Source organism: Polyodon spathula, chromosome 22 (genome assembly GCF_017654505.1).
Source record: "Polyodon spathula isolate WHYD16114869_AA chromosome 22, ASM1765450v1, whole genome shotgun sequence".
Taxonomy (NCBI): domain Eukaryota; kingdom Metazoa; phylum Chordata; class Actinopteri; order Acipenseriformes; family Polyodontidae; genus Polyodon; species Polyodon spathula.
In genome coordinates, this window is record NC_054555.1 from 29,170,332 (window position 1) to 29,242,420 (window position 72,089).

General features: G+C 41.8%; 4 protein-coding genes across 4 annotated transcripts; 2 read left to right on the plus strand and 2 right to left on the minus strand.

The window, feature by feature from the left end:
* Window positions 1-1,191: 1,191 nt before the first annotated feature.
* Window positions 1,192-6,619, minus strand: LOC121297338 (ubiquitin-conjugating enzyme E2 L3). The gene is made up of 4 exons (XM_041223611.1): window positions 6,516-6,619; window positions 4,628-4,723; window positions 3,562-3,748; window positions 1,192-3,207 (listed from the first exon to the last, which is right to left on the minus strand). The coding sequence occupies exons 1-4, from the start codon at window positions 6,540-6,542 to the stop codon at window positions 3,053-3,055; spliced, it is 465 nt and encodes a 154-aa protein (XP_041079545.1). The 5' UTR covers window positions 6,543-6,619; the 3' UTR covers window positions 1,192-3,052.
* Window positions 6,620-16,839: 10,220 nt separating this feature from the next.
* LOC121297076 (probable G-protein coupled receptor 34) lies at window positions 16,840-17,697 on the minus strand. Its single transcript, XM_041223085.1, has one exon. The coding sequence runs from the start codon at window positions 17,695-17,697 to the stop codon at window positions 16,840-16,842; it is 858 nt and encodes a 285-aa protein (XP_041079019.1).
* Window positions 17,698-25,846: 8,149 nt separating this feature from the next.
* On the plus strand, window positions 25,847-26,701 carry LOC121297077 (adenosine receptor A2b-like). The gene has a single exon (XM_041223086.1). The coding sequence runs from the start codon at window positions 25,847-25,849 to the stop codon at window positions 26,699-26,701; it is 855 nt and encodes a 284-aa protein (XP_041079020.1).
* A 5,029-nt stretch (window positions 26,702-31,730) lies between these two features.
* LOC121296930 (hypermethylated in cancer 2 protein-like) lies at window positions 31,731-48,976 on the plus strand. Its single transcript, XM_041222865.1, has 2 exons — window positions 31,731-31,804; window positions 46,592-48,976. Exon 2 carries the CDS (start codon window positions 46,622-46,624, stop codon window positions 48,257-48,259), a length of 1,638 nt encoding a protein of 545 aa, XP_041078799.1. The 5' UTR covers window positions 31,731-31,804; window positions 46,592-46,621; the 3' UTR covers window positions 48,260-48,976.
* The last annotated feature ends 23,113 nt before the right edge of the window (window positions 48,977-72,089 follow it).

Here is a 72,089-nt window from a genome sequence, read left to right on the forward strand (position 1 = left end):
AGGACTAGGGTATGGAGAAAACCACGATACATCATCCATCATGCCGCATGTCAATATTGCAGGCTGGTGGTGGTGGTGTGATGATGTGGGATGTGTTTTCATGGCACACATTGGGCCCCTTGATAAAAGTGGAGCAACGTTTGAATGCCACAGGATATCTGAACATCATTGCCAATCAGGTGCATCCCTTCATGGCAGCAGTGTATCCATCAGCAGGATAATGCCCCATGCCGCAAGGCTCGGATTGTCCAGGAATGGTTCCACGAACATGACAGTGAATTCAGCTTACTGCAGTGGCCTGCCTAGTCACCAGATCTCAGTCCACTTGAGCATCTGTGGGATGAGTTGGAATGAGCAATTCGGAGTAGAGATCCACTACCAGCCAACTTGATACAACTGTGGGAAGCATTGGAGTCAACATGGGCCAGCATCCCTGTGGAACGCTTTCGACACCTTGTAGAGTCCAAGGGGGTGCAACTCAATATTGGGAAGGTGTTCCTAATGTTTTGTACACTCAGTGTATATATAATTTTAATTTGAAAAGAAATAGACAATTTTATAGTTATGCAACACTGTTATTCAAGTTTGAAATGGATGTATTATTTTGCTGTTGAAGTAGCTTGCTTCTATTTACTAATCTGTTCTCTTGCAATGAAAAGGTGTGCAAGCAGTTGAAATGAGGGAGTTTGTGAAGGAGGCCGCCACCCACAAATTCCTGGTATTCAAAGGAAATGCAAGCTGGGAGTCCTCCCACTGAACGAGAAGAGGGCACTCCCATTTACCCTTAGCAATCTGCCCAAGCCATTCTTCTTACTGTTGCCTGTTTGTTTTCACCTCGTGAGCTGGTATGTAAATCCTTAACCCTTGCCGACTCTTCCCTACAAGACACTTTGCTTGGCTGGCTCCCTTGGTTCCCTGAGACACAGATTGGTTCAGTGTGTGATTAGCAAAGCAGCGGTACTCAATGCTTACACATTATCATATTAATGTATGTGGAGAGATTACAAAAAAAAAAAAAAAAAAAAGCATTCAAACTGCTTCAATGTAGGACCACATTCTAGGCTTTGACAAAAATAGCCCATTATTTCTACATAGAGTAAAATTTTCACCCGGTGTACATATTTGTCAATTCAACTGTGCTTAGCAGTATGTACAAAAATCTACAATTAAAAACATACTTGCACTGACAGATTTACATGACATACCAATAGGTTTTTATTAGGCAAGACATTTTCCAAGCAAGGTGATGGTACATCCCAGGGAAATAATGTGATTACATTTGGTGTTCTTTTTGACCACAGATGAAAAAGCAATTTTACTCTAGGAACTAATTCCTTAGGTAAACAAACCCTTCTGTTTTCATGAATCGTCTGCTGTTTGTTTATATATAGTAGTATGGCTGCTGATCCTGTAAACACCCCAGTCAGCTTGTATTGGTGTGCACATCTCTGTGTAGAAGATTCAACACCTTTTATAGAAAAACAAAGTGGTGAAGGAAATACCTTGAATGAGATGATAAAACCTAAAACCATTAGCTTACAGTGAAATGAACACAGCGACTGCTAGAGAGTAGTTCTGAGTAAACTGGGCATGATTACTCGATTGTTTATTATTAAATATTGGGACAAATTACAAAAATCCCAGTCGAATTGTATATTGGTTCCCTTTGTATATCATTATCTTTAGGTCACTTAAATGCTGCTGCTATTAATCGCATTGGGGACTGTTTGGATCAGAATAACCACACTACAGAGAGCTCTGGGGTATGTGGAATGAAGTAGACCTTATTTTTGTTTTTGTAAAAGATGCTGTGTTCATAAATATATTCCAGAAACTTAACAGAAAAAACACACACACACACACAACTGCAGAAAGAAGTAAAGCCGTGGTAAGACACATCACTTAACACATCAAAAGACAACTCCACTATTTAGGGCTAATGTGGGAATGCAGTTACTGCACAAGCACTCTGAGTACTCATGTACTTCTAAGAATGTGTGCTGCGTTTCAACAAACATTGTAAAAGTATGTTCTTAAAAAGATAGCTTTTTTCACATATGCAGCTGCAATAATTCAGCAGAACCTGGTATCATACAGTTTCCATAACACTTTGCATGTAACTGTTACTACCTGTCTAACTTGCATTGCCTTCTGACACACAAGTTAATGCTCATTCGTACTTATTTAGTGGCACGCATATATAGATATGCTCTGCTTTGTTTTTCTCACCAAGTCTCAGGGAATGTTTTTTTTTTTTTTTTTTTTTTTTTTAGTTAATGACTGACTATCAGTTTCTATGCTGAAAAGGACAATATAACTCGTTTCTTATTTGGCAAAAAAAAGAAAACAAATCTTTAAAACGTTTACGATACAGAATTTGTAAGCAGAAATCTCATAACAAATTCTTCAACGACAAACACTTTTTTTTTTTTTTTTTTTTTTTAATGTCGGAAACATTAGAATTGGTGACTAGGCTGTAACTCTGATTATTAAATGTTACAAACTGAAGATAAGGGGAATTGATAAAGCAAGTTCCACAGAACGCAAAAGTAACATGAAACAGTTGTCATCCACCTTCAGGACTGCTGTTTTACCAAGACATTCTCTTGGGGAGGGGAGGAGGAGTGGGGAAGAAAGCAGAGTTCAGGGGACAGCATAAAAAAGAAAGTTTAACAGAACAAACAACATTTTTTTTTTCTTTCCTGAAGGGCATAAGATCTGGCTTTGATAACATTAGTCAAATATATTCGCATCATATGTATAGTCTACTGAAGCAGTGATTTTAAACAAACAAAAGCACAACTAAAACATTTTGTGTGTATTTTTAATCCCATCTTTACAGGTTATTTTCTAAACCTTTTTTTTGTTTTGCATTTTGTTTAATTTTTTTTTTGGATTTAAGAAAACAGTAGAAAGTTAGTAACAGGCACAAGCAACACCATGGGGTGGCACTCGTCTGTGATCCACATCGAGTCCTGCTTCGAGGTGCTTCTGAAACGCACTGCTCTGGGTCTGGTCGAATGAGTTTTGTGGGATTCACAACAGCCAAGTCTTAGTCCACTGGTCGCTTTTCACCATATTTCTTTGTAAACTCTTCTGCATTCTTAAAGAATTTTTTACGGTCCTTTGAGTATTCTTCAGCCAAGTCAGCCCTCAGTGGGTGCTCAGGTTGTGGGTCATTCACCAATGCTATGAGGGACTGGATAACTTCAAAACAAAAAGGCACACAGTTACTACAGGTTCTCAAACTGGACACAATAAACCACAAACTGAAAAGCAAGATCATAACTTAATATTGTCTATTCACCTCTTCAATGAAGGTCACATTTTTATACTTAACTGGAATTGTCCATATTAATCTGTGGAAAGTTGACACCTGTCTACAAGGACCACCTAGACTACTTTCATAAAAAAACTAAACAAAATCCCTTCATCTCACAAATTACCTTTATCAGGAATGCCCTAGAAAAAATGTTTCATATGTCTATATATTCATTCATCTACCCAGCCCCTATATTATTCTTCAATAAATACAATTCCAGGTACAGTATTTGAACTTACCCTGGTCGGTTTTGGTAGCTGGTTTCCAGTTTTCTGCGCTAATGACTGGCAGACACACCTGCCCTTTCTCATCAATGTTGGGATGATAGATCTTTGTTTTAAAGGTGATCTTGGGTGGTTTGAAAGGGTACTCTGCTGGAAAGTTGATTTCAATCCGGAAGGCTCCTTTGTCATAAGGTGGGTTATCCTTTAAGAAAACATACAACAGGTTAAAAAGATGAATGTTAAAACAACTTTACAAAGAAATGATGGGGTTGAATCAAAATCAATCAGAACTGAAATCTGAACAGTCAAAAGTGGCAGTCATTTTGCTGCATCAAAATGTTTGCGAGGATGCATTTAACACTCAAGCATGGTATATGTAGCCATACTAAAAGAAACGTATCTCATTCGTGGACGAATGCTTTAACTAGATGTATTTCTACATCTGCGTGTAACAATGTGAACACATCCCGCTTAGACAAAAATGAAATACAGCAGAAACACTTTACTAGCTTTTCATGTACAGCATCCATCACAGTTAAAGTACGTTGCTAAATGCCTATGAAATTCCTGTATACAACTACTGTAAAGCACTGCTTTTAAATTGGTCAACTGAACTCAAGCAATGACAGTAAACCAGCTGGCAATCTATCCAGAAATTAGGTTTCGTTGGCTAAAGCTGGGTCCTGATCAGTGACTGCCATTTATCTTGCGTGCCCCTGACCATGTACAAAATATGCGTCAACAGCTAAATGGAGCACCGGTCCACCTGGGAAACAGCGGACAAGTCACTTCCTTTACAGTATACAGGCCTATACCATATAAACCAGAATGAAGTCTACCTGGCTCAAGGGCAACATGTCATTTCAATCAAACAGCATGTTGGTATGGGAATGAAATGCCTGGTTTATCGTACCAAATGTATTCTTCGACACAAGTAAACACACAAAAATGCCTATATCTAAATGCGTGTGTCTGAAAGAGCACGACAGTCATGTATTTTACCACAGTGTCCGACATACAGTACAACTTAAGTTTTATGAAAACCGTATGGATCGAATTCCTACTTTAATCGGATACTTACAGGAACAATGAGCCCTTGCCAGTTCAAAATATTTGAATCATCAACTATGATGTGACGGAAATTTCTCATTCCAGATTTGCGGATTTCATCAAGTTCCTGTAAAAAAAAAAAAAAAAAAATTGACAATATGAATTTACGCTGCAGACAATTTTAAACGAACTTATCATTTTTCTCCACTGTTTATAATGTCATTAAGAATCCCATGGATTTCAGGCTAAGCCTTGGTGGAATGAGCACGATTCTGGTTACTGCCCTGTAATTTTCCTTACACAAAACGTTGTCACACTATGCAAATTCTAGACATTCTTTTCATTTAAAAAGTAACTTGAATTTGCATTACATACTGAAAACAAAAGTTACAATTATACTGGATCTACTTACGCATGAGACTATTAACTGACCTGATACTAAAACAGAAGTGTCCAGTTTTAGAAAACACAATTTTGTAGGCTGCTAGCTTCCAGAATGTAATTCTACCTGTTTCAAGTTTAACACAAATCAGCTCAGCTGTACGTCGTTCTTTTTATTCTGTGTCATCAAAACTAATTACTGACTGCTACAACAGCAGATAATGCATTTAGTAACTGCAAAATGATGCTTTTGTGCATGACATTGACATGGTGGGTGACATGGCTTGTTCCTATCTGCAATACAATATGCACATATATAATCCCCTACTTGTTTTGGGTAAAAGATCAGATCATTTACAAACAAATAAAATAATCCATTCCCTTTGTTCAATGTTCAAAATGGTCTTGGATCGCGGATGTTTGTAAGCTGATGACACAGCCCAACAGTCATTTTAGGGTTTAATACAGTATGGGCTGATTGGGATGCAACATGAAATCAAGCTGATCACTTTTTACATTATACATCAAATGCGAATTATTAATGTACTGTTTACCCCGTGTCTAAATCAGCCCAGTCAATGAATCTTAATGTAACTCAGTGTGGTATGGCTGTTTTATGATGATGATAATTAGTTTCGTTTTTTATTTTGCTTCTTGCATTGGCCTATAGTGTAGTGGGACTTTCCAAGGAATTTTACATTGAACCTGAAAGATAATTTCTTACAATGAGGACAACTCCCTGTGCCACTAGCGAAACGGAAAATAACGTCACAAAAAGACGGTTGAATCTGATTTACATCAAGTTCCTAAAAAAAAAAAAAAGTCGAATAGATTATTCATCACACTAATTTCGAAATATAACAAATAGACCATGCTGAAATGTTCACACGCAACGGGAGATAATAAAAACACAGGTACATTTAGAGACAATAATTGAAGTCAAAATGACTTCACAAATTATGTAAAACAATGACGTAGTTATGCGTATTTAACATTATTACACAATTACAAACACCACAGCAGATATTCAACTGGCAAAGTGCATTTGTTATGTGTTGTTTTTACACTGCAGAGCCGGGCTGAGGCGGATATAATAATCTCATAGTCAAAGCAGAAAATAAAACACTGCACTTCCTGTGTGCGAGTAAAGTAAGCCAGCCGTCCTTTGAAATTACCAAAGCGATTTGGGATATTAATACAAAGACCACCGAGCCACAACGACATTATACACGTTTCTGCGAAACGACTGCTCCAGACGGCACCGTGAGCAGCGAGCAGGTCGCTTCTGAAAGGGAAAGCCCGGTTGCGACACTCCGGGCCTACACGCCGGCGGGTGTCTTTCTCTGCCTCGGACAGGATCGTTATCACACTCGACTTGTCTCCATTTTCTAAACGGGGAACCGACCATACCCGCACTCTGTCAAACCATCAACGCGCCTCTCTCGACACTCTCTGTTCAAGCTCAAGTCTGAATCGTTACTTAAAATACATATATAATTGAAATTGAGGCAATAACAACTATGAACCGGGAGCCTTACCTTTCCCAACCTCCTGCTCGCCGCCATCTTGGATGTAGTGAGTTCTCCCAGCAGACACGGCGGCGGCGGCAGGGCGCTAAAGCCACGGCCCTTCCTGCACGGATACTTATTAAACTCGCTCTAGCAAGAGCAATGCAGCAATGCCGCACTCAAACACCAAGCACAGCTGCACTCAAACCGAGCGCACTAAACACCAAGCACAGCTGCACTCAAACCGAGCGCACTAAACACCAAGCACAGCTGCACTCAAACACCAAGCACAGCTGCACTCAAACCGAGCGCACTAAACACCAAGCACAGCTGCACTCAAACCGAGCGCACTAAACACCAAGCACAGCTGCACTCAAACCGAGCGCACTAAACACCAAGCACAGCTGCACTCAAACACCAAGCACAGCTGCACTCAAACCGAGCGCACTAAACACCAAGCACAGCTGCACTCAAACACCAAGCACAGCTGCACTCAAACCGAGCGCACTAAACACCAAGCACAGCTGCACTCAAACTGAGCGCACTCAAACACCAAGCACAGCTGCACTCAAACACCAAGCACAGCTGCACTCAAACCGAGCGCACTCAAACACCAAGCACAGCTGCACTCAAACCGAGCGCACTCAAACACCAAGCACAGCTGCACTCAAACCGAGCGCACTCAAACACCAAGCACAGCTGCACTCAAACCGAGCGCACTCAAACACCAAGCACAGCTGCACTCAAACCGAGCGCACTCAAACACCAAGCACAGCTGCACTCAAACCGAGCGCACTAAACACCAAGCACAGCTGCACTCAAACACCAAGCACAGCTGCACTCAAACTGAGCGCACTCAAACACCAAGCACAGCTGCACTCAAACCGAGCGCACTCAAACACCAAGCACAGCTGCACTCAAACCGAGCGCACTCAAACACCAAGCACAGCTGCACTCAAACCGAGCGCACTCAAACACCAAGCACAGCTGCACTCAAACCGAGCGCACTAAACACCACGCACAGCTGCACTCAAACCGAGCGCACTAAACACCACGCACAGCTGCACTCAAACCGAGCGCACTCAAACACCAAGCACAGCTGCACTCAAACCGAGCGCACTCAAACACCAAGCACAGCTGCACTCAAACCGAGCGCACTCAAACACCAAGCACAGCTGCACTCAAACCGAGCGCACTCAAACACCAAGCACAGCTGCACTCAAACCGAGCGCACTCAAACACCAAGCACAGCTGCACTCAAACCGAGCGCACTCAAACACCAAGCACAGCTGCACTCAAACCGAGCGCACTCAAACACCACGCACAGCTGCACTCAAACCGAGCGCACTAAACACCACGCACAGCTGCACTCAAACCGAGCGCACTAAACACCACGCACAGCTGCACTCAAACCGAGCGCACTAAACACCAAGCACAGCTGCACTCAAACCGAGCGCACTAAACACCACGCACAGCTGCACTCAAACCGAGCGCACTAAACACCACGCACAGCTGCACTCAAACCGAGCGCACTCAAACACCAAGCACAGCTGCACTCAAACCGAGCGCACTAAACACCAAGCACAGCTGCACTCAAACCGAGCGCACTCAAACACCAAGCACAGCTGCACTCAAACCGAGCGCACTAAACACCAAGCACAGCTGCACTCAAACCGAGCGCACTAAACACCAAGCACAGCTGCACTCAAACCGAGCGCACTAAACACCACGCACAGCTGCACTCAAACCGAGCGCACTAAACACCAAGCACAGCTGCACTCAAACCGAGCGCACTAAACACCACGCACAGCTGCACTCAAACCGAGCGCACTAAACACCAAGCACAGCTGCACTCAAACCGAGCGCACTAAACACCAAGCACAGCTGCACTCAAACCGAGCGCACTAAACACCAAGCACAGCTGCACTCAAACCGAGCGCACTAAACACCACGCACAGCTGCACTCAAACCGAGCGCACTCAAACACCAAGCACAGCTGCACTCAAACCGAGCGCACTAAACACCAAGCACAGCTGCACTCAAACCGAGCGCACTAAACACCAAGCACAGCTGCACTCAAACCGAGCGCACTAAACACCACGCACAGCTGCACTCAAACCGAGCGCACTAAACACCAAGCACAGCTGCACTCAAACCGAGCGCACTCAAACACCAAGCACAGCTGCACTCAAACCGAGCGCACTAAACACCACGCACAGCTGCACTCAAACCGAGCGCACTCAAACACCAAGCACAGCTGCACTCAAACCGAGCGCACTAAACACCACGCACAGCTGCACTCAAACCGAGCGCACTAAACACCACGCACAGCTGCACTCAAACCGAGCGCACTAAACACCACGCACAGCTGCACTCAAACCGAGCGCACTAAACACCACGCACAGCTGCACTCAAACCGAGCGCACTAAACACCACGCACAGCTGCACTCAAACCGAGCGCACTAAACACCACGCACAGCTGCACTCAAACCGAGCGCACTAAACACCACGCACAGCTGCACTCAAACCGAGCGCATTAAACACCACGCACAGCTGCACTGGCACTGTGCACCGTGCAATCAAAACCAGCATGCAAGCTGGCCAGCAGGCTTCTGCCTAAAGGGTAATTAGAGGAAGGGGAAGGGGAAACTTCTTCACTAGAAGGTTCCAGAAGTCGACTACTACTGGACAGAATGCATTAATTCTATTTTCCTTGTATGTAATGAATGAATTATATTTAAGATACACGTTTTTTTCTTTCATTTCTAAATGTAATGCACCCACCATTGCTGCACTGATTTCCACATGCGATTGAGCCATGCGACTCTACAGCACTAATGTAGCGCAGTGTATAGTGTGTTCTAGTGCATATACAATACCTTGTTTAGACAGTAGCACAGTATTCTATAGCATTGATGCGGTGCTATGCAGTTCTTACTGTAGTATTATGTAGGATGTTCCACAGTACCTGTAAAATACTGGTATTTATTTAGAACGAATGTGTTATTATGTAGTACTAATTATAGTATTCTATAGAACTGAAGTCATTCTCAAAAACAGTATTTCGTGATATGTATAATTATTTCTAAGAAGACGCTCTTATCCAGGACGACTCATAGTTGTTACAAAATATCACATTGCAGATAAGAACCGTTATAAAATACAATAAAGTCACCAGTAAACAACAGCAAAATCAAATAAGAGAAAATAATGACGTTTGAGAGCGATTTCAACTAAGAGCAGTTAAACTTATAGTAAAACTTATAACTTCACAGTGTAGCCGGACTCCAGACTCGGCGCTCAGCCCTTACCGCCATTCACAAATTAGATGTTGGAGCAGAGGGGAGGGACTTACGAGAGGAGCAATCTGACTGGAGGACAGCGTGGAAAGGGGGAGGTGCCAGAGGAGGAGCGAAAAAACAGAAGGCATGCGAGAACTAGAGCAGAAAGGTGGTGGCGAGAGGCTGAGGTGAAAAATAAAGAAATCTATCAGTTGATTGTTAATAATCTGACATTAATGTGGGTATTCATCTTATAGGTCAGTGTGTTATTGCGTATACTAACGTGTGCTAGTTATCTAACCGCGCTTTTTGAAAGGGTTGTTTGTGTGTTTTAGAGTGCTAGGGAAACGGTTGGCGTATATGGGTAAGAACATAAGAACATAAGAACATAAGAAAGTTTACAAACGAGAGGAGGCCATTCGGCCCATCTTGCTCGTTTGGTTGTTAGTAGCTTATTGATCCCAAAATCTCATCAAGCAGCTTCTTGAAGGATCCCAGGGTGTCAGCTTCAACAACATTACTGGGGAGTTGATTCCAGACCCTCACAATTCTCTGTGTAAAAAAGTGTCTCCTATTTTCTGTTCTGAATGCCCCTTTTTCTAAACTCCATTTGTGACCCCTGGTCCTTGTTTCTTTTTTCAGGCTGAAAAAGTCCCTTGCGTCGACACTGTCAATACCTTTTAGAATTTTGAATGCTTGAATTAGGTCGCCACGTAGTCTTCTTTGTTCAAGACTGAACAGATTCAATTCTTTTAGCCTGTCTGCATATGACATGCCTTTTAAGCCCGGAATAATTCTGGTCGCTCTTCTTTGCACTCTTTCTAGAGCAGCAATATCTTTTTTATAGCGAGGTGACCAGAACTGCACACAATATTCAAGATGAGGTCTTACAAGTGCATTGTACAGTTTTAACATTACTTCCCTTGATTTAAATTCAACACTTTTCACAATGTATCCGAGTATCTTGTTAGCCTTTTTTATAGCTTCCCCACATTGCCTAGATGAAGACATTTCTGAGTCAACAAAAACTCCTAGGTCTTTTTCATAGATTCCTTCTCCAATTTCAATATCTCCCATATGATATTTATAATGTACATTTTTATTTCCTGCGTGCAGTACCTTACACTTTTCTCTATTAAATGTCATTTGCCATGTGTCTGCCCAGTTCTGAATCTTGTCTAGATCATTTTGAATGACCTTTGCTGCTGCAACAGTGTTTGCCACTCCTCCTACTTTTGTGTCGTCTGCAAATTTAACAAGTTTGCTTACTATACCAGAATCTAAATCATTAATGTAGATTAGGAATAGCAGAGGACCTAATACTGATCCCTGTGGTACACCGCTGGTTACCACACTCCATTCTGAGGTTTTTCCTCTAATCAGTACTTTCTGTTTTCTACATGTTAACCACTCCCTAATCCATGTACATGTGTTTCCTTGAATCCCAACTGCGTTCAGTTTGAGAATTAATCTTTTGTGCGGGACTTTGTCAAAAGCTTTCTGGAAATCTAAATAAACCATGTCATATGCTTTGCAATTATCCATTATCGATGTTGCATCCTCAAAAAAATCAAGCAAGTTAGTTAGGCACGATCTCCCTTTCCTAAAACCATGTTGACTGTCTCCCAGTACCCTGTTACCATATAGGTAATTTTCCATTTTGGATCTTATTATAGTTTCCATAAGTTTGCATATAATAGAAGTCAGGCTTACTGGTCTGTAGTTACCTGGTTCAGTTTTGTTTCCCTTTTTGTGGATCGGTATTACGTTTGCAATTTTCCAGTCTGTCGGTACCACCCCTGTGTCAAGAGACTGCTGCATGATCTTGGTTAGCGGTTTGTAAATTACTTCTTTCATTTCTTTGAGTACTACTGGGAGGATCTCATCCGGCCCAGGGGATTTGTTTATTTTAAGAGCTCCTAGTCCCTTTAACACTTCTGCCTCAGTTATGCTAAAGTTATTTAAAACTGGATAGGAACTGGATGACATGTGGGGCATGTTGTCAGTATCTTCCTTTGTAAAAACTTGTGAAAAGTAATCATTTAACATATTTGCTATTTTTTTTTCTTCCTCTACGATTTTGCCATTTGTATCTCTTAAACATTTAATCTCCTCTTTGAATGTTCTCTTGCTGTTGTAATATTGGAAAAACATTTTGGAATTGGTTTTAGCTCCCTTAGCAATGTTCATTTCTATTTCTCTCTTGGCCTTTCTAACTTCCTTTTTGACTTGCATTTGCAGTTCTGTGTACTCTTTCTGTGTACTTTCTTTTTGGTCCTTTTTTAATGCTCTGTAAAGTGCCTTTTTTCGCTGAATATTTTTTTTAATTGATCTATTAAACCATTTTGGCAATTTAGTTTTACATTTAGATTTGTCTACTTTAGGGATATAATTGTTTTGCGCCTCTAGTACTACGTTTTTGAAGAACAACCATCCTTCTTCTGTGGGTGTTTTCTCTATTTTACTCCAATCTACTTCTGTTAGTCTCTGTTTCATGCCTTCATAGTTTGCTTTTCTAAAATTGTAAACCTTAGCTTTAGTCTTTACTTTTGAGGATTTAAAAAACACTTCAAATGAGACCATGTTGTGGTCTGAGTTTGCCAGTGGTTCTCTGACCTCTGTTTTAGTTATTCTATCTTCGTTATTTGAAAAGACTAAATCAAGGCATGCCTCCCCTCTAGTGGGTGCCTTCACAAATTGTGTTAGGAAGCAGTCATTTGTCATTTCCACCATTTCTATTTCATCCTTCGCGCTACCAACCGGGTACCTAACAGATGAAGCCTATATTTTGATATTTCTACAGTAGAAATACCCCTAAAGTACTATATTATTCTATAGAGCCTGTCACAAACCCCACAGATCGTGTGCTGTAGGATTCTATGGTAGTATAGTAGTCTAGACACATGTTCATGCGGTTCTGTACATAGCAGGGGAAATCTTGGCCCACTGTCAGGATGTCCATAATTATTTGTTGAACCAATTAAACAGCTGACCAAGTCCTTTCTCTTTTAATCATATTAAACAGACACCATTGATGTAGACCCAAGAGCTAACCAATACTCGAAATCGCATTTTATTACCCATCGTTAGTTTTCATGGCACCTTTATCGTGCTGAGAATATTTATTTTAATTTTTGCTTTATTCAGGATATCCTGTGGAACTGCTGTGTCCTGGTACCTTTGCTGTAGGTCACCTGGTCTGATTGCAGACAGGCAGTTGGACAGGTCATTTACACACATAAGTACATATATTAATCTAAATATGACATTATATATACACATACAGACTCTGCCTTAAAATGCCCAAAGATAGCCTACTTATAGGCCAATGTAAAAAAATGAACATTTAATCAAAACCAACAACTGTTTTCCATTACAGTAATCAAATGATAGCAATGTATCTAATTTATTACTTCCAAACATGTTTTCATGTTTTTTTGGTCAAAATATATTGATAGATGGGGTGACTAACAAATCAAACTTTATCAGAGTGTTAAACGCTGACATTGAAAAACCCACTGGTTATAAGCCTAGCAAAATGTGTTATCCCAAAGGAAAGCAGTATCCTTGTTAAAATAATAATTAGCGTGACAGATTGCTTTGTTTTCTTGTTTCAGGTTCAGGAGTTGGAAGATCCTGTCCAATTTGACGTTTGATTTCTCTTCAAGGTGTAAAGCGACGCTGTAATGAAGCAAGTAAGGAAAAGTATTCTGTACTTTTAGATGAAATCAATACACAGGAGCCACTGAGTGCAATGCAGCGATTCATCTGTGCTAGCACCACTGTGTTTTCTAACGAGACTACCAATGGATAGTCATGGCTCTTGCCCGTCTGTCCTTTTTCATTCATGTTCATTATCATTTATAACAGCATCACAGTTAAATGCACAGTATGCATACACACGTGACAGTGGGGGTGCCAAGGGGGTGTGAAACACAGTCCTTTTTAACCAAAAAGACAGGATTTTACCATTTGCAGTAAAGGGCTTTCAGAGTCAACCCTTTTCCATTCTTTTTTGTATTGTTATTTTTAGTGCCCGGTTATCCCAGTGAGATCCTGAGCTCATTCCCAAAGGGGGCCTCATGGGACAGCAGGCTTATAACAATCATAGAAGGGTGGTATTTCTGTGAAACCCAAGACCATTTAAGAAAGGTTTTAAGAATGTCAAACATACACTTGTAAAGCAGACTGTACCTGTTGTATTATATTCTGACTGAGACCCCTTAGGGTAAGTTAAATCATAGATGTAGACCCATCTGAGCCTTCATTCTGATGTAACCAAGCCAGAACAGCAGCTCTGCCCTAGCTGCCTGTGTTATATGCTTGCATTTGTTTGAGAGGTTGTTGAATTGCACTGGACCCTTAACAGGGATTCCTGTGGTTCACCCCCACACAAGACTCTCAGGACTTCAACCCATCATATTATTCTGAAGCATGGGCAGCTTCTGCCTGTAAGCTGGAGTACCATATATCAGCCTGGGCATCACAGTTCCCTCCCCTTTTCCCTTTCCCATTCAGCTCTCACTGCCACTACAGGTCTTGTAGATGAGCTTGTCGTACTCATTCATATGGGCCGGTAAGCTTCCATATGGATGATCAATACTGTAGGTAAGTCAATGTGCATTTTCTTTGCAAGTAAATCAATAAAATCCCCAAACAACTGTAATACCCCCAGTTCCTCCCAACTCTTTGGGGTGTATTAAATCTAAAATTAAGACAGATAGGGGTTTTGAGAAGCTGCTCACATTGTGCAGCTTTCCACAGTGAGGATTCTTAACAGGTAATCGCAAGAACATAGAAAAGATGAATAATAAATGTTAGGAGATTTTTTATTTTTTTTGGAAGGGGGGAGTGATACATGATTTCAATAAAAGAATATGTTTGCAAATACATTTTATTTATTTTTTTTTGTTCCTATTTTGAAGCAATCTATTGCTTCAGATGTATGCAGTACACAGAAAATATGCACCATACAATTGGTATTATCAGCAGCAGTAGTAGTTGTAACCATAGTATTTCACTAGATAAAAAGACACAATCAGCTCAATCTTCAGATTTTTCAAGTACTGGAAAGTGTATTTATCTCCACATTAATGCTTAAATGTAGTAGACACAGTATTTACACTTTCCCGCATATGTTCGCCAGAGTCTGGTTCAATTTTTCTGAAAGAATAAAGACAAGAACCACAGTTAATTTACAACTCCACAAAATGAGTTCATTCTTAAAATAAAATAGCTAGGTGAAACCAATGCTTGTGTAACTATATGTGTATTTATCAAACCCCTGTTTTCGTAACAGCGTGCTCAGTTCGGATCCTCCGCTGTGGTTTGGAACGCTCTCCAGCAGTATGCGCATTGCTGAAGAAGTCTCACTCTGAACGGTTCAGTTGCTTTAAAGTGTTACAGAACATCCTGGAAAGTTTACAAGAACAACAGTGTGTTACCTTTTTCTGTGTCCCGTGTTAACTCTATCACCGCGTTGTATTTTTAAACATATTTGTATCATGACAAAACAAAATAAAAAAATGCTGCGATTGGGACTACACTCCAGCACTCGTAAAGTGATGTGTTTCTTGTAAACACTACAGGTAGATTGGAACACGTGAAGAAACAAGGGTGTCTCTTGAATGTATCTATACGGTAGCGGATCAAAACCCTGCAGTTGTCTGAAGCAGTAAAATAAGGGTTTATTTTAGTTCTGTTTGTTTTGTGTTAAAAGGTAACCATGCCAGTATGTTTGTTTACATAAGCTAAATATTTCTAGGACGGCTAGTTGCACGATCTGTAAGTCCTTTCAGTGGGAAGTTACCGAGGAAAATCACCGGACTGCCCTTCCTCAGGAAACATCCGTTAATCCGGGATTAGTGATATTTAGGGTCTGTGAAAACAGTCATAAAACACACCCTACCAATTTTAAATATTTTGCTTTTAAACATAATTATTATTGTTATTTTGTTTAATATGAGGAATGACGTGTATTCATGGTACATGGCTAAAAAGACATTTAAAGGCTTTATATAGCCAGTGTAAATTCCTAGGACCATTATTGCACATCATCCCTATTTCTCAAAGGAATGTCATTCATACATTAAGAATAGCCTTCGAGTTTGTAATTATCTTTTTGATATAAACATGGATTATATCATAAGCTGTTCAACGTAAAGCGTACAATGTAATGTTAAGACGGTAGGTGCCCATAGCCGGCTTCTGTTAAATAGGAAACTTACCTTTTGAATTGTCTACAGTGTTTGAAAACTGTTGTTAGAACAGCTCGTTTTAAAGCAGGGCTGCAGACTATGTACAGTATCGGCGTTATAATTGTGTTTACCCTTATTAATATATTAATCGGGTTTACTGCCGAGCAGTGAAACAGGCTGTAGTGAAACTGCAAAGTTATTGATCAGACCCGGAGTCCATATGATCAGGAAACACGCTGCAACAATTACGATCAGTTGAATGGATGCTTTTCTGCTTTCCCTTTCTTACATTCCCGATAGTGTCCAGCGTTAAAGCTAATGGTACGAGCATTGTGCAATCGGCGTTTCACTTCACCACATTCTTCTGAAACATCGGGTATTTATATCTTGCAAAAAGCGAAAAAAAAAAGCCAGATGGGAAAGACCTAAGATTTCTTGTATTTGTAAAAAAAAATGGAATTAACCAGGAACATTGGGAGTTTGCAATCTACAAAAGCTCCCCGGCGATTAATTTAACACCAGTGTTGACTTCACTACAGTGTCAGACTCCATTACATTTGAAAGCAGTTGCCTAAGCCTTATTCTATAATGGTATACCAGCTCCATGTGGTAAAAAGCATTTTAACAGAATCACACTGTAAATAAAATATAAGATGATCAATAGTAGCCTACACACCTGTATCAACATTTCCAGTAATTTAATGACAATGCAATGCTACTTAAGTCAATGTATAGATTTTAGCCAGGATTCTAAGAGGCAAGTAAACCGCAACCGCTTCTTACCAAAAAAAAAAAAAAAAAAAAAAAAAAAAAAAAAAAAAAAAAAAAAAAAAGAAACGAAATGAAAACAAAACGGTTCAGCCTTTTCCTGTGTTCTCACCTTCTTTTACATTTCCGGAACACACACCAGACTCTTCTCAGAACAGCTTCCTTAAGAGTTGCACTTCCCATTATGTACAGGGCTGGCGTGCAAATGGGGTTTACTTGGGACAGTACAATGAAAGGGTCAGTCCCATTATTTATATATATGTATGCATACGGTGACGCCATGTTAGTCAGAATGCTATTGACGAACACTGGAGTCCAAAGACCAAGGAAGCAAAACGCCACAACAATAATGAGTCTCAGCGAGGCTTTCTTGTTGTTGGTTTCCGGACCTGGCGGATCTCGTGAAAGTTGATATTTAGCAATAAGATAGAGTTTAAGGTTCAGTCCAAGCATTGTAAACGTTATTAATATCTGAAAAGTTAATGGACCATATGCACTATGCATTGTAGATACATCCGAAGTGACGACGTTTCTAATCAACACTGTTAAATAAACGTAAACCCAACAAAAAATGCAAATTCCAATAATTAGTGACCTGGTGATGTAGCGACTATAAACATAAGGGTGACTTATGGCTAGATATCGATCAATCTGTGCGAAAAGAACAGTAAAAACGTTCACTCCCCCAAATGAAGGTACTATGTAAAATGTTGAATTCCTTGATGGATAATATTCTTGCACATCAAACAGTCCAGTGTAATAATAACCAAAACCCGCTAACACATCGCTTATGCTTGTGTTCAGCATGAAAATGAATCTGTTTTCCGTGCGAAGAGACTCTGTGCAAAGTATAGCTGTAACTACCGAACCAGCGACTATAACAATAGTGGTAGCTATTAGTATGTTCAAAATGAAAATGACAAAGTCGTCAGGGCTATCAAATTCCACTACGAGCGGGACAGTCATAGCTGCTTGTGTCTGGGTGATGATAAAGTGAGGCGCTAGTATTAGCGTGTTGCTATTTATAGTGTTGAGGTAATTTGGAGCGGTGAAGTGATGGATCTCTCCCCGGAGTTCAGATAAATCCCTGGAAACTAATTAAGAAATGTTCTTGAGATACTGAAAGCAAACAAACAAGTCAACATTGTCATTGGACTGGAAAATGAGAATGATTGTAGGAATGGAAATAAGACTGCATAGCAGTATGATCCATTCCTGGTTTTACTGTGAGTTTAATACGAGTTAGTGTTACCTAAACACGGTGGCTAATCAAGCTTGTATTACAGCTCGGAATGAGTGAACTGGAACTGTTATTCAACGGGGGTCTTATATCTATCCCTGGTGCGTGCGTGCGTGCGTGCGTGTTTATGTATACATGCATGTGTGTTTTTTATGTTTTTTGTATTTTTAAAACCGCATGTGAAGGAGAAGCAATCGGTATTATTCCAAAACTTCTCTAATAAACAACAATAAACATGCTCAGCATACATATGGAATAGGAGCACAGCACTGCAATGGCAGTCTAACAGTGGGTACACACAAGAACCCCTATTGCGTGTCTGTGGACTGTGAATGTAAAAAAAAAAAAAAAAAAAAAACTTTTACCTTTAAAACTCTGAGCGTTGTTCTTGGCATGGGTGACACATATGTTGTTACATTTAAAAGAAGCCAAGAACCTAAGCACAGCACTGCAGAAATCTCTCATCTTTAGCACGCCCTCTAAAGTAACAACGAGGGTAGTGAAACAAATAAGTAACATTCACCTCGTGAACCCTGACAATCTGCAACACTGTATAATGCGGAATGATCATTTACAATAGTTTTTAGTATGACATTAAAACAGCGTGTGCTGAAATATTCATCATAATGATGATGACAGGCTTAAAACCGGTCCTAAGAGATGTGACAGCAGTTTGACCTGCCATTGCAACACAGACTTTATTTCGAAAATGGTTATTTTTAATGTTACCATAATGCACTTTCTAAATACTATGGACTCGCGACAGCAAAGTTAGATGTGAAATCTAAGACAAATGTGCAGTATTAGATTCAGCATGAAAATGCGCTGTGGGTGTGTGGTTTGCCTTTAGGTACTTCTGGGGCAAATTCCCGAAGCCTTTTCCAGGGGAGCAATCGTTAGCACGCCCACATATAGTTGTAAAAGTTACTGAATGCATACCAGTGATTTATATAAATGAGTTCAGGTAGCTTAAAAATAAAGTAACATACATTTCTAGAAATGTCATATTTATATATTCTCTACTGTTGCATAATAATGCATGGCAATTGCAAAGACCAGTGCATACTGTAAATATTTTTTAAAAGTAACTTATGTTACATTCTCGTTGCCTTATGGTTTATTTAAGAACATTCCTTTAAAATAAATAATTCAGTAATCTCATGCTGGCATGACAACGCTATATTTGGTAAATGTAGGCATTTCAAAATGAACAGCCGATCTGATTGAGATCAGTAGATTGAATGGGATGTTATCAAGCAAAACTACTAGCCTACTAACCCCTAACCCTAACCCTAAAACTAACCTAATCTCTACCCCTAAACTTAACTGTGTTACTATTAAAGTAATTTGTACTATTATTTCAACACGGCTTTTTAGCGCCCTCTAGCGGCTACTATATCCGACGTCCATTAAAGCGCTTGAACCAGACCTAGTGTACTCTAGAGCAAGGCTTCTCAAACTCGGTCCTGTGGACCTCCTGTGGCTGCTGGTTTTCATTCCAAATGAGCTCTCAATTACTTAACTAGACACTTAATTGAACTGATAATTCGCTTAATTAGACTCTTTTACTTGTTTTCAGCTCTTGAACAGTTGCATATTTCAAGTTAGCTGTAACATTTGATATGTAACGTGAACTGCAACTGTTTAAGAGCTGAAAATAAGTAAAAATGTCAACTTAAGGAAATTATCAGTTCAATTAAGGTTCTAGTTAAATAATTAAGAGCTCGGTTGGAATGAAAACCAGCAGCCACAGGGGGTCCCAGGACCGAGTTTGAGAAGCCCTGCTCCAGTTGTAGGAGACTAGTAAGTACTTGCTGGCGCGTTCTTATGCGACGATTTTTGCTTGATAATGTCCCATTGAATCGACTTAATCAGCTCGGATGCCAGCGAGAAAAGTCCCCTTAGTCATCATGATATACAGTAGCATAAAACGTGTGTGTAAATGATTTGGCGCTTCGATCATGCGTGGAAAAAAGGAAGAAATACAACATTAAAGTCCTAAATCGTCTATATTTTATCTGAAACATTAAATGACGGCTTTTGATGTAAAGTCATGGTTAGCGGTTGTTTACATCTGCGGAATCCGGGAAGAACAGAGGTGCCAGATCGCAGTGTTTTTCAGTAAAAACAATAGACTGATCTTTATCTGTGTTTTTATCATTTTAAAAATAAATTAATAAAAACGGACTACCTCTTATTTTCTCCGAGAGAGCTTCTCCCTTCACACACACACACACACACACACACACACACACACACACACACACACACACACACACACACACACACACATATTAAACAGTGCTCAGACTCGCTTTACAATGGGAGTAGTTAAACACGACGAAAACACCATGAAACATATTTTTTTTTCTCATTGTCCTGATTGGCTTTGAAGTTCAAGGGAAGCCTGTTTGTTTGTCAAGTTAAAATTTGAAATGAACACAACAGATTTTGAAGCGTTTTGATTTGTTAAGGCTACATCAAAGTAGCTGTTTTAGAGGTATAAAACTAAAGTAGCTTCGTATCTTGAAAAAATGTTTGGGGCAGCAATGTACGACTTTAACGTTTACTGATTGCATTTTCATAGTATTACCTTTTGACAATCATCACGGTTTTATACAATTCTTATACAATTATAATTTCGAAAATGTTCATAAAGGATCACATACATAACGAGAGAAAAAAAACAAATAACTTTATTAAACAAATAACTATTTACTTGTCACGGTTACTTATAGTTTAACTGGACAGTGTCAGATATTTGAATGAAGCAATAACACTGTTAGACTCTGCCGGGTTGACTCGGCAGTTGCACGGCCTGGGCTGGCTGCTCTCGTCGGTTGGTTGGTTTTGGTCGATCATAAAATGCATTTGGACAAACTCTGTCTTCGTTTAGTATGTGCTGTCCAATAGGTGTGACCTGAACTTTCATGATGGCAAATGTTTATTTAAATGTTATTCACCCACCACCCAGTGTTTGACTAGAAATAGTGACTTGTGCATCGGGTTTGTGAAATCACAGGTTGTCCGATGAGCTGTCCATGGTGCTGAAATGCAGGTTGTTGGCATTCCAGTGTTAAATCTTGCATTCACAATTCCATACCACAAAAAACTAACTGAGCCCCCCCAGGTCTTTGCTTCACCGATATGCTATATTACTTTATTGAACCAATGAATTTCTTTCCACGTCTTAAGCAGTTCATTGTTTAATCATACCTACACAACCTGGAGGATTCCGGACCTCATGGATCAGATTTGGGCACCCATGTGGTAATGATGTCTTGTGTATGTTTTTCCTTTTAATATGACCGCTTCTTCGGGTCAGAAGTGGAAACCAAACGTTTCTCTTACAGGTCAGTTTAACCTCAGGAAAACAAATTGGTTTGTACATAAAAACGTAAATTGGCTAGAGAAGCTTCCATCTCCCATTTTCCATAATGGAATACAATCTGATATATCACCAAGCGTCTTATTCTCTTTAAGTCATGTCGCTGTGCTTATGTTGCAGGTCCGTGTATTACACGCCAAGGAATTGTTCATTTTATTTTACAATACACATATAGTTTATGTTGTGCCTTTGAAAATACAACGTATTACAATGTTTAGTGTTAAAAACTTAAAGTTAATGTCCTTTAAATGTTAAAATAGCTCAAACTTCCATGCACTCTTTATTTTGCTAGTTTGAATAATTTTGATATAAAGGAGGTGAAAGTTTATTTGTGTTTTAAAACAGTACATATCGCAGAAAAAAAAGAACTGTGGTTTGAACTTGAAACATGACGTCCTTTGAAGAGCACAGGGCCTTAGATATGCGTTGAAATGCGTTAATTTTTTTAAGCTTACGTCCATGCCTGACCAGCTTTTGCTGAAAATCCGAAGGTGCCGCTCGATTCTAGAAATGCTCTATTTCATATTTGAAAATATCTAGTTTCCTGTTTGGTAGATACCATAGAATGGAATTGTACACAAGAGTGGCATAGCTTCCTTGTCGAAATCTCTGATCTGTGATAAATTGTAGTTCCTCATTTAATTAAAATAAAGGAATAATTTATCAGGTAGAAGTAAATAAATTATTTAAAAAATGCCTAGAAGGATACATATATTTAGAAATAAGTATTTTAAATAAATACATATAGAAATGAATGTTTATATTATAAATGTACAAGTAAATTAATAACATTGATAAATAGCAAGCCATAAACAATCTGTCATATTAATTGATTTCGCTGATGCTTATATCCAGAGCAATTGACATTTGTATATCTATACGTGTTTCATTTAAAAAAAAAAAAAAAAAAAAAAAAAATACAACGAGACATTGCTTTACCTAGATTGATCCAATAAAATACCCGACTGTATAAATTAGTAACTGTGTGTAAAACAAATAACGTCGCAATTGTAAATGGTTCTAATTAAGTGTTTCTGCTAAGATATAAAATACCATTTTTTTTAGGCCTGGTTGCTATAGGATTGGAGACTGCCTGGTAATACCAGGTACTTTGAACTTTGCTTTGGAGTTTTACTCAGTGGTGTGGTCGAGGGTATATGCAGGTAAACAGCGTTTACCCACTTTGAATTTGGGCAATATATCGTTTACCCACTTCTCATATAAGGGATACAGAGTTTACTCACTTCTACTCTCCTGTGATGTGCAAATCCTTTGTCAGAGACAGTGTGTTTTAACGGCGAGCGTCTGTGTTGTGTTTCAGAGAATATATATATATATATATATATATATATATATATATATATATATATATATATATATATATATACACACTAGCTGTTTTGCACCTCGTGTGGCCAATTGCAGATGAAAAGATGTAATGTACTTTCAGAAAGGAATACCATTTAATTGTCCTTGACCCAAATAATAAATAAATAAATAAATAAATAATCCCCACCTGTGACCAGCAAAGAAAAACTCCGACATGCAGTGCTCAGAGAAGTTATCTAATTGAATTCGAAGACACTTTCTCATTATTATTGTTTGGTACTGAAAAAAAGAAAAAAAAAACGCGTACATTTCAAACTTTGCATATGATTCGTATCAAATTAACTTTATACAGGGCATATTTGTATCCGAATATTTGAAACTGGAAAACGAGTGGTTGCCATGCACAGGCATGATGGAAAATACTGTACAGTGGCTGCATCTGGATTTGTCACCTTTTTTAATATGACACTTTTGTCCAAAATCCATGGCCGAACATATATTTAAGAAAAAAATCAAACCGCGCTCTGTTGCCTACAAAAGTACCACGAAATGTTCCTGTCAGGACAATTGAGGAAGTCAGTACCTCCGCTCACTTTTTTTTGGAAGTAACAAAAACGCTTCTTCACTGCCAAACATGAACTGCTTTAGATGTGTAATGGCTGCAGTATAGGATACTGACCTTACGGTTTCGGTGTTGGGAGAGGATTATTCATTGTTTTATTAACAATAATATGATAAGCAATCAGACTGCAGTGTCCTGAAAGGAACATTTCGTGGTACTTTGTAAGGACAGCCTGTAAAGGAGCGGACAGAAAATGTTCTCTCTAGGAACTACACCGCTCCGCTCCCCCGCTCCTTATCAATTAGCTTGCTCCGCTACGCTCACATTCTGGGTGTTCCTAACAGCTGAGAACCTTTAGCACTGACATGCATATGTACATATCAATATATTAGTGCAAGTTAGAAGCACCTTTCCAATTGTGCCGATGTGCTTGATGATTGACAAGGTTGCCCCAATTGCTTCTCCTAACTTGGTCTTTTGTGTTTGATATCACCCCTTTAAACGGCTGTTGCGTTTTTCAAACTTGTTTTTTACATTGTGTGTGTGTGTGTGTGTGTGTGTGTGTGTGTGTGTGTGTGTGTCAGGCATGTGCAATGGTAACTGTGGGATGGATCTTTCAAAGGGCATATTTCTTGTCCACATCACACACCCATCTCTTCACAACATTAATAGCACTATTAGCAGGTGTTTGTTGTGAAGCGAATGGCACAATCCTGCCTCGCATTCTTTGCTACTGCCATAATAAACTCTGAACGGTTGTCTTTGCCTGCTTTGTACGTTTATGGAAATCTTGGGTAGCAAATAGGGTGAGGGTAAAGATTGTAAAAAAAAAAAAAAATGGGGGGGGGGGGATGTAAAACCACCAGTCAAATACATGTTAATAATAAAAACATTCATCATTTTAATAATAATAGAAATATAGTATATCATTTCATTTTTAGGGTATCCACCAGAGCCCACCAGATGGTGCTGTGGGACCCCCTACTGCGGCTCTTAATCAAAATAGCAGATGCTCGAAAACGGGGAGTCAGATGCGTTTTAAATTCACTTAGGTTTCATGCGACTATCGAGGCATCATCTTCTGAAAGGGGTCAAGCATGTTCCGAGAGGGGAAACGGGGCGGGGGTACCAATAAACAGCAATGCCATTCGAAACCACAATGCAGACACCTGACACAACTTTGAGCTGCATGTATTGGGGTTTTAAATAGAATTGACGAGAAGAAGCTCAGTTGTGTAAATATTAGAACACAGTTTTTAATTAGATTTTTCAAAAACCAGGATTCGGTAAGCCCTTTGACATTAATTAGACTAATCTAAATGACATTTTAGTTGAAGTGCGTTGGTCAAAAATATCAGTTTTGGAAATATTACCTTTTGATATTTACAGCTGCATAATAACATGTTACAAATGCTTGAACTGCTGCACGCCTTATTTGTTTAATAGCTAAGGCTAAATTACTCTTGCACGCTGACTTACTTACTGACATGCATTTACAATAAACAATTCAGTACTAGCGTGTTGATATGACAAGGTCATAGAAATAAACGGTGCTGCAATACTGGTGGTGCAATACACCAGTGTGACGAGAACAAATCCAAACACATTTTTTTTTCCCAGGAAGCATGAGACGAGAGACCGCACCTCATATTAAATTCTAACAGACAAGTCTTTTTGAATAACGACCAGACATGTCGAGCTACCCATTGATAGAGTTAACGATGTGCAGACTGGAAACACTTGAGGTTTTTCGCAATTCCTCCCAAGTTTTGAAAGCCTTCGGGTTACCAATATGAAAAAGCAACGCGGAGTTTGATGGATCACACACATTCTTAAAACGTCCCTTCATATGACACTTTGGCACCGACACGTTGTTTGGAGACCTTTGAGCCTCTTGCTAAAAAGCGAACGACAATTTCTGTTCTATTCTTCTCATTGATTTCTGCATGGCGCGACTCACCTGAAGTTGAATCCTGAACTTCTTGTGAGTGATTGAGTTAATAAAGTATAAAGAGTCTATTGCTGGAACTGGCATCAGTCTAGTACCAGTCTGCATCACAAGGACGATCTTGGATACGATACGTTTAAGTTATATTAATCCTTATATTAATCCTATATTAGAGGCCTAAAAAGATTTTAAAACAGACAAGCTTACTGTAACAAAAACAAAACAGCTAAAATCAGAGTATGTATGCCTATAATTAAGCTGTAACTGGCAAGACAAATGCATATCATTGCTTTTCCTCTGTTTGCTTGCATATCGAAGAGGCTGCCCACAGCGACCTGGAGCGGTGCAGATATCGACTGTTTTTATGCATAAGAACACTCCTTATTTATAACATTGAGGCGATCCGTTGTTCCCGTGATTCTGTTCAGCAACTTGCTATACAGCTCTGCATTTAAAAAAAATAAGAAAGTGGAAATTGATCGATCACGATGACGTTCAAATAAGTTAATTAGTCTCACAGGGATCAACCACCGGCAAAGCAGAGGTAGTGTTTGTTGTCACTGCCCATTGATAAGGTGGGTTAAGGCATTTATAAAAAGATGTGTGTAGCCAGTAACACATTCTCAAGAAATCTGGACAAAGGGCAACATGGTTCCTTTAGCGGTCCCGTTTAATAGCTTTGGAAACGCGTTGTTGCTTTTGTTTAATTGTGCCTTAGCCACTGTGATAGTGATTATTAATGTGTCGGTTTTCACTTCCATCATAACAACCAAATCCCTGAGAACCGAGAACAGGTTCATTTACATGATGAGCACATGCATTAGTGACTTTGGTACGGGGGTTTCGTGGTACTATCTTGGTATTTTTGATGTTGATGATACCGCAACTGGAAAAAACACGACGTATTTCATTTCTTCAAACTTCTTAGGGCTGTCTTACCTGGTCATCCTAGCGGCTCAGGCAGACCGGTACCACGCTGTAGTGTCCCCTCTTCAATACAGCAGGAGAATGACGGCAATGAAAACCGTGCTGGTTGTATGTTGTCTGTGGGTTTATGCCTACGCCATCGTGGCTGCTGTAAACCTGGTTACTTCAGCAACCGCCGCAAAGATCAGCTCTATCGGCACGTTCGTGTGCAATGTGAGCACCTTGGTGATCATGCTAGGGCTCAACATTAAACTGTATCTGATTGCAAAGTACCAGCTCAACCGGGAGCCCCCTTCAGCAGAGCGGGAGCAGAGGAGGGCATCTCTCCACCTCATAATAATCGTGGCTGGGTGCTTTCTCTTGGTTTGGACGCCGGTTTTTATGTACATTATAATTTGCAATTTCACGACAACACATTGTTACGCATTTGAAAACCGTGCCACAGACCCGCTGAGAATTCTACCCCGAGTGAACTCTGCGCTCACCCCCTTTCTGTACGTGAGAGGCTGCACTCCTTTAAAGCGAGCGCTGCTTGGCAAGGTCTGGAAATGTTGCGCCACCTCTTTTGTAAGGTGAGAATTGTTACATATAACTGCATTGGCTCTTATTTTTTCATTTTAGTTTGTCTTATCTTACAATGTTTTAATGGTTTAATTGTTCGTGTGTGTGTGTGTGTGTGTGTGTGATAGTTTTGCGATCGCTGTGGTGATAGGCGCAATTGAAACGTGAATGGAGTTCTGTTGTATTGTATTGTAATGCATTGTGTTGCATCGTATTGTATAGATATCGATTTATAATGTAGGTTCTGCATATTTGGGAACGCGTATTATTAATTCTATGTGCTGACATGCTGGAACTCAAAGCTAATAATATAACATGCTGATATTATTTAGCTCAAGATTTGATGAATGTTATATTGCTGTCCAATCAGAAACGATACCAAGAATACGAATTCATACATGGCTTTTGTTTTTTAACACTGTTCATTAACACCAATCTGTGTTCTTATTGCAAAGCCAGGCTGGTAGAATTGGAACCACCTGCTGGCTGATGGGCAGCTCGTTATTTAAATCCCGTTCCAGGCCTTCTAAAGTCTTTGCCGGTTTGTTCCTGAATTCCTCCCAACGTCACCTCTGCAATTGCCGCTTCCCAGTCATGGAGACCCGGTGTTGTGTAATATTTTGTATCCCATAAAATGCATCATCCCCTGCGTATTGTACTATATGAAATCAAGCTGTTTTTTGATTACTAAAAAAAAAACACAACCCCCCCCCCCCCCCCCCCCCCCCCCCCAAAAAAAACCCCATTGTACTATAATAATGCAAATATGGACTAACCCTCACCAGTTACCTAACATTGGAAAAAAATCGCCAGACCACCTCATTGCATACAGTTCAATAAGCAGGGGGTGCAGAATTAAACGGGATGCAGAATATTACCCAACACAGGCAGCGAGAGCCTCTCCTGCTGAAGGGCAGTTGCCAGCTCTCCAGACGGGGGAAACTTAACCAGAACACAAGCGCAAAGCAATCTATTCCCGCACAGGCATTGCCCTGGACAGGGACATGTGTCTTTACACAACTTTATTAACAGTCTATATATTTACATATACATTCACGAGTGTTTGTATAACATTACTTGGTAATGTCTTAACATAGTCACCTATTTCTTTGACATCTTACCCTTTTATTCTGCATTTATTCCAACAGGAAAATAAATCCGGAGACTGGGGAGAGAGTGGATTCCAACGAGACCAGTGTTGCAGTGATCTGCAAGAATTGATGCGCATGCGTTCCACGTGCAATCGAGTTACTCTGCTGTGTATTGAGTTAGCAATGGGAGTAGTCTTAACACATTTCTAACGTTTTGTGTCAATAGAAATTATTCAGAAGTCTATAAAATACAACCTAGTCAAAGATGTTAAATTAGATTGTATTTACTCTCGATCAAAATATTATGCATTGAAATGTTTTGTATTTAAATTTTGTCTTGTTTGTTGTGTTTATTTTATCAGTAAACGTGCCTCTTTCCTCCTCGGATTGTCTTAATCCTCTTCACAATGTGCATGTAAAGTTTGGAACGTGTTTGATAAATGCAAATGCTTGAAATGAAGAATGTGACATTGCATATCTATTTTACTTCCACCTTGAATAGCATGCTATTAATACTAAAAGCGATTTAATAAACGAGTCTGTTTAATTAGGTGTAAGGCCACTCCTGTCCGAATAGCCTATAATTGCCTTCAGTGTCACTACGGGGGGCGTGGTATGCTAATTTTAACCTCTCAACAGTATGACATCACAATCCACTGGTGTCTGCCATTAGTGGGTCGAACCGAGCAGCTCAGAGCGCGACAGACCAGATTTCACCTGTGATCCGAGTGACCTGATAAATCGTCGCTCTGAGTGGCTCAGCTACTTACCGTACCCAATTAGTATAGCGGCAATTTGATCTGTCGCCGAGTCTCGCTATGTAGCTTCTAATCGAATTGCACGCCCGTGTTTTCTCCAATGTATTAGGGTGGGTAATTTGACCACAATGAGAAATCGAGCCCTTATTAGACTCCAGGGACTGTGCTCACAATCAAGCTGTAACTGCACATCACTGCACCCGAAGACAAGGGTGTTAATGAAGCTGGTGACTATAAGGTAAACAGACATGCCAATGCCACCCGCTGTTTGATTAAACCCTGGAGGTCATACACCACCAAAGAAAAAATAAAACCTTTCTTATTTCCTAGAACATTAAGCCGTAAGTAACGCAATAAAAATTATGTTGGTTACACATTTCGTGGTGGGCTCGCTTTTCTGATGACACGATGCTGCATCATGCCCTGGTTTCACAGCCTGCACACACAATGAACCCCGATGGATTGTGACAGTCCAGGAGAGCTTTAATTCATGTCTTGCGATTGTTTACACGGCGAGGTATCCCTGAGGTGAACTACTTCTTGGTACATTCTGGGAATCGATCACTGGTTGGTAGAACATGCGCGCTTACTCGCATGCTGCAAAAACTACGACCGAACAGCAATATAGGTGGGAGATATGGGCTCTCCGCTGGCGGTCCCGTCTGATAGATTCAGCGATGTCTTGCTGCTTCTCATGCATTTTGCCTTAGCTACTGCAATCGTCACGGCGAACGGCTCTGTTTTAATCCCCATCTTGATAACACACTCGATGAGAACTGAAAACAGGTTCATTTACATGCTCAGCACGTGTATTCCTCATTTCGGTTCCGAGGGTTGCTGGTACTGCGGCTGTTTGCCAATCTAACAGCTCGAAATCTGCTTACTTCATCAATGGCCACGACAATGCGATCAATTAGTGCATTCATAGGTACTTTATTTTCGGTGTCATTGGCGCTAGGTCTCAAGATTATCTTATATATGCTTGCCAAGTACCAGGTACCCGGGGAACCTCCTTGAGCTGAGAGAGAACACAAACACGCTTCTCTTCGTCTCTTCTTTTGAGCAGCCAGTGGGTTTATTTTGGTTTGGGCCTAGTTCTCCTGCAACTCCTGATTTGCAATTTTTCGACATTCACTTGTTTTACTTTGGAAAACACCGCAACCCTGAAACCCAACGCTCGGGCAACATTGTAGCCAAGGCTGCAATTTACAAAACGACCACCAGGTGTCAGGGGACTCCTTCTTTGGTACAAAGTTGCAATTCCTTGGTTTGCTCGCCTAGGGACAAACCCGAATAACACCAATAGCAATAGCTCTTAGATAGCTGCACTGTGTCTTGTGCATCAGCTTAATATTTTATTTGAAAACGTGAATATAAAATAACGAAAACCCTTTATGAGTGTCATCTTATTTATTCATAACATAGTCTGATATGGTTTGTGTGTGTGTGTGTGTGTGTGTGTGTGTCTGTATTTCATTTTATTTGATTACACATCCTGTATTTATCCAGTGTTCATATATATATATATATATATATATATATATATATATATATATATATATATATATAGTATATCTAATATATATATATATATAATATATACTAAATTCCCCCAGCCTTTAATAAAGATTCGGAAATTATTTTCTATTGTTATTCTTTTGTTTAATTATTATGAATTATGTTTTACATATTGTATTTTCTGTTCCCGATCCAAGGATTGTTGTTTAGATCAATTCAAAATCAATAAAGGAGGGAAACATATATATATATATATACACACACACACACACACACACACACACACACACACACACACACACACACACACACACTGCAGATGATGGATGGTGACGGTGTTTATATATCCTACACAGACAATACATATTCTGTCACTGTCATTGTAAGTTACTTGAAATACATTTACAAGGCAAATATTTGGATGACGCGATCAATGGACGAGTTAACGCCGAAAGAGGCCAATGGAGTCAAGAGAAAGATAGCACGAACAAGACCTGGGAGGTTATCAAGAGGCACAGCCTAGTAGACTAGAGGCCAGCCCTGGATAGTGGGGGAGGAGGTCTGGCTTGTGAGCTCACCTCCTTTCTCAACATCTGCAGTTTGTTCAGTCAGGAGCCCTGGACCTGGATTTGCTTTGCTGTTATTTCTTGGTTACGGGTTCCGGAGCGGCTGGCTTGTGTTTTAACCAGCTTCATCCGATAGTGTAAACTGTGTCAGTCCCAGTGTAGGGATGCACTGGTGTGTGTGTGTGTGTGTATATGAGAAGGACTGATTATCCTATTATTAAAGGACAGCATTGCAACAACACGGCACTTTGGAAAATCTGATCTCTGTTAATTGTTAGAGCTAGACATCTCTTTTTAAATAGATTTTTAAGTAAATAAGGTAAAAACAACACATGGTAAAAAAAAAAAAAAAAGAAAAAAATCTTAAAACGCCACTCGCTAGGATTGTTGCACTAAAAGTTTTCGATTTGTCGAGTAATGTACGAGTGCACAGGCTGGACAGTTTACACAGCAAAGCACAGCAAGACACACAGATTCACAGACCATTGAAAGCTAGTGTTCTAACAGCACATTGGGACGAAACAACCTGCAATGAGTTTGTGCGTTAGCATTCATTCTGACATCCTGGGCTGCAGGAAACATTGTTACAAATTCATTTTAGTTTGTAATCTGAAACCTTAATATTTATTTATTTATAAGATAGTCTGCAAACAGTAAGACAACAACAAGAACAACAAGAACAACAATAATAATAATAATAATATAATATATAATAATAATATACACTAGGTACAAAGTATTGATTTAAATTCTCGCAATGATTATTCCAACAACAACAAAAAACTATAAATTGTATTTTATTTATACTAAAATATCTAGTTTATATATATATATATATATATATATATATATATATATATATATATATATATATATATATATATATATGCATGCATGCGTTTCTGTTTCTTTAAACTGGAAATTCTTGGCTGTTGTAAATCGCCGGATGAAATGAGCGTGGCTAACCGTGAGAAATAGGTTACAAAGTAGCTGCCAGCGACCGGATCAAATGTTTGTGAGCTGGCAGAGGGGCTGCTGTTTTTTTCTGCTTTTTTTCGGTTGGCTTCTATTCAAATTTGGGTGAGAGGTGGGATCTAAACGTCACAAGCTTGCAAGATGGCGCTGGGAAGGCTGTGGAGAGAGAGGGTGGTTTAATAGTCAACGCTGCTGCCGATGCATTAAGAGGTATATCGCAATTGTATTACAGTTTATATCCTCAGATCAGCGGGACTGCCGTTGCGTGCGCTCTGCAGATGCTGCGGGAACTCCGCGTTGTTTACCGAAAAAAGAAATGGTTTGAGATTCATGTAAAACCGATTCTAATCGCGTGCCAACAAAAAGGGTTTCTCCTGTGCAATGCCTACTCCTGCAAGCAAAGCTGCAATACCAGCTTGGCAAGATGCGGCCAGTGCATTTGCGTCTTTAACCAGCAAAGCTAGCGATTCAGAGGCGGCTGGTTCTTTTTGCTCGACGGGTCAATGTATCCGAGTTTTGTTTGTTTGTTTGTTTGTTTTTTTTTAAATGTTTTTATTTAGTTTTTAATGATGTGAAGTTTGCTTAGGGAAAAAAAAAATGGAAAAGGTGAAGCGTGCATATCTATAAAAAACGAGTCTGCTGTAGCTTTCACACGGGGGTCTTTTTTTTTTTTTTTTTTCGTTTCGTTTCGTTGTGTGCTCAAAGGGGCGGCTTCTGTTATTTCTTTTTTAAGCAAGTGTTCATTATACTGTATCTTTAAACCGAACTGTTTAATTGTTTTGGAATGAGCATCGAGATATATATTTTTTCATTTGCACAAATGTACAGAAAGCGGTGATCAATTGATGCAGTCGACACTGGCTTTGAAAAAATTGGATAATTTAATTACAAAAAACTGCTATGGGCTCCATTCGTTGAATCAGGTAATGCATTGATGTACATGTGTGTGTGTGTGTGTGTGTGTTTTTACGAAGCGGAATTGTAACATTTTTTATATATTAATTTTTGTAAGGTTTTGTGTTGGGGTTAGTCTGCGGGGTTGTTTTGAAGTGGTTTATTTTATGTGCACAAACCGGATTCATATCAGATTGGTGCGGACGGTTCCTTAACCTTGTTGTTCCAATCTTCTGCGTTGGGTACCGCTCGCACACACATCTTTCGTTGCAGCAGTAAAGACAAACGCGGTTTCGAACTCGAATTAACAGCACTGTTACACACAGCTACTTCATACACACGTCTTTTGAATGGTAGCTGTTCCTCTGATGTGCTCACTGTAACGATATGCTGTAAACGTCCTGGGGACTGCAGCCAGTATGAACCACTAGTTGTATTTTAGAAATGCTATGTTTGTGTGTGTGTGTAAGAGCACGTGTTTTTCCATGACAAGTATTGACAGATCATGTATTGGTTTTGTGTGCTTGTGTAGGGAAATCTTGTGACTAATGCAGACTGGGACCTCATGGGGGTGGAGTGAAGGTACTAGGCATTGCAGTTAGAGAAGGCATGGCAAGTTTTGTTGATGCCCTGGTTAGGTTGATAACCCACTGGACCAAAACAGTAAGCTTTGTATACATAACCAGTTGTGTAATAACTAGTGGAAATTGTTATGATGTTCAATGCAAAGCACGGGCCATTGCTGTACAGAATACAGGGCAAAATCCAAAGCATGGATCCTCTCATTACTGTGTTCCATCTGTAAGAGCAGGGATAAGGGGGGTTTCTGTAAGTATTCCCATAGGCAGAGCCTCTCCTGCTAAGGTGTTTCTAGAGGTGATTTGCTCATCCATGTTGGCATGTATACTATACCTATTTTAAAAAGAAAAGAAAAATCTTGGTGGGGGGGGTGAACAAGTGCAGTCTTGTGAAGGCCTCCCTCCGGTACACAGTCTCAGAAACCAGTTTTACTGTGCCGCTGTTTTCTGCTTGAGGAGGATAAGAGTGAAATACCTTGGAGGGGAAGGGGAGGCAAAATCCCATGGGGGGGGGGGTGGTGGTTGTAACTGTCATGCCAAGGATTTAAACAAACCAACACCACCACACTTCAATGCACAAAGAATGTACAGCCCGCTTGTGTGTGCGTGTAGATCCTGTGTGTTTGAATCCGGGAAGGAGCTGTTTTATGCAGACTGTTTCCAAGCGTCCCTGTTGTGGTCGGATCAAGACTTGAGATTCCTCTTTGGATTGTGGGACACCTACGTTTCTGACACGAAAAGAAACTGTATCAAAGAGCTCCTTACCCAACTAGACTGGGAAACACGTGAATTCATTCAATTAGTTTGAGAAAAATCAATGTTCTGGTGCTTTAGGACTACACCACCCATTGCTGTGTTTTTATCATTTTTGTGTCCTTTATTTTACAGCCCTGGGTATTTTAATACAGCAAGAATGATCTATTCTTCCAGCATAGTTTACTGAATGGAAGCTTTTCCTCATTGGTCAGTTCCCCAGCTGCCGTGCGACAAAATCACCATGGCTGTTTTTTTCGGATCGCTTCAGTGTCGCCCCTCGCGTCGCAGGCAGTGTGAACAGCTTGTATCAAAGGCGCATGTTTTATTTTTTCAGTGGTGGTGCGCTTGTCGCATCGCGTCCGCTGTGTAGAGGCCTTTAGTAAGGAAACATTAGAAGATTTTTATGTGATCGTTTTGTTTGATTTGTCCGGTGTTTTTATCCGTCCCACCTTTGCAATAGCTGCTTCACCAAACAATTTCCTATAAATAAGCTAATAAATACCTCTGTGTAACCGGACTCCTGGTCACAGCTCTGAAATTGGTAAAATTATTATGACATAATGAACAGCCTGTCTAGCAAGGTTCAAGAAGCTTCAGGCTGAAATTCAGCACAGGGACCCTGCAAGGGAGAAATGTGGGAAGACCTGCTCCTCCGGGAGTGGACATTTGTAGAAAGCCCTCCTTTAGTAGCCCAGCTATCTGTAGGGTGCTGTTAATGATTACGCTCCAGGTACAGAAGGTATCGATGCATGTGATTGAAACAAAGGCACACTGGTGCATATTTACCTTCAGGTGACGTTCCTCTCAAACCTGTTGGCTTGCGGTCGGTGTTCATTCCAGAGAGGTCAGGGAGGCCAGTGGGGTGGGGATCGTGTTCCTTAATGGGACGCAGTCTTAGCGAGTCTGTCATGTGACCATTGCGAAGATAAGTAACGAAGTGCATGCCGGTGATATTAACATTAATAATGTCATTTTAACTGCAATTCAATTCTCTTATTTGGCTGGGGAAGATGTAACTCCAGGCATATGCTGATCAGTGTTCTGACCGAGTAAATATCATTAGCTAGTATTTAGAATTCTTTTTTTTTTGGAAATAGTTGCGCACGTTTCTATCTCTGTGTGCACCATGTCTTCAGTGCAATTTCATTTTAAAGTCCACTTGCTGCAGGTAACAGTGGCCCTGAAAATGCACCGATTTGGGATCAAGTGAAGTCCTGCTTCTAACAGCTCAAGGTTTGTGTGTGTGTGTATCTAGGTGTAGATGGGACACATTAAAAGGTTTGCTCTTGCTTCTTATGTTACAGAACAAGGGATCTGTATATAGGAGCTGTTTCATTAGTATTCTGTTGCATGTTTTGGAGCTGTGGTAAGTGCTTTGCTAATGTGGCCCAGTCAGGTTGGTTGTGTCCTGCTTGGTAGTGCACTCATTGAAGGAATAGCACTTGTACTATTGTATTGACAGGCATGTGGATGAGGAGGATGGGTTCAGAAACGGTGCAATTATATAGAAAACTCGAATCGTACAAGACTGAATGCTACAGTACAGAGCTGCACAGCCGTTTGCATCGTACAAAAGACTGAGTGCTACAGTACAGAGCTGCACAGCCGCTTGCATCGTACAAGAGACTGAGTGCTACAGTACAGAGCTGCACAGCCGCTTGCATCGTACAAGACTGAGTGCTACTGTACAGAGCTGCACAGCCGCTTGCATCGTACAAGAGACTGAGTGCTACTGTACAGAGCCGCACAGCTGCTTGCATCGTACAAGAGACTGAGTGCTACTGTACAGAGCTGCACAGCCGCTTGCATCGTACAAAAGACTGAGTGCTACTGTACAGAGCCGCACAGCCGCTTGCATCGTACAAGAGACTGAGTGCTACTGTACAGAGCCGCACAGCCGCTTGCATCGTACAAGAGACTGAGTGCTACTGTACAGAGCTGCACAGCCGCTTGCATCGTACAAGAGACTGAGTGCTACTGTACAGAGCCGCACAGCCGCTTGCATTGTACAAGAGACTGAGTGCTACTGTACAGAGCCGCACAGCTGCTTGTATACACAGGATTTCCTTCTAGCCTGTTGAGTGCAGAAGGGATTTTAATTGAGACCCGCAGGCTCGGGTCTCAAGGACACTTCCTTTTAATGATGGATGTCTTCATTTCATTATGAAACTGTAATGTCTTTCTCATGTTTATGCTTTCACAGCACAAGCATTCTACTCATTACAGCCTACTCATATTTAAACAAGCACTCTGTACTTTGTTCTGCATTCCGTTCCTGTTCTTTAACACTGTTTTCTCTCCCAGGTTTGGAGATCAATTTTAAAACCTTCCATACATGTGCACTTCCAGTCTTAATCACGGGCAACGCAGGGCCGTTGAGGGAACTGCATTGCTTGTATTGATTAGCAAACGCTGTAATTATGCTAACATTGGAATGTAAATGACTGACTAATCATCTCAATTGATTGCCGATTCAGGAGCTACAACCCTTTTTCTTTTATTATGCAAGAATAAATTCAAACCTCAAAATCATTTTTCACCAGTACATGTATATCTACATGTTAATTTTTGCTGCTGCCATGATTTCGGGATTGCTTGTTTGCTTGTGTGCACGTTTACTGTGCTTGATGTGTGTTTCTATGCTGTGCTACACCATTTTTATTTTTTTAATACACTATGTAGGCACTGTAAGGGTTGTCTAAGGAAATCCATAATGCATGAAAATGAAACGGTGTAGAATTCAGGATCCGTTTAGTACTACATTTGCAGTAGATACAGTAAAATGTCCAAAAATGTTCAGTTTGGATGACAAGTTAAGTTTTCTTTGGTTTTTCATATTTTACAGTAAGGTTTGTACAGTATTCAAATATAAGGATACTGTAACTCATGGAACTTTGTAACTTGTGAAAGCCAATGCAAGATCAGACTTTACTGTTTACATCATCATGGCATTTTTTGCATGCATGTTGTTTGATTGAAATGTGCATGTAAAAGGACCTGTTGTGCACACAGAAGAGAATGGCTTACATTTGGTCTGCTCTGTCTCTCTTATACAGATTGCTTTGGGTTTTGTTATTGAAGGTGTGCAGAATCGCTGCTCTGTAGTCCTGTCTCTATCGCAGGTCTTTTATCGCTGCTCTGTAGTCCTGTCTCTATCGCAGGTCTTGTATTGCTGATCTGTAGTCCTGTCTCTGTATCGCAGGTCTTGTATCGCTGATCTGTAGTCCTGTCTCTGTATCGCAGGTCTTGTATTGCTGATCTGTAGTCCTGTCTCTGTATCGCAGGTCTTTTATCGCTGCTCTGTAGTCCTGTCTCTATCGCAGGTCTTTTATCGCTGCTCTGTAGTCCTGTCTCTATCGCAGGTCTTTTATCGCTGCTCTGTAGTCCTGTCTCTATCGCAGGTCTTGTATTGCTGATCTGTAGTCCTGTCTCTGTATCGCAGGTCTTGTATCGCTGATCTGTAGTCCTGTCTCTGTATCGCAGGTCTTGTATCGCTGCTCTGTAGTCCTGTCTCTGTATCGCAGGTCTTGTATCGCTGCTCTGTAGTCCTGTCTCTGTATCGCAGGTCTTTTATCGCTGCTCTGTAGTCCTGTCTCTCTGTACCGCAGACGTTCACTCTCTGGTTTAGTTTGAATGCCTGACTTTCTCTCCACCTGGGTTTCATGTGGTCAGATCTGTGGTGTCAGACTAGATGAGATTAAAGCAAATGACTATAACCAGGTGCTGGCATTACTGAAAGAGGTGGTGTAGAGTCTGTGGCATGAGCTGTACACATCCCTGCCTCAAAACTGGACTTCAAAGAAAATTGTACATTTCCTTTTATGTTTTGCGACTCATTCCTTTTTCTTTATTTTGGAACTCTATTAAAGCAACTGCAGGCTGTCGGTGCACCCCCCCCCCTCCCCTAAACCCCTATTCACCAGTGCTGTTCATGAAGAACAGCAGCTGGACCTCTCTGGAGCTTAGTTATCCATTTACAGGGTGCTTTCCTGTCATTGGACAAGTGGATGAGTTGGAACAGTATCTGTAGCATCCAAGTTTGTCCAGAAATAATGTGTTTATCCCGTTTGAGCTGTGACTTCCCAATCTGCATATATTAATGAGTGGAGCTTGCTGTCTCGTATTCACCTGTTACTTATCAAGATGAATCCAGGTGACCGATGGAGTTGAACTAGGAAAAGGGAATACAGTAGAAGATAGATAGGTTGTTGTCTACAGTACATACAAGTAAGGTATAAGTTGATGGGGAATGTTACTTAAAACAAATCGTACTGCTTTTCCATCTTGACGTGTGACTAGCATGTAATAGCAGATCTTGAAACCGCCCATTGACAGTAAACTTAACAATACACAACTTGTATGTTTTTTGGGTTTGAAATGGCCTCTTAGTATAGAAAACACTGCCCTATTTCTCCTGCTTTTATATCTATATCTCATTACTGAAAGCAGTGCAGCGTTCATCTACTCATGCAAACAATGCGATCTGTGATCATACTGTGAGAAGTAAAAACGAGCGAGTGTGTAAAACGTGGTTGGCTTTTCAGTGCAGCAGACTGTACTCTTGCATGGTTTTATTAAGACCTTGTGATTCTGATGCATTTTTAAGTTATGAATGGAATAACCAATCTGACAGAGATCTGAGCGCTTCAAGTATATGCTGGTCCTAGCCAGGGTGTAGAAATGACTTGTTTTTGCAAAGGAACGTTGCTTCATAAGATGACCTTTTAATCAAACCAGACAAACCCGCCACCACAGCTTTCTTTGAAGCGCTCGCTGCAGTTAGCAGCACAGAATTGGAGCATTAGTGTGCGGTCAGGAGCTCATACAGATCTTTCAAAGTGCACCACAGTAAACGGCAGCACTGGGAATTCAATTAGAGCTGGTTTGGCAGCTATGCTTGTGTTACTTTGTATGTTTAACAATGCAGTGATTAAAGACAGTACAGAGCTTTCTTTTAAACTCTCTTTAAAAGCAGGACTTGAAGTTTTTAATAGCTTCTCTCCCTTTTTTTTTTTTTTTTTAAATCTGACCAGCGAGCACTGTATGCCAAGTTGAGCTGACTGGGCCAATTCTAACTTGTCACTGGCATCTGATCCATTGTGTGGTAAAACCTCACTGTGTGAATCTGCTTTGATCCGTTCTTTTCTCCAGAAAGAATCTTGTAGAGAGCAGGTGGGGTTGCTGGAAACATTTTGGAGACTCTGTGTTTTTACTGCATCATGTTTTCCTTTGCATATTGAAATGACTGCTTGTTTGCTTTGCTTTGCAGAACCCTTGAGCTTCACTGTGTGAGGCGCCCTGTGCTCTCTAAGGGGGTGGTGTGGGTAATTCCTGGTATATGACAGTGAGCAGGAGTGCAGAACAGAGTCGGAGTCTGGGATCACAGTGGGTAGGGAGGCTATTCCAAGGCATGCCTTTAGAAACCCCTTATGAAGTGTGATCTGTTGATCCCGTCGTGGTACCACATGTTGAGTATTCTAGTTGTATGTCACCCCATACTGAGTTGTGGTTCAGCCTATTTTGATGACCGGGTTAAAGCAATATACAGCTTGAAATGTAGTGAGCTGAAGCAATTCTTTCACTCTGAGATGAAAGGTGGTGACTGTCCTGTTTTGGTATACTGAACTTGGATTGTATCAATCAGTTTTTGTTTTATATAGCACCTTTCATAGTGGACCACCTTCACAAAGCGCAATACAAGAAATACAAGAAAATCCATAATACTTCAAATACGGAGAAATGCATAATACATGATATACAGTAAAAAAAAAAAAAAAAAAAGCATAATACATTATACAGTGGAAAGTGCTGAATACATGATAATAGCATAATACATGAAATAGTACATTACATAAAGTGGAGTGCAGAATACATGAAATGGTATGCTAAATACAGTGGAAAGTGGAGAATACGGGCTGTCTTACGGGGTGTTTTTCCATTAGGAATGATTTAGATTTTATTATGATGAGGGAGGTAGATGATACTAAATTTATTATTTATTTATTTTTAAATTTAGTTCACATCCACTTTTGTTAAACACAGTTCCAGGATCGTGGAGGACTTGAGCAGTCTTTGCAGTAACGTTTGCACAGCTTCTAGTAAATATGTATGCATTCTTATCTGTCACAGAGCTGCAGATCCCTGCTGACAGGGATATAGTGCCTATTAGGACTGGACATGTCTAGAAAACTACTGTCAAATTAGGATGAAACTCAGGATATACTTTAGAACAAGTTACTGAGTCATTTTGAATGTAGTTGTCCTTTTAATTCTAGTATTTATTTTTTAAAATTTGTTAACTCTTTCCCTTGCATAATCAGTGGTTTGCTTGGGAGAGGTTTCAATCCTAATGGGAGTTGTATTCTGGTTGAATTGAATTTCTGTTCCTGACCTTCGCAGGGCTTGCTGTAGTTTGTCTTCTAGGTCGGCAGCGACCAAACGAGACCTCAGCAAATGCACTTTATGGACAGAAGTTTCAGTCATTGTTGGCCTCAATCCTTGGGTGCCAAAAGGTATGTTAGTTTAACTTCATGGCACCTTGAGATGTATGCAGGCAACACAATAAAGAGAAATGCACCTGGGAGGGATCGGCTTATTTAATACACACTGTTCTGCGGGTTGATCTTTTTGATAAAAACACATATTTGCAGAAGTGATGTTTCTCTACTTTTCTCCTACTATTTGGAACCATTTCATTTAAAACTCAGTCTTATTTTATGCAGGTTCAGGAAAACCATGCATTCGGGTCTATGTGGCTGATGCATACTGTGGATGATGCATACTGTGTGTAACTCGGTATGTAAAGGCCATCACATTCCCCTCCCTGTTAGCCCTGAGGTGGAGGGCTATTGTGCTGTGTGGTGAGCTGGGGCAGGTCTGCATCAGCTTACTGGAAAGCTGGTTTCACATACACAAGAGCTTTTCTATTGCGGGGAAGCTTCAGTCTTCTTATGTTCCTCTTTGCGTTGCATCACTGCTGGTTTGCACACAGATTAGTGGTTGACCTTTGTAAACTGGAAGCTATTGATAACGCAACAGCACTCGTGTGTGTTCATATATGTGTTGTGGCAGAGCAGATCACTGTCTGAAAGGATTGTGTTGGGGGTTGGCAGGGAAAGGGTTAATTTTTGTTCATGCCAGAAATGTGGGGGTGTGGCTGTGTTCGCACAGCCACAGGTGTAGTTATTTTTGTTCAATGAATCGTCAACTGCCTGTAGCAGATTTTAAACAGGATCAAATGTTTGTTCTGGGCAGTCTCCAGCCTGTGTGAAGAGAGAGGCTGTCATGGTGAAGAGACCTGTGTGGTTTAGAAAAGATAGTGTGGAAACCTTTTTGTTTGTGTTGTAACTGTTTTGTGACTGGTAAACAGCTTAGCTGTCTGGTTTGTTTGTTTAGGGACTGTGCAAAGTTTAGTTAAAACTGCAAGGTTTTTATTTTATTTCTGCAATTAATAAAACGGCATGAAAGTGCATTTTTAAAAATCAGTTTCTGTCTCTGGGTCTGCATAAAAAGAGCAATCGAACCTTTGATACAAGTTAAGTCTTTCACAATATTCATGTAAGATGTGCAATAAGAGTGCAATTTGGAAATGGCATGTTTTTTAAAGAAAAGGAGCTTTCGTCTGTTCATTTATAAATTGAGAGAACAATTGAAAAACAAAGTCACTATTTAATATAGTCTTGTTTCAGAGCACAGTAGCTCTCCTATGTTGGTGACAAGGATCCAATGAAGCAATGCAAGTGTGTGCGCCGTTTTATTTTATTTACTGTTTTTGTCGTTTTAACAATGGTTTGAAAAGGCAGTTCAAAAATAGCCAAACCAACTGTATGAGTAGCAATTGGGTGGAAAAAAAAAAAAAAAAAAAAAAACAAAGACGTCTTATGTAAGGGGCCCTATAAACACAGTTGAACAATCCCTAAGCAAGCTCTCTCGTACAGAATGTTTGCTGGCTTGCAGGCTGCAGTGCGTGTGTCGCAGATCACAAGATGGCTTTTATTTAGTTTGTGTTTGGCCGGGCTCTTCTGTTCTTTGTATTTTTATATTCTTTGACATAGCTGTTCTATCCTTGTCACATTCTTCAGCGCTTAACTCTGCATGCGACCAGAATTATTCCGGGCTTAAAAGGCATGTCCTATGCAGACAGGCTAAAAGAATTGAATCTGTTCAGTCTTGAACAAAGAAGACTACGTGGCGACCTAATTCAAGCATTCAAAATTCTAAAAGGTATTGACAGTGTCGACCCAAGGGACTTTTTCAGCCTGAAAAAAGAAACAAGGACCAGGGGTCACAAATGGAGATTAGACAAAGGGGCATTCAGAACAGAAAATAGGAGGCACTTTTTTACACAGAGAATTGTGAGGGTCTGGAATCAACTCCCCAGTAATGTTGTTGAAGCTGACACCCTGGGATCCTTCAAGAAGCTGCTTGATGAGATTTTGGGATCAATAAGCTACTAACAACCAAACGAGCAAGATGGGCCGAATGGCCTCCTCTCGTTTGTAAACTTTCTTATGTTCTTATGTGACGCTGCAAGCATGATACTGGGTTAGCGTGTCTCTGCAGGCAGGCTGCATGTTGCAATAGTGGTGCAACACTGATTTGAAGCAGGAAGGGGGTGCATTTTTAAGTAATTTTGGTTTCTTTACACTTGGGCAGTTCATATTTTTTTCCCGGGAGGCAAACCTGTTCATTTGTGCTACAGCAGTATAATTAGTATCCCTAGATTGCTGCAATGAAATAAAGAATAGACCCAACTTCCACGCTCCTTCAGCTTGCTGGGGATAATGCGTGGATCAGCACCCAGGCAGCTCACTAACTTGTCCTGTGTGTGTGTCAGGCTTTTCCCCCTATACTGACAGTGTCTCTCTTCTGCTCGTCTGAAGACCGCGGCATTGTGACCTTTTCTTGCTGTGCAGCCCAGTTGTGAGTGGAATTCCATTCCCTGGGCATTGGGTCAGCCTGCTTCCCCGTCATACAGCGATAACACACTGTAAACTTGCCCTTAGCCATTTCCAATCGAGTCGAGTTTCGTCCTGTCCAGGTGCAGTCCCTTGAGGGTGCCCGACAACGAAAAAATGAGAACAAACGCATTGCAATGAAATCTTGAAGCTGCTGTTTAGAGTCTAACCTCATTTCACAGTGAAGTGGCTGTGCTTGCTTGATGGGGCGTGTTTCTCTACTTGTGTACACATCTTCTGATAGGGGTGGGGACAGTGATTGATTACCATGCTGCAGTCCACTGTGTGCCATGTGGGATTTTCCCATTGCCTCGAATGTACATTTCTGAAACTTCTACCAATTGCTAATGATTTTAAAGACTTCTATACAGTACATTAGGCTAGAACAGCTGCTAATCCCCTTTCACGTCCAGCTTTATGGAAACTCCAAGCGGTGCGTGTCGGGTTCTGATTTTACAGTCTTAGTTCTGAAGGCTGGTTTTGCTGCTTCTGCATCCTACAGAACATAAAGGTATGAGGAATGGGTTTAGGAGGAGTAACTTCAAGAACACTCCTGAACTAATTGGTTTGACACAGAAGCTTCTCCTCTCTCTATTTTTAGTACTTCAATGTGTGGAGTTAAACAGAAAGAAAGAAATAAATTGTGATTTGATCTTCAGAGTTGGGAGTCATTACCTCCCACTGGTCGGGTTTGGTTTATAGGCAGAGTGGCGTCCACTTTGGCCTCCTTTTCATGAGCAGGGTTTAATTCACTGGTCTGTATCATATTTATATTGTGTTTCCTGTTCCTGATGTTCATAAGGCAGGCCGTGGTTGCGTGAAGCTCCTCTAATCCACTCGGATCTGCAGACATGGTTCAGAACTCGCTGGATCCACACCATAGCCAGATCGCATTCAGTCAGACATCCGTTACAAGGAAGTATCCCAAAGCAGCCAGCATACTTTGCACCTGTATTGTGCTTTGTATGATGCAGATGTGTCTGAAGGGATTCCAGCTGTTGTTTTAAAAAGGAGTTGAACATTCACTGCAGATAAGGTGTTTGCTGAAGAGCCGAGGCAGGTAATTTGCATGTTTTTGGAATAGATTAGCAAGTCTTGATGTAAATGAATAGAGCTTCTGTCCCTTTCTGATCATGGAGCACATGCAAGCGCACCTAATTTGACATTCCCAGGGGAGCATGGCTGCATTTATTACCCCAGACAACAGGGGAAAGCATTTTAATAGTTACAGTTGTTTGATTTAATTAAAGGGATAGAACATACCCCCGGGGTCCATGGAAACCGACTGTTTTGACAGAGGTGTTTGTGCTCATTGTGTTAAGGGTTTACTTTGTACCAGAACATTACAAACACACACAGAGACACACGACCCTGCTCTCTCGCCACTATCGGTAGTACAGTGACTGAATACACACGTGTTCTTCTTGTAGGCCCCAAGTTCTGCTCCTAAATTTATAAAACGCGTCTCGTTCTATAATAAACTCAATCCACTTAGTCAATGTAGTGCTTCTTTGCTCTTCCTTCTGCAACATTTAGTGCCTTTTTTGTTGTACCTTTTTTAATACAAGTGATTTAGGAAACTTTTAAAGGTCAACATACTCATTAGGTATTCCATTTCACGCTCTATGCAAGCTATCGGTAATGTTATCTAGTCTGCTTTGTAATAATAAAAGCCTTGTCTCCTGCTTGCTTGCTCTGTGGGGCAGAACAGCTCTTCAGTCTCCTTCGACTCCCTTCTAGGGCTTAAGGGGGTACAAGTTAAGACGTGTAGTAGAAGCAATGGTATTATTCAGTGCCTAGGTAACAGGTAAATCTACCCTGGGATTCATCGGTCTGCTCGATATAGACTTTGTGTTGATTCAGTTTTATTTCTTGGCAGCAGCAGTGTGTGTGTGAGAGAGAGAGAGAACGCTGTTATAGTGAGTAGATTTCTTCAGCTATTGCAGTCCCACGTTCTGTCATAGCCAGGCTGTGTGGAGATGTACACAGCATTCCTCATGTGGACCTTGACTGAGTGAATGTAAACAATTGTTCTCCTGTAATAAAACTGTTGAAGTATCTCTTGCTAGTTTCAAGTGTTTAGCAATAGGGTGAAGAGATTACTATCCGTATCTAGTAAAGCGCTGCTTGGACAGTATCGTTTTTAAGATTGCAGGGTCAGGCAGGCACACATGCACGCTGTTTTCTTTGAAATGGTGCCATTTCAGGTAGGCCTCTGTGTTAGAGGGCAAACGTTTAAGGGGTCTGAAAACCTTCATTTCAAATAAGTGCCACTGCAAGCCTGTTTTGTTGTGGCTCTCTGTGTTTTTTACAGTCTGAAACTCATCACTTTAAATACAAAGTGAACACAAAGCAGACAAAGAATGCCAGAGTACTGTACTAGTGAGCCAGTTATACAGATTTGAATATGTACACTAAATGCACCTCTGTGTAAATCATGAAGTACACCCCAATGTGTCAGGCTCTGCTAAGCACTGTGAAACTGTAACCAGGTTTTTAAAGAGATTTAAACCCTAAGTTTAGACAAGGCAGAGTCCAGCTTACCTGTGTCTCTAGCTCTCCAGCACACACTGGAGGCCGTCCCAAGCAACCATGTCACTGAGATAATGAATAGGGCAGCAGGCAGTTCAAACGCGCTTTCTGGGAAGCGATAGTAGCAATTACAAAACAACACAAGAAGCTAGGTTTTGAAAGCTGGAGCTGACTTTATTTGAAAGGCAATAAGTATTTTTTAAGTTTGTTTTAAACTCTGTGTGTGTGTGTTTAATGGGTGTGCTTTCTCTCTGCTTTTTTCAAACAGGGTGAGTTCTTTCTAAATTTTTTTAATACTGAGGAAAATACAATGTGCTGAGTTTGTTTATTTGGTAGTATTTGTAACATTGTCTATTGAAGCGGCCACCATACGAGAAGCCGAACTCTGTCTGGAACAAATATGTTGAAGAATAAAGCCTTTTCTGTTCAAGTGTGTTGAAGAATAAGGCCTTTTCCATTCAAATGTAATGTTCTGTTAGACCTCCAATTCCTCAGTAGTGGAAGAATGGCTTGCCCACAGTAGGACTATTCTAATACGCTTCATCAGTTTAAAGTCCTGACCAGAGTCACACGTGGAAAGAGTTAATGGAGTGGGCTCTCTGTGTTCTCATCAGCTATTGCAGTACACTGCTACTGAAGCTTCCTCTTATCTCTGACCCATGTTTGGATCGTTGCCAGGGTTCATGAGCAGCAGAGGCCTAGGCAGTGGTTATACTATCTCTTCCTGTTTGTACCACGCTGTATTTATTCATCACGCTCAACTCTAGTGTTCCCTCTGCCCAGTCTCTCTTCCATTTCCTCTAGGAACCCCCTTGCTTAGTAAACTGTTTCCTGGGCTTCAGTTGTGTTTAATATAAATGACTGTAGCATCCGTGTTGCTGATAGTGCAGTGGTTCTGAACTCTGCTTAACAAAGTGTGAATGTTAGTTTTTTTTAATTGTCTGTTTGTGTTTCAGACCGGACTTCTTCATACACTGGTGTTGTAGAAATTGTTTTGGGGTCTTGACTGGCTGGACCAGGCAAAGCATGCTGTGTTTCAGCTAGGTGTTGTAATTGGGGAAACTTTTTCAGTTGATGACATTTCTGTGTTAAAATGCAATCGTGTTACAACCTGATTGTAATCTGTGGAGCGCTGTAATGTTTGCGTGGCTAGTTACGAGTGCAGTCTTATTTTTGAAAGCAGTGATTTTTATATAGTGCCCAAACTGCGTCTCTTTTAAAACATTTTTTGAATTGAAGTTGGTAAAAGCCTCTAAACATGTTTGTTTTTTCCTCTATAGGTGGTACAGGTGTGAGAAGAGAAGGTGGAAATGGAACTGCCAAATCATGCCAAACAAATGCTGCTGCAGCTAAATCAGCAGCGAGCGAAAGGGTTTCTCTGTGATGTCATCATAGTGGTGGAGAATGCTCTCTTCCGAGCCCACAAGAACATCTTGGCGGCCAGCAGCATCTACTTCAAATCCCTTGTGCTTCACGACAACCTGATCAACCTGGACACAGACATGGTCAACCCCTCTGTGTTCCGGCAGATTCTGGATTTCATTTACACTGGCAAGCTGTTATCAGCAGACCAGGCTAGTGAAAACAACTTCAATGCCCTCCTCACTGCAGCGAGCTACCTCCAACTTCACGACCTGTCCGCTCTGTGCAGGAGAAAGTTGAAGCGCAATGGGAAACCCTTACCCACCAAGGCTACAACCCCAAATACAGGGAGGCCCCTCCGGAACCAGAGGCTCTCCTCCACACCAGTCATTCAGAACCGCTATTCCGGATCAAAAGAAAGTGGGAAGAAACAGCAGCTTGTCGAAGATCTCTTAAAGGACAAATTATCCGATGACGAACTCTACGTTGGCGGCTCCAACCGGGAAGGCTCCCTAAATCTAGGAGATGGGAAAAATGGAAGTAATGGTAACCTGTGCAGCGATCAGGAGCTTGGTCTTGACCTGTCCAAAAAGAGCCCTTCAGCCTCCACTACTCAGGATGAGGTGAGCCCCAATGAAAACCACCAGGAATCCCCCCAGTCCGCCACAGCATCAACCGCCAACAGTGCCTCTTTTGAAGACTCCACCACAAACCCTCGAAGCCTCGAAGCGGGGGAGCCAATGGAAATGGGAGTGGGCGAGGAGAACCAATCGCTGCCGGACACAGGGCAGCGCAAGAACTCGCGCCACACAGCTCGCAAGAAAGAGTGGCCCAAGAAAGAGAATGCGCTGGACAGCGGGAAAGGCGACGAGGAAGCAACCGTGCCCAACGGCGTCATCGTCGGCCCCAGCGGCGGTTACAACTCGGAGCACTCCTTCAAGTGCAAAGTGGAGGACGTGGAGAACGGGAAGGAGAACAGCGAGGAGAGCGGGCACAGCGAGAGCGAGAGCGGGCAGACCAGCGCCAACTACGTGTACCGGCAAGAGGGCTTCGAGCCCGTCGCGTACGGGGACAACCTGTACGTGTGCATTCCGTGCGGGAAGGGGTTCCCCAGCTCGGAGCAGCTGAACTCTCACGTCGAGACGCACACGGAGGAAGAACTGTACATCAAAGAGGAAGGCGCCTACATCAAGGAGGAAGCGGAAGACCTTTCCACCCAGAGCTCGGCGTTCGGCAGCGAGTTGAGACCGTTCAAGTGTTCGGTGTGCGAGAAGAGCTACAAGGATCCGGCCACTCTGAGGCAGCACGAGAAGACCCACTGGCTGACCCGGCCTTTCCCCTGCAACATCTGCGGGAAAATGTTTACCCAGCGGGGCACCATGACGCGCCACATGAGGAGCCACCTGGGCCTGAAGCCCTTTGCGTGCGAGGAATGCGGGATGCGCTTCACCAGGCAGTACCGCCTGACCGAGCACATGCGAGTCCACTCAGGTGAAAAACCGTATGAATGTCAGCTTTGTGGTGGGAAATTCACCCAGCAGCGCAACCTGATCAGCCACCTGCGAATGCACACCTCCCCAACATAAGCCAAAGACTTTGACGAAACAAAGTAACAAACCAACAGACACAAAACTGAATATGTAGAGAATGTGCTTCTCTGATATCTGCAGTGGGGAAACTAAGAAGCTTCTGAAGGGTTCTTTCGAAGGTCCCCCGCTTTGATAAATAAGCACGTTCTTGTTCCATGCCTGCCGTGAGAGCTGCTGTTTTCTGAAATCGAGTCGATTGGATTGAATGTTGGGGATTTAAACCTGTGGTCCTGCTTCACACAATGACTTGGGTACTGTGATCCTTCTGATGCTATCCTTGGTCTGCAGTGACTTGGGTATTGTGATCCTTCTGATGCTATCCTTGGTCTGCAGTGGCTTGGGTATTGTGATCCTTCTGATGCTATTCTTGGTCTGATTCTTAGAAATGGGTCTTAATTCAAGATAAAATCATATGGTTCACAATTGCTAGGAAAAAAACTAAATTGGTCTAATTTGTTTACTACAAAAGGCATAGCAGGTGGAGGTAGGGGGAAGATGGAGGCTTGGTTGTGATTTCAGAAAACAAAGAAATGTCTTTCACCTTGCCCGTGCTTCATACAGGGGGTTTGTCCTTGAACAGAATTTCTGATTGCGAGCTGGGGGTCTTTAGTTTCTTGTAGTTCATAGGGGTATTTCCTTCTAACCCTAGAGGTACTTGTTTTATTAAGAACGTGTTGTAATGTTTATGTGAATGTTTAAACTGGATGGTCTTGGGATACGTCTAAGGGGGGAGGGGGGGGGGGGGCTTTTTTTTGGTGTAGACTGGACTTGCTTCAAGTTTTGTAGGTACGTTTTTGTTTTACAATTTGTTGTGTGTTTTTAAAACTAAACAAGCCTGTCGGAATGGACTTGTTACATTGCTACCTCTTGATTCTTAAGAACAATACATTGATTAGTGGAAGACCAGGGGTTCCTAAATGGAATTAGTATGTAGAATACAGTCAATTTTTAAGATAATGCTTTAACCTGCCCATCTTTCATCACAGGTTTTCCCTTGTTGGTTTGTTTTTATGTTTTTTTTATTTTGTAAACCGATAGCTTTCGAGGTTCCCTGTTTCCGGGGGTCCTGATTTCAAACAGTACTGTAATTACCTTTCCTAAAACAAATAGAAGAGCTTACGGGATAGGTTAGGTAGAAAGGGAGTACAGTCCAAAGAGCCAACACATGCCAAGAAACATGTACTCCTAGAACTTGCTACAGAAGCTCACAACCAAAGTTAGATGCGACTACATGTTCAACAGCAGAATGTTTTATTTCAAGTTATCCTCTAAAGAAGAAGTCAGGCTTTATCCAGTTTAATAACTGTAGTGAGGGAGAGACTGTTTGGGGTTGAATAACCACTGTCAGTGAGACCAATGGAAATGCAAGGGTAACGTTTGCTGATTGGTGGGCTGGTAAAACTGTAAACTTTCAGTTGGTTAAAGTTCACAAAGTATCCCTCAATGCCATTGTCCTTTTGTTACAGTTACTGTCTTTTTATACTTTCTGTATCTGTAACAGATTCATGCTTTTCAGTTCAGACCAAAAATTGTCGTCTACTAAAACCTGAAGGGGTCGTGTCCCACAGGTTTGTGTTTTGTTTTGTTTTTGTTCCATGTTTCTGAAAGTTGTCATGTTGTTATCCCGTGCCGATCTCTTGTTGAAGGGAGGGGTCATCTCTTCATTTGTTTTTTTTTTTTTTTCCTGTAACCAGGCTTGTTGTTCTACCTTCTCCTGTTGCAGAGTGTATGTAGAGTGTACGTCTCGGCTCTTTCACAGAGGGAGCGATGGAGGGAGCTTGTGTTGCTACAGCTTAAACCAGCTTCTGGGGAACGTAAAAATGCGGAGCGTGACCGGACGTTCTTGAGTGTCTTTATCCTTTTCTGTGCATTGCAATGCATGTGTATTCTGAGCCTAATAAGACTGTGGGATGGTGCAGTTTTAAAGACGCCTGTCTGTTTTAGGCTCACCTTGCGAAGCTCACTCTGATCTGGGGAACGGACAGTGACCCTCTAGCTGTCCGTTAGCCCGTCGCTTTTTGTTTTTGTTTTTTTTTTATTTTGGCTAGCATTTTATAAAAACTATAGACCCTCTATTAGACAAATGTCTTAATGTTACTGAAATGAGAGTGAATGTTACTAACAAGAAAACGAAACAAAAACAAAACGCCCAATGCCAAAATGAACAAGTTCCTTGAAACGCCTGTTGGGGGTGGAGGAAAAGGCATTTTGTCTTATTCCTGTATTATATTGTGCAGGGGCCTTGGTGCAAATCTTGGTATAGGCATTCTGTTTGTTTGTTTTTTCAAAGTTGTATTGTTTATATCTGTGTGTGTGTGTTTGTGTGTGTGTGTATCCATGCGAGGGGGAATGCAGCTAAGATTGGAATCTGAACTAGTGGTAGGAGTTTAATGCAACCGAGTCCTGGATTCCTGGTAACCACCCCAAATTTGATTATCGATTTCTTTTTTCAAATGAATGCCACACTTTTTTTTTTTTTTTTTTTTTTTTTTAATAGTTTCAGATCATATTTGGCCTCTCTGTAGTTAATTCTATAGGGTTGTTCGTGTCCCAGCCCCTTGCAGTCTTGCTGCCCTGACATGAGCAATACTGTTGTGTGCCTCGTATTGCACTCCACCTAATTCTGGGTCATTTAATAACCAGCCCTATTGTATTGACAATGCTGTGTGTGTGTTGCACTCATTTAAGGAATCCACGACCCGGTGTTGTTGAACAGTGTTATGCTTCTCAGCACTTCAGCAGAGCATCGTAATGTCTGTGTTTAAGTCGGGGGATTGTACAGCAGGACCTCTCGTTCCGAGACGACTAGTTGGAGCGCGTGCAGTAGAGTGAAAATAAAAATAAATAATACAAAATGTTAAAAATCAATTCCAAACTGTGACAGTAAATAATAAAAGCTTCAGGGATTGTTCAGTACCTTTTATAGTGCAGAACTCTCAACTACATTTGTAAGACATGGTATTATATTAAACATTTTCTGTATTTTAATGATGCAAAACACTAGTTTCATATTTAACATTAAGGGGGGGGTGGGGAGTACTTTTTTTTTGTTTTGTTTGTTTGTTTGTTCAATGAATGCAAAGAACCTCGACAAGAGGTGGGGCAGCTTGACAAGAAGGAGAAGAAAAATGATACTTTCAGTCACTTAGTTCCAGAATGTTTTCCGAAAATAGTAGCAAAAAAAAAAAAAAAAAAAAAAAAAAAAAGAAAAAAAAAAAAGAAAAAAAAAAAGCTCATACCCAAATCCACAAACTATTTTTTAAACCAAAGCACATTTGAATGATTTATGGAACCTCTTGTGGCTCAAAAAAAAAAAAAAAAAAGAAAGATAGTTAGTTCTGTATTTATCTCATTGTTTACATAAACTTCCAGTTTCAGACCTCAGCAGTGGTGGGGCCAGTCGGAGTTCTGTGTTGCATTTCTGTAGGTCACTGCCAAAGCAAAGGCTTCACAGCTGACATGCAGGAGAGAGAGAGAGAGAGAGAGAGAGAGAGAGAGAGAGATATTTCCTGGTTGAAATAATGGGGGTGGGGGGTCCTTTTCCCCCTTTCCAGCTGGCTCTAACATCTGTGTGGCCGCCCGCTCTATTGTAACTTCAGATCCTTGCCTAGCTCCAGCGGGCCAGTGGACTGGAGAAACTAAGGCAAGACCTTCAGAATAGGTCTCCGCTCGGCGTCTCTCTCAGAAAAGTTTTTTTTTTTTTTTTTTTTGTCTGTGAATGCGAAGCATCCTTCTGAGGAATGCATTTAGTCAGGTTTTAAAGTTTACAATTGCGGCCGTCGATTTAAAGATGGGTTTATTGTTTACTACTGGTGTTTTTACACTTATAAAACAAAATTTAAAAAATTCAGAAAAAAAAACAACCTTATTAGTTCTGTATCTCTGAAGATCTATTTAATATGATTTATTTGCAATGAAACACTTTTTTTTTTTTTTTTTTTTTTTTGACAACCCTGTTCACCTACAGACTTGGCTTGCTGGCCTGTGCAGTATGAGGGGGTTGTGTGTGTGTGTATTTATTTATTTGTTTTTTACTCAAGTAACTCCTGAACTCCGACTGGCCTTTCTTAACCAATATGGTGCAAACACTAATGACAGTGTTCTCTCTTTTTTTTATTTTTTTTTTCTATCAAATGTCTATTGTCAGTAATGAATGTATTTATTTCTCTGATCCTATATTCACTCGGCTTGTGAAATAGTGTATGCAGGGTCTTTTTTTAATTATTATAATTGTTTTTTTTTGTTTGTTTGTTTTTTTACAGGATTTCAAGCTTAAAAATATATAAATATATATACATCTCAGATTCAAGCATAGCCATAAACCATAACCTGTGAAGTTAATACAAGGAATGAACAATTTTTTTTTCTCTCAAAGATGATAAATGGCATTCTTTGTACAATTGAAATCTGTTCTGTTATCTCTGCTGGTATGTATACACTTCCTAAGTGTGGGTACCTGCTGTACTGTTCTCTTGAGTGCTGTGCCATTGAAAGAGTACCCGGTAACTGGACAGATAGGTCATTGCACCAGCCCCAATCTGGTCCTGTCTCCTCCTCCACTGGGACTCCTACGCACTCCTCTGAAATGCAGTACAGACTCCACGCTTAGTTTGTGGTATTTCTCTTTTTGTAAAAGGAAGACGGGGTGTTGCTAGGATACAGCTGACCAAGGCTAGAGGTGCTTTTAGACTATTCGCTTTACTTGCTTTGTCCCAGAAATTGACTGAAAAAGCAGTCAGTCAGTTAATATTGGAAGCAAGTCTCTCGCTCCCTTTTTAAAAACCAAAGCTCTTTGGAATAAAAGTGAGCGACCCTTTGTTAGTGTTTGGAGTTAGAACGAGTAGCTCTCTGCTTGCTGCTTGCAGTTTCTGTTCCTGTGCTATTGGATGCAGCTACAAATACGTCTCAACTGTACGGATGTGGATTTGAATTGCTTTACCAGTGCACTTTTTTTATGTTTGAAAAGTTTCTCAGAGTCCCTGTCATTTTTTTTTTCTTTTTCTTACCTCATTTTAGAGTGGTGTGTGTGTGTTTTGAATTAAAAAAAAAAAAAAAAAAAAAAAAGAAAAATGTAACAAAGCTTTAAATCAGTTCAGATATATCATGGACTCGAACGATTTCTATTTTCACTTTCGTAAGAAAGCTAATCCACATTTCTACTGGGTCTTTATCGCTTTATTATCACTTTTTTTTTTAAACTGGTTTTGAAGAGACGTTTTGTATTCATGCTTTGCCTGGCACACTGCCCTCTGTAGCAAGAGCTTCTCCTGTGTCCCTGAACATAACGAGGGAGATTGACTATCACGGTTTACAATAATTGCAGCTGTAGGCTTCTGTGCCTGTTTGTCTTTTATATTCGCTACATGTTTTGTTTCTTAAATGTAACCACCATCCAAAGACTGCATGTTGCTGATGCCTTATTCACTAACATGTCCCTTACTGTATTCCTGACCATCTTAACCAAACGTGTGGCTCCTGGAGCAGAACTTGCTTGGCCTCTTGTAATGGACCGATCCCCCAGATATTGAATTTCTTAAACTTGAATTCCACTAACTGAACGAAACCCCTGCTGGTTTTATTAAAACCAGTAACTTTTTGAAATGTGCCGTTCTCTTTCAAAAGAGCAACTTGTTAATAATAAATGGAGCAGCTACAGCTCAAAGCCACTGAAACAGGCAAGCATATTCTTTGACCATAAATTATTGAGAGAGAGAGAGAGAGAGCCTTGAACATTCCTGGCTACTGGCAACACCCCAGCTGAATTTATTCTGTTCCGATTCCTCAGAGAGCATCAATTCAGGTCAGGGCTGCATATTTGTTGTGCAGCTCAAAACTCAATGTGTCATAAAAAAAAAAAAAATATGTATATGTGTGTATGTGTATATATATATATATATATACACACACACACAATATAAGAAGTGTGTTGATCTCAGCATTCAAAAACTTTCAGTCTTAATGTACAGCAATGAGAACTGTTATTTTATGATCTTTTCATTAAAAGCTTGATTGAAAAATGCAAGGCATGATCTTGTGTTTCACTGGGGGTCTCTGCTGAAGTCCTGCTATTGTTTTTCATCACACACTACTGATGGAAACTCTTATAATTATAGAGTGCATGTTTACTGTACCTTTTATTAGCATTTTCCATTGTTAATAATGGATTAGTATAATTGTGAGACCATCAGGGAAGTATACAGATTCCTTTTTGAATTTAGTTTCTGTGTGTGCGTTGCCAAAAAAAAAAAAAAGCAGCTGGTTAATTCCTAAAGTAACCTAATCTTGGCATTCTGGTTATCGCATACACTAAACATATCCTTGTTCAATCTACCCGCCCCCTATTCATTGTAATTGCACCGCTCTGAGGGGAAAGAGAGGGGAGTGCAGTGGCTTTCTTCCTACTGATAGCCTAATGTTTACATCTGCGCCCTAAGCATGTTCACACCTCATTCCGTGCTATACCAGTGAGGTGTGGCACGCGGAAACTGAGGGGGGATTGAGGTTCATTACCGCACACACAAAACACATTTATGAACACTACCTTTTACATGCAAGGCTTTTGTAAGTTTCAACATTTTGCGACATGACTAACGTGACAAGCACTGCACCAGCCTTTTGAATTTTCTAGGCTGGCGTGTTGGAGGCAGCTTTCTAATGAAAGCGTTCTGTAGCTGGAAATGTAACTGCAGAACGCATCTGGCATTCTAAAAGGCAGAATTCAAAATAATCTAACAAATTGACGCAATATTGTAGATTAAAAAAAAACTTTTGTATTGCTATGAGCAATAAGGATAATGTCTCCCTTCTGTCCGAGTCTGGAGAGCCTCTTAACAGTGCTGGAGGGATCGGCAGATCTTGTGCAGTGCAAGTGGGTAAACCAGCTCTAATACAATATGCACTCATTTACTTCCTGCCTTGCAAAGTGAACCCCCACAGAAGGGATTTGGTAATCCAGTGCAGTGCTGGCACTCTTGTGTCTGGGCTGCCTTGGACAGCTGGTGTGGGACCCCTGCTCAAACTGGGCATGTTTAATACAAACTCTCAGTTTGTAAAATAATCTCCCTCTGCACTAACAGGAACACCCGGCCTGGGGAGTTTAAAGGCAACTCTCAAAGCGTGCTGCTGGGCTGAAAGGGGCAGGCCGCGTGAGGGTAAGCATTGTGCAAGCAAGGATAAAGAGAGCGGGCATCTTCATTCTTTACAGCTCTTTTCATGTGGGGGCCCCTTAGCTGTGCCCCAGCCAGTGTCGCATGGAAAATGACCCTGAATGGGGTCAGTTACAAGAACACTGAATGGGTCTTGGTGATCGTTTTTTTTGTTTGTTTTTTCTTGCTCTCTGGCAGTTGATGGTACTGCTAATGGGGAAGGGAGGGTCAGTGTTATATCTGGTACATGCTTAAGCTAACTATATTTGAACTGATTCGAGCAGCTCCAAAAATGAAAGGTCTTTTCAGAGAACAGCATGCTAAACTGAATTGAAATGTTTTGTAGCACCCCTGTATAAAGCCATTTAAAAATGTATTTGTAACTCTTTATAAAAAAATAGTTTGGAGCAGTGTCCTTCGGTCACTATTATTCAGCTAGATTTTTAGAAACTCTATGGGGCACTAGAAGGTGTCAAGAATACATGCATTGAAATAGGTTGATAAGAAACTAAACCCAGTCCAATTCTACACACAGTGATCGGAGATCTCGCGCAGGAGCTCCAAACGCTCTGTATGAAGCAGTGAGTGCTGCTGGGTTTGACTTGCTTGGAGGACTGAGCAGCAGTCACGAGAGGGGCTAGTCCCAGGGGTTTAACTGGATGGGACAGAGTAAGACTGATTTGTGTTTTAGGAGTTGGGTGTGAATTTCACCTGGAGAAGCCAGTGATGGGATCAGTTGCTACTTGCTTGTGGTCTACAGGAGGAATTCGCCCCTCTGCCACACCCAGTGATGATGAATGTGTGAATGAATTACCAGTCAGGAATGCAGGAACCCCAACTCCAGAGTAAACTCTTCTGGCTTAGCCTCCCTGGTATCTGTGTGACCTGCAAGTCGAGGGCCACCTCTTTGGAAACGCCACCTGTCTGACAGAATTACTTGTATTCAAGTCCCAAACATTTGTCTAAGGTATAAACATCTTCAACACAAAGGCAGCTTGTGTACCAGTGCCTGCCTTCCTGATTCCTTTTGCTGCAGCTTGAGCCATGTCTGTCTTTTATTGTTTTGTTTGTGTGTGTTTAAGCCATAGCTTTCTGGGGGGGGGAAGCCTCTGAGACTGTATTTGCATACTTAGGGCAATGCAAAGTCTAATCCTGTGTTCAATTAAAGTATAAGTAAAAAGTGGCAAGGGTTATTGCATTGAATGGGAGACACCAGGCTTAATCTTGAATGAATTTATCAGCTTTTTTTTTACATTGTCATGCTACCTGTTTTTAAGGTGGTTTTACAGACCCTGATTAGCATTGATGATGGGCCTGTGACACCAACCTCACACGTTCTCATGATCTCCTGTTCCAGGCCGGCTCAAAACACGTCAAAGCTTTTCATATTTTGATGCAACAAGTTAATATCTAAATAACAAAAGTAAGGATGTTGTTAAAATCTATTGCCATCCAATATATACACACGGAGGTTCTGCACTAATGCATCAGAATACTTGATTCCAGTGTGCAAGCTGTCTCTGTGGTCTGCCTCTGCGTGTGATTATGAGGTCAGCTCAAAATTCCAGGCAGTGTGGCTTTTGCCTCAGCCCCAGACTCATACTATTTCATCACAGATAACACGCCAAGAGAGAGAGAGCTTAATGCAGGGTTCCCTCTTGAGCAAATAGTGTGTTCTAAACACTAGCATGTTGCTGTTAATCACAATCACTACAGCTCCAATGAAGCGCTCAAAGTAGTGAGTAAGGAATACTGCCACCCCTTCACCTGGATTAATTACACACTTGTGCTTTTCACATTTAAAAATCCTGCTTTAGCTTAGCAGGAGACAAAATAAATATGGACAAGTCCAATTCACACAAAGAAATGCAAAAGAAAAGTACTGTCAGCCCCTTGGAGTGGGCTCACCGTGCAGGTGTTTGCACATAAGGTTTCCCAGCCGCTGCGGTAATTATGTGCTGAAGTGTGTGAACCCGGACGAGCCGAGCATAATCCCTATTGAAAGAGGCATCCAGATGCGACAGCGCAGTGCCAGAGAATGCCCGCAGAACAAGAGGGCTTTGACTGGAAGCAGGCAGAGGGAAGGGGCTGCCCCACCAAGGCTCACACAGACAGCAGGACACCAGGTGCTGGCTCGAACAAAGCCTTGGAGGGCTCAGAATACCTGTGCCTCCGCTAAACCAACGCGTGGGCCAGGCTCTCAGGAAAATAGCAGCAGGTGGTTGGCACTGGAAGACGCTTGAAGCATATGGGACTTTTCAGTTGGCACAAATTACAGCAGCATTCAACATTCATGAATGGGCCCTCATGCTGCTTTTTCCATCAGTACGCTGAAATCCTTTCATTTATATTGTGCCATTGAGTACAATAACCGTGCTAATGCTACATATTAGGAGAAGACACTGAGAAATAGCTACCCCCACCCCCACCCCCACCCCCACAAGCTCCTTGGAAAACACATCAGCAGTGTTTTTGCCGTATGAATTTATTTAGTTAAACTTTTGATTGACTGGTTTCATAGACCCAGATTTGAACTAATCCTGTGCTACCTAATGTTACAGTAGGTGAGGTGCTACTCTGCAACACTGCCTGTTTATTATATACCTTGAGGTCTTTATCAGGAACTTTTAATACAGTGACTCTGTGTATTTATTATTATCATAGCAGTGAATGATAATTAGCACACAATCTGCCTTCCACTTTTATTTAGTAAGAAAAGGGACCCTTTTGTTCTGAGCTTTCCATAGTGATGCCCTGTGGTTTACCAGGCAGATGGTTTAACACCTTACTACTGTATTGCACTCAAAGCAACCAATGTGTCTAAACCATTAGCTCCTTCTTGATAAAACATACGACCATTTGAGCCCCTTTTAACCCTTTCTACTCTCCACGGACTCCCTTTCAAATTCCAATGTAATGAAGCTTCTATAGAAGTCATCCAACGGACAGCTAACTACTCTTGGCCTTATATACCGCACGGCTTATCACAGGGCACATCAGAAAGGATCCCTTTGCATAATCCTGCCTGCATTATGTTTTAACCTGAAAGGAGAGGTTGCATTTTACAGAGAGTTGAAGCATCACGTCTAAATTGAATGGACAGCTTACAGTTTAATTCCAGTAGCCTATGACATGCCATCATGCCGTACCTTCACAGAGACGCTCTGCCTCTCAAGACAGCTTCAACTTGCAGCTCGATTCCTTCCAGGAAGCCAGCTTTCTGGCAGTGGTTCAGAACAGCACTTGGCTTGGCTCCTAAACCCTTTGTTAAACTTCTGACCTACTGCGGGTTCAGAGAACATGGACGAGTCACAGAGAGGGCAGCGCTGACACAAAACACAGAACACAGAACATGACAGCAAAAAAAAAAAAACGCTTTAGAACCTATGAAAATATGGATGCACATTTGGCATTTTATAGGAACTCACAAGTTTATTTAGGATTAAACACGGACACTCTTATTATTATGTGTGAATGCCAGCTTCCTTTTTCCCCACGACTATGTAAATATATATATATAGAGCCTGTGTTTGATGTGTTTGACATTAACAGTAACAGGAGAGTTCTTCAATAGTAGGGGATGCCAGTATGGTTGGGTGTAGATATGTTTAATACATGCATGTTCGTAGCTGAACTTCAACAATCAAAAGTGCCACACCATTTCAAAATTATGAATAGAATCTGCCAACTGGTTCTCATATATATATACACACACACACACACATTTATATATAGAGAATTCCAAAATAGCAAATGGATCTATCTATCAGTCGATTTATCTATCTATCTAATTTTTCTGTTCAATCCATTTAATACATGTAAAAAGCTGTATAATATTAAAAGTATTTGCCAACTATAACAGGTGCCATTTTGTAGTATCCACCTCACAGATCAGGTCTGTTGTCTCCTGTGGAATACAGGATCACCTTATAGGGATACTCTGCCCATCTGTTGCTCCCCTCCCCCACCCCCTCTTCCCGGGGGGGGGGGGGGGGGGGGGGCTGTTTGCAGCATTTCAAGCCATATTGTTCTCCTTGCTTGAGGGGCCTTTAGCGCTTTAAAGGAAACGTATTGTACATTGCATGTTTGTGTCATATTGCAAGCAACCTTGCACAATACATTAGCTAAACGATTCGCTTTAGGTTATGGTGCAAATAATTGAAAAATACATTTTGGGAAACTGAAAAGAATACGCAACTTCCGAATTGTTTCCCTTAAATAACCATTTTATTATGTGATGTATAACATGATAATCAATAATCATATAAATACATGTCTGTGTGTGTGTGTGTGTGACTGTAATACAATGTGCTGTAATGCACCCCATTCTGTGTTTGCACTAGTTTTGGATCTCAACTATATCAGATCCCATAAAAGTCATTTCAGCCACAGAAACATAATTCAGTTTAGCACATGCGCAACACCTTGTTCCCAATGACAGTGCTACAATTACGCTGAAGTGCCTTCATAAATCAGAAAACAGAAAGGTTTGGCAATAGCTCTCTAACTCAAGTATGGACTTTGGTCCTAATTCCTAAACTGGCTGTCTGCTTCTGACGTGTTGTATCCACAATACAGGATAATACATAAAAATACACAAACCATCTAGGACTTTCTGAAGTGGTCGATAGTAATGCATGAATACGCATATATAAAATGTGTGTGTATGCGTGTTTAATGTTTCGTATGCATTTCTATGTTTTCCTGCCATTGTCATGTAATTTAAGGTTTGGTACAGTTTCTGCACATCATTCTACACTTTTTTGAACAATAAACATCACCAGCTGCATGCTATTCTGTATGGGGAACAGACCAGTCTGAACTATATTCATTATGCGTACCCTGCAGGTAACCCCTCTCCTCCACTGGCACTCCGAATTCCTCATGAGCCTCTATTGCATGGGCTCAGATTTCTGGGCTTTGTGTTAAGCGCTGCAGTCGGGAGCTGGGGTAAGGAGAGAATGGGAGTCACAGTCAATACCTCCTGCGTGATATACAGTAAGACAAGGGTGGCCAAAGTGTGCCCTTCCAGTTCTGGCTTTGTTCCAACCCAGTGTGCACTAGGTTTGTGAGTGAGAGAGAGGAGTGAGTAATATAACAGACTATCCTGTCATGCACTAGGCCTGTGTGAGAGAGAGAGAGAGAGAGATAGTCAGTAATACATGTGAACACTAAGAAAGTAACTGCACAGTCTTGCTTTCAAATATCTTTTTTCTATCTATGTAATTATCATGTCAGTGCTAATGAGCCGATTTTGATAATAGTAGTTATTTAAGATTCTGGAGTCTGCAGCGCAGCATTCTCGTTCCTCAAACTTCCCACGAACCACAAGGAAGGCAGCGGCCCACAGTAACTGTTTTATATAGAAACCAAGTCAGCCACCAGCAGCTTTTAAATGGTGCTGCATATACAAATTAGAGTGGGGGGGGTCTTTCTGATCCAAGCTGTGTGAATAAGAATCTCTGGAGACTCTGAATCCCTGCATTGATACATTGCTGTGATACTTCCAACACAGGGAACAGGACAGGTAAAGCAAGACGCTTCATCTAAACACTGCAGGGAGTTCTGTAAGCCTCAACCCTTATCAATGACACAGTGAAGGACATACGGCCATAACTTAGACACCAAGAAGGAAGAAAAGTTTTGTATCCAACAAAGGTGTTTCCACTAGATAGGAGATAGAAGAAGAAAAACACATCTGTAAAAACAACATACAAATCAACACCTGGCAACAGCATTAAGCACCCGAATGCACTAAAGCCATCACTTATTTATATCAGTTCAATGAATAATGTTCCGGAAATTAACTCAAGAAAACATCTGCATTTTAAGAAAATGTAATCATTTGTTGGTATTCTAATGTTCCTCTAATGTATAATTAAAATAAATAGATTTATGGCACAGTAGACTGCACTGCCATTAGTTACTGACAAACAGCGCAGGGAAGATGGTGTACGTCATTAGCAAGTCAAATTAAAAACTGGGAAATGAATCTGTGGCATGCAAAAGGGGACTTGATCCTGGAATCTCAAAGGTGAAGGCTAGGTGAACGCACTTGTAAACATGGTATTTTCAATAATCCAAACCACAAAAAGCTCTCCGGGTTATTTTACTCTATGGAAAGAAGACCTTAATCCTTGCATGATCATGGATCCTGGACTTCAGCAGGGGGTTATGAAACACACAGCCTGCCCCATTATCTACCTCTTCATCCTATAGCATCCTCCAGATGCTTTTAAAACACACACACGCTGTTGGGATCTTCTACATTGTAGTGAATGGGAGTAGAGAGAGTTGCTTTTTTTTCCTTTTAATATTAATAAATACAACCAAATTTCAGAAATGAAAGCGATAAAAGAGAAGATGCCAACAAGCCGACATGGAACCTACAAATAACCAGGGCAGGGGAAGCCAAGTGTGCAGCACTGGCAGATCTATATATAAAGCTCAGTGTAAACACTGCACTCAGTCCCTTGAATACAATTGCCCTGCACATGGTTTACAGCGTGCAGATTAAACACTGCTGTGTGGATGTCCTGGATGGTGTGGGGTGTTAAGTCCAGAGTGCTGTTTGAGAAGGGGGGCAGGTTACTGGGAATATCAGGGGTCCTACCCGACATCAGAGTTCTCTCAGAGCAGTGGAAGACAAGTTCAGGAAATGTTCACAGAGTGGTTTGGGGGCAGTCCAGTGCAATGCCTGTGTATTCTGAATCTAACCTCTTTTATGAGCACTTAATTGAACCCCCCCAAAAAAACCCGGTAAAACAAATTAGACTCATTTATTTTTCATTATGATGTGCCACCCAAGCATTCGTTTCCTTCGTCTCTTTTCAGAGGAATCTGCAAGACTCATTTTAATTAGTACCCAGTGCGGTTTTTCTTTTTTTTTTTTTTTTTTATTGCCACTGAAAAACCTTCTCGTTATGGAGAGTAATTGAAGAGACTTGGGACTTTATTGTACTGGTACCTGGCATACTGCCCAGTTCCCTTGTGTTTATATATAAAAAAAACCCTACCCAGATCCTTTAATTAATTAATCTGCAATGTTCAACAGCTCCAGCCATGTAAAATACAAAAAGCTTGAGCCTCTTCCCAACATGGTGCATTCCCTCTAAACTGACATCACGCGTGTTCCCTTTCCTGTTACAACACCAACATCTGCCACACAGGTTACGTCCAAGCTAACAAACTGGCAAATTCTCAGCACTCAGGGACACAGGGAAAGATGCAGCTTGCTTCCTTCTGGGTAGATGTGCCACAAAGTACAGACAGCTGAGCCGTTTCACATTTCACAAAGAAACTAAAGCAAGGTGCCCCCTCTTTTTGGCAGCAGGTTTTAAGGAAGCTTGCAGGAGGGTTTTGGTTTTGTTAAGGTGGTATTTTCCTATGAGCACCCCTGCATTAATAAGTCCTCCATTTTGTAGTGAAACAGTGAGCACCACATGGCACCCCAGCTGCAGAGGCTGCGCTCATGAAAGGTTTGTGCTGTCAGGGGTGGGGGCAGTCCATGCTGAGTTTTAAAGCTGCCCAGTCACACTGCTTTTGATATTGGCTTTGTTTTTGGTTATCAAATGTTAACAACAAGCTCACTGTCAATGCTTACTAGTTAAATGAAGCATATTGTGGTTACACAACTTGAGAAAAGATAAGCCATATAAAAAAGTGCCCCTAAAATAAAGAAATTATGACACATTTGTCAAGCACTGGTACAATATAGAACAATGCAATCTAACACAATACCATACGATTTGCATTTGATGAAACATCTCTCTGTGCCTTGTACTGGTTTGCAGAGATACATATACAGTAAGCCTCGCTGTCAGGCCACCTCTATGAAAAAAACACCTCTCAATTAAGGCCACTTTAAAGTCTCAATTGAGTTTCTATTAACAGCAATGCAAAGTCACATGCAATATTAAAGCCACCATCTGCACTCCCAAGCATAGCAACCTGCTGTTCAGTTATCTCTCTAATAAGACTAACAGGCTCTAAAGCACCAACATGTTATCTGAAAACGCTCTGCAGAGAGAGAGAGAGAGAGAGAAAGAGAGAGAGAGAGAGAGAATGAACGAATTTTTTATTTTGTTTATTCCTTAGCAACCATAGATGATGAAAGTTTCTCACATGACCCGTCCACACTCGTCCACACACACAGGAGAGAAGGTTCGTGTTGAGTGGGAAGTTGTGAGGGGCGCTTGATTGGAGCAGGTTTGGTCACTTAGCACCAGTAGGCGCTCCCTTTGCTCAACTTTCAAAACAGTTTAGCACCAGTTTTTAAAACGATTTGCACCCCTGCTGCTCCCATAGGTGGGACCTATACAGGAATACAAGCAGCAAGAGTGCAATACACAAAAAAGAGCCCAGAGTTTGTAGATCATCCATCAGCTGCAATTCAGCAGCCGCACCCTTGTCTCCTGTACCCTCAGGGAGGACTCAGACTGCACTTATCAAGCTGTGCCTGGTGAACTCATAGGAAACACTGGCGTTCAGCACAGTCCAGTCTCTGGCGAGGGCAGGGGAGCACGTCCAATGTCTTTTTATTAAAGAATCATGGCACTGCTGGCCAGTCCGACAGCCCTAATCACCCCATTCAAATGAGAGAAGCAGGATGAAAAGAAAACCTGCAATGGAAGTTTGAGTGGCACAGTTTTTTTTTTGTTTGTTATGTTTTTTTCTCCCATAATACCAGATTATGGTTAATAAGTTATGTATTGGTTCTGAAAAGTTAGTTGTGTACACTTTATTCCTGAGATAATATCTCTTATAATGATGCTATATAGCACTTTGTTGCATACAAATCAGTATCCATTAGTGTATACAGCAGAACATCTGTATATAATGTATATATAGTCTCCTAATCTATGCATTTCAAGGGCAGAATCATATCACAGCGTGAATTGTTTTCTCTGCAGGTTGTTTGTTTATTTATTTATGCAAGGAAATGCAACTGGTAATCTGCAGCTGATTTGGTAACTAATAGAAAAAAAAAAAAAAACCCATTGTGTCTCAGGGAATCAGGCTCATTTCCGAGAGCTTACACGTTTACATATTGTATATTTCACAGCTAACAGATGCAGAGCGAGTACCGGTGCTGAGCTGTGTGGGCTGGCTAAGCCTGCAGGCTCACCTATAGGGTCACAGTTACATCAATGTTGTCTTTGGCTCGACTCCTAGTAAAGCAGTGAAAACGCTCAGGCCACGGGTGACAAGTGCTGCAGCAGCCCTCGCTTACTTTGATCCCAAGGAAAAGCAGCTGCTCAAGGGCATGTCTTAAGAGCTCGCAAGTCTCAGGGGTGCCGGGAATGTTTCAGAGATCAGGGTCTCTCGGACATTTTCTGCAGATGCATCAGTTTCCTGCTTGCTCTAAAAATACAAGAATACTGTTCCTTGTGCTTCCTGTTTTTTGGCTTTAATCCTCAATGAGGTAAAAGGGTACCAGTCTGGTACGGAGGATAGGGAGGACTTGGGAATACTAAAAGCCCCTTAGCAAAACTAGTGTAACTCTTGCATGCTGGACTGCCTACCATAGATCCGTATATCCACCACAGGCCCCTTTACTGCAGGTGCATTGTTGTACAAACAAGAGTAGCCTGATCTAAAGGAAACACCGTACAAAGAGACGATGATGAGAGGGGAGATATCTAGCATGCCAGTCCCCAGAAGTAAAGTGATGGTACCCCAGTGGGTCACGAGATACACAAGGGAATGAGACTCTTTTGCAGGACTCGGTCAATGAATATTTAATGATATTTTTTCAGTATTTTAAAACAGCACATACTGCATAACGGGTACCCTGCAGCCTGGGGGAGATGTAATATGTAATAAGATTGATATTATCTGTATAAAAGTAAAGTGTGGAACAAACAGCATGCATGATTGGAACTTATCACTGAACAAAAAAGAACCCCAGAGCCAGCTGCACACAAAACACTTCATCTTCTCCTGAACACATGGTAGAATCCCAGCGCTTCAATTCCTATTACAGGCTGCTTCAACCAAACTGTATTCCCCTTTCGTATGTCATGCCCTGGTGTTCAGCAGCCTGATGCAGGGCTCTGGGATCAAATCTAATTACAAGCCACAAGCCATAATTAAAGCCCGGCTCCCCAGGTTAAAAATAAATGGCTTATTCCCTGTAAACTGATTTCAGTGGAATGTGCACAAGAACAACGAGGTCTGCAAGTCACTCCCGAGTGAGAGGGCTGCTCCCCAGGATTACAGGAGCTACGAACTGGGATAGCAATGGATTCACTGAGAAAAACTGAAAAATGTGACATTTCAAACTCTAACATGAAAAACTGTACTACTGTTATTATCATTTTGTATTTCTTTGATTACATGATGTTAAAAAAATCTAAAAAATGATGTTATATATATATATATATATATATATATATATATATATATATATATATATATATATATATACACAAAAACATAATTTAGATTTACAATATATATATATAATGTAAATCTTTTAGCCTAAAAATAGGCTAAGCTTGGCTGCAACAATTTTCTTTGTGACTCGAGTAGAAACAGAATGCAGCACAGCATTTATTTTTAACGTTTTTCTATTAGGCATGCTGACTGACACATCACCGGTCTGCCTAAATAAACACCTGAGACACCTGGATAAGCTTCCACACCTGTCTACAACTGCCATGAAAACGTAGGTTCCTCTTTGCTCTTTGTGCATATTCACATATTGAAGATGTTTAATCTTCTGAGCGGCAACAGTTAAATAACACTGTACATCTGGAGAACACAAAAGAGGTCAATCGGCATCTTTAAAAAGCCACCGGATTCTTGAGCAGTAATTCTCCACGGAGGAGGTGATTTACTCTGCCTGCCTGCACCACAGTCCCAGACACCAAATCTGTTGACACCATTATATTTCCTTTGCTTCCCTGGAATGCTGCCCAACAAGTTGAAGCAGATAGACACTAATCCCACCATGCCCCTGAAGGCTGGTATGTGCAGCTGGTGATCGCAGAGACAACATGATGCCTGCAGGGCAACACCAGAGCTTGACAACACTCGGACGAACAGGGAAACCTCTTTGAAAATGATGTTTCACTGAACACAGAGAGTAAAGTTCTCGTGCCAGCCGCTTGCTGCAAAGCTCCACAATGCTTCAGCACAGTCTGTCAATGTCACGGTGATGTTGTGCTTTTTGAAGTCCAGTACAATGTGTGTTCAGTTTCAAACAATCATTTTTGGCTGGATTGTTTATTTTTTTGGGTGAATCATTATTATTAAAATCGGGTCCTTTGCTTGATACATTTATTAAAAAGTAAAATAATTATTTTTCATCCATTTTCTTCATTCCATTGAATTAATTTCTGGTGACGATACAGAACTGCTAGTGGTGGGAAATGTATTGCTCCCCTTATTTGCTGAATATCTTGGTAAAACATTTTTACGATTAGGCATTTCCCTGCGCTGTATCGAGCATGTCTTTAATGAAATCCAGGACACACAGCACTCTGCTCTCCCTGCTTTGAGGGTGTACTAGGAGTGTTCTGGCTTGTTCAAGTAAGTTTGAATATAAGCAAAACCAGCCCCATATACCTGCCTAAAGCATTTGAATAATCTTCTACACTAGGCTCTCTTGCAGGCTGCATTACAGGTAGTGTGAAAATAAGAAGATCATACCAAATTAGAGATGTTGGTTCAATGCGGCGAATGTATGCATAGGAAAATAAACCAAGCTTAATACCATAAAGAAAAGCCTCTAATACAAATTTCTTTTTTTCCCCTTTTATATTGATAACAGTTTTCATCTCCCTTTTTGTATAGAGTAAAATATGTACAATTACAAAGCAGCCACTAGATATTCCCAAAGCACTCAGCCATCATAACATGTGACTAATTTCTAATTATTATAGAGATAATAATGTTGTGAGAAACTATTCAAATTCTGATCTCTGGTTTCAAAGGAAAGCAATCATCACGCTGACTTCTGGGCAAACGGGCCACGTTATTTGAACCAATTCTCTACTGAAACTTGTGTGGCTTGCAGCCTTTGCATGATGCCCAGTTTAATTGAATTCTATCTAGCTCTGTGTGTTTGATATGTATTGCAGCGTCACAGCCATAGAAATGTAATGAGATGCAGGGGCCGCAACTGCTGAGCAAATGATATTCATTAGGGTTGCCATGGAAACCCTTTGCCTGTGCTGACCTACAATCAACCCCTTTGCCTGGCTTGAAGACAAGAGGTGGACAGAAAAATTAAAAAAAGTGGCACAACATCAACAAAGAGTCAAGAAGCAGCTACATGTGGAACAGTGAACAAGTGTTTCTAATTTACTTTGAAATTTGAAAACGGTTCACTGGCCGGTTAGCATGAAGTAATTAAAGCAGTTTCCTGTCATTTTAGTTTTTTAACTAGAAGAATACCCATTGAGTACAATGCCTCAAGTCACAAACCAAACAGCCAGAACCCCATCTCAAGCAAACACGTATTACATTACAAACACTCAAACGAGCTCACACACCGTGCCGGTGTAGCTGTGCAGACGAGGTAAACTCAAACGAGCTCACACACCGTGCCGGTGTAGCTGTGCAGACGAGGTAAACTCAAACGAGCTCACACACCGTGCCGGTGTAGCTGTGCAGACGAGGTAAACTCAAACGAGCTCACACACCGTGCCGGTGTAGCTGTGCAGACGAGGTAAACTCAAACGAGCTCACACACCGTGCCGGTGTAGCTGTGCAGACGAGGTAAACTCAAACGAGCTCACACACCGTGCCGGTGTAGCTGTGCAGACGAGGTAAACTCAAACGAGCTCACACACCGTGCCGGTGTAGCTGTGCAGACGAGGTAAACTCAAACGAGCTCACACACCGTGCCGGTGTAGCTGTGCAGACGAGGTAAACTCAAAGGCTCACACAAGCTGTGCAGACGAGGTAAACTCAAACGAGCTCACACACCGTGCCGGTGTAGCTGTGCAGACGAGGTAAACTCAAACGAGCTCACACACCGTGCCGGTGTAGCTGTGCAGACGAGGTAAACTCAAACGAGCTCACACACCGTGCCGGTGTAGCTGTGCAGACGAGGTAAACTCAAACGAGCTCACACACCGTGCCGGTGTAGCTGTGCAGACGAGGTAAACTCAAACGAGCTCACACACCGTGCCGGTGTAGCTGTGCAGACGAGGTAAACTCAAACGAGCTCACACACCGTGCCGGTGTAGCTGTGCAGACGAGGTAAACTCAAACGAGCTCACACACCGTGCCGGTGTAGCTGTGCAGACGAGGTAAACTCAAACGAGCTCACACACCGTGCCGGTGTAGCTGTGCAGACGAGGTAAACTCAAACGAGCTCACACACCGTGCCGGTGTAGCTGTGCAGACGAGGTAAACTCAAACGAGCTCACACACCGTGCCGGTGTAGCTGTGCAGACGAGGTAAACTCAAACGAGCTCACACACCGTGCCGGTGTAGCTGTGCAGACGAGGTAAACTCAAACGAGCTCACACACCGTGCCGGTGTAGCTGTGCAGACGAGGTAAACTCAAACGAGCTCACACACCGTGCCGGTGTAGCTGTGCAGACGAGGTAAACTCAAACGAGCTCACACACCGTGCCGGTGTAGCTGTGCAGACGAGGTAAACTCAAACGAGCTCACACACCGTGCCGGTGTAGCTGTGCAGACGAGGTAAACTCAAACGAGCTCACACACCGTGCCGGTGTAGCTGTGCAGACGAGGTAAACTCAAACGAGCTCACACACCGTGCCGGTGTAGCTGTGCAGACGAGGTAAACTCAAACGAGCTCACACACCGTGCCGGTGTAGCTGTGCAGACGAGGTAAACTCAAACGAGCTCACACACCGTGCCGGTGTAGCTGTGCAGACGAGGTAAACTCAAACGAGCTCACACACCGTGCCGGTGTAGCTGTGCAGACGAGGTAAACTCAAACGAGCTCACACACCGTGCCGGTGTAGCTGTGCAGACGAGGTAAACTCAAACGAGCTCACACACCGTGCCGGTGTAGCTGTGCAGACGAGGTAAACTCAAACGAGCTCACACACCGTGCCGGTGTAGCTGTGCAGACGAGGTAAACTCAAACGAGCTCACACACCGTGCCGGTGTAGCTGTGCAGACGAGGTAAACTCAAACGAGCTCACACACCGTGCCGGTGTAGCTGTGTGCAGACGAGGTAAACTCAAACGAGCTCACACACCGTGCCGGTGTAGCTGTGCAGACGAGGTAAACTCAAACGAGCTCACACACCGTGCCGGTGTAGCTGTGCAGACGAGGTAAACTCAAACGAGCTCACACACCGTGCCGGTGTAGCTGTGCAGACGAGGTAAACTCAAACGAGCTCACACACCGTGCCGGTGTAGCTGTGCAGACGAGGTAAACTCAAACGAGCTCACACACCGTGCCGGTGTAGCTGTGCAGACGAGGTAAACTCAAACGAGCTCACACACCGTGCCGGTGTAGCTGTGCAGACGAGGTAAACTCAAACGAGCTCACACACCGTGCCGGTGTAGCTGTGCAGACGAGGTAAACTCAAACGAGCTCACACACCGTGCCGGTGTAGCTGTGCAGACGAGGTAAACTCAAACGAGCTCACACACCGTGCCGGTGTAGCTGTGCAGACGAGGTAAACTCAAACGAGCTCACACACCGTGCCGGTGTAGCTGTGCAGACGAGGTAAACTCAAACGAGCTCACACACCGTGCCGGTGTAGCTGTGCAGACGAGGTAAACTCAAACGAGCTCACACACCGTGCCGGTGTAGCTGTGCAGACGAGGTAAACTCAAACGAGCTCACACACCGTGCCGGTGTAGCTGTGCAGACGAGGTAAACTCAAACGAGCTCACACACCGTGCCGGTGTAGCTGTGCAGACGAGGTAAACTCAAACGAGCTCACACACCGTGCCGGTGTAGCTGTGCAGACGAGGTAAACTCAAACGAGCTCACACACCGTGCCGGTGTAGCTGTGCAGACGAGGTAAACTCAAACGAGCTCACACACCGTGCCGGTGTAGCTGTGCAGACGAGGTAAACTCAAACGAGCTCACACACCGTGCCGGTGTAGCTGTGCAGACGAGGTAAACTCAAACGAGCTCACACACCGTGCCGGTGTAGCTGTGCAGACGAGGTAAACTCAAACGAGCTCACACACCGTGCCGGTGTAGCTGTGCAGACGAGGTAAACTCAAACGAGCTCACACACCGTGCCGGTGTAGCTGTGCAGACGAGGTAAACTCAAACGAGCTCACACACCGTGCCGGTGTAGCTGTGCAGACGAGGTAAACTCAAACGAGCTCACACACCGTGCCGGTGTAGCTGTGCAGACGAGGTAAACTCAAACGAGCTCACACACCGTGCCGGTGTAGCTGTGCAGACGAGGTAAACTCAAACGAGCTCACACACCGTGCCGGTGTAGCTGTGCAGACGAGGTAAACTCAAACGAGCTCACACACCGTGCCGGTGTAGCTGTGCAGACGAGGTAAACTCAAACGAGCTCACACACCGTGCCGGTGTAGCTGTGCAGACGAGGTAAACTCAAACGAGCTCACACACCGTGCCGGTGTAGCTGTGCAGACGAGGTAAACTCAAACGAGCTCACACACCGTGCCGGTGTAGCTGTGCAGACGAGGTAAACTCAAACGAGCTCACACACCGTGCCGGTGTAGCTGTGCAGACGAGGTAAACTCAAACGAGCTCACACACCGTGCCGGTGTAGCTGTGCAGACGAGGTAAACTCAAACGAGCTCACACACCGTGCCGGTGTAGCTGTGCAGACGAGGTAAACTCAAACGAGCTCACACACCGTGCCGGTGTAGCTGTGCAGACGAGGTAAACTCAAACGAGCTCACACACCGTGCCGGTGTAGCTGTGCAGACGAGGTAAACTCAAACGAGCTCACACACCGTGCCGGTGTAGCTGTGCAGACGAGGTAAACTCAAACGAGCTCACACACCGTGCCGGTGTAGCTGTGCAGACGAGGTAAACTCAAACGAGCTCACACACCGTGCCGGTGTAGCTGTGCAGACGAGGTAAACTCAAACGAGCTCACACACCGTGCCGGTGTAGCTGTGCAGACGAGGTAAACTCAAACGAGCTCACACACCGTGCCGGTGTAGCTGTGCAGACGAGGTAAACTCAAACGAGCTCACACACCGTGCCGGTGTAGCTGTGCAGACGAGGTAAACTCAAACGAGCTCACACACCTTGCCGGTGTAGCTGTGCAGACGAGGTAAACTCACACAAACGAGCTCACACACCGTGCCGGTGTAGCTGTGCAGACGAGGTAAACTCAAACGAGCTCACACACCGTGCCGGTGTAGCTGTGCAGACGAGGTAAACTCAAACGAGCTCACACACCGTGCCGGTGTAGCTGTGCAGACGAGGTAAACTCAAACGAGCTCACACACCGTGCCGGTGTAGCTGTGCAGACGAGGTAAACTCAAACGAGCTCACACACCGTGCCGGTGTAGCTGTGCAGACGAGGTAAACTCAAACGAGCTCACACACCGTGCCGGTGTAGCTGTGCAGACGAGGTAAACTCAAACGAGCTCACACACCGTGCCGGTGTAGCTGTGCAGACGAGGTAAACTCAAACGAGCTCACACACCGTGCCGGTGTAGCTGTGCAGACGAGGTAAACTCAAACGAGCTCACACACCGTGCCGGTGTAGCTGTGCAGACGAGGTAAACTCAAACGA

What these genes read in the sequence shown, in the direction of transcription:
- LOC121296930 (XM_041222865.1), top strand. Translation starts at nt 46,622, where the DNA reads ATGGAACTGCCAAATCATGCCAAACAAATGCTGCTGCAGCTAAATCAG.
- LOC121297338 (XM_041223611.1), bottom strand. Translation starts at nt 6,542, where the DNA reads ATGGCGGCGAGCAGGAGGTTGGGAAAG. An exon ending in GGCAAGGGCTCATTGTTCCT is followed by an intron (nt 3,749 to 4,627) that starts GTAAGTATCCGA and finishes GTTTTCTTAAAG; the next exon opens with GATAACCCACCTTATGACAA. An exon ending in AGCTACCAAAACCGACCAGG is followed by an intron (nt 3,208 to 3,561) that starts GTAAGTTCAAAT and finishes TTTGTTTTGAAG; the next exon opens with TTATCCAGTCCCTCATAGCA.
- LOC121297077 (XM_041223086.1), top strand. Translation starts at nt 25,847, where the DNA reads ATGGTTCCTTTAGCGGTCCCGTTTAATAGCTTTGGAAACGCGTTGTTG.
- LOC121297076 (XM_041223085.1), bottom strand. Translation starts at nt 17,697, where the DNA reads ATGACTGTCCCGCTCGTAGTGGAATTTGATAGCCCTGACGACTTTGTC.